General features: G+C 36.1%; 3 protein-coding genes and 1 long non-coding RNA gene across 6 annotated transcripts; 2 read left to right on the top strand and 2 right to left on the bottom strand.

Moving 5' to 3' along the window:
• The first annotated feature begins 16,017 nt into the window (after nucleotides 1–16,017).
• Nucleotides 16,018–19,384, top strand: LOC113306862. Of its 3 annotated transcripts, XR_003338874.1 has the most exons (6): nucleotides 16,018–16,549; nucleotides 17,489–17,572; nucleotides 17,976–18,082; nucleotides 18,194–18,248; nucleotides 18,329–18,526; nucleotides 19,085–19,384. It is a non-coding gene; the product is annotated as an uncharacterized LOC113306862 (long non-coding RNA). The 3 variants fall into 3 exon arrangements; XR_003338873.1 differs by having other exon boundaries at nucleotides 17,489–18,082; nucleotides 18,435–18,526; XR_003338872.1 differs by having other exon boundaries at nucleotides 17,489–18,082.
• A 7,145-nt stretch (nucleotides 19,385–26,529) lies between these two features.
• On the top strand, nucleotides 26,530–30,512 carry LOC113302439. Its single transcript, XM_026551341.1, has 5 exons — nucleotides 26,530–27,712; nucleotides 28,782–28,840; nucleotides 28,986–29,114; nucleotides 29,510–29,645; nucleotides 30,007–30,512. Exons 1-5 carry the CDS (start codon nucleotides 27,008–27,010, stop codon nucleotides 30,331–30,333), a joined length of 1,356 nt encoding a protein of 451 aa, XP_026407126.1. The 5' UTR covers nucleotides 26,530–27,007; the 3' UTR covers nucleotides 30,334–30,512.
• A 558-nt stretch (nucleotides 30,513–31,070) lies between these two features.
• Nucleotides 31,071–34,226, bottom strand: LOC113302438. The gene is made up of 4 exons (XM_026551340.1): nucleotides 33,667–34,226; nucleotides 33,396–33,449; nucleotides 32,121–32,246; nucleotides 31,071–31,481 (listed from the first exon to the last, which is right to left on the bottom strand). The coding sequence occupies exons 1-4, from the start codon at nucleotides 34,135–34,137 to the stop codon at nucleotides 31,287–31,289; spliced, it is 846 nt and encodes a 281-aa protein (XP_026407125.1). The 5' UTR covers nucleotides 34,138–34,226; the 3' UTR covers nucleotides 31,071–31,286.
• Nucleotides 34,227–35,137: 911 nt separating this feature from the next.
• LOC113302436 (BUD13 homolog) lies at nucleotides 35,138–40,173 on the bottom strand. Its single transcript, XM_026551339.1, has 9 exons — nucleotides 40,044–40,173; nucleotides 38,739–38,937; nucleotides 37,849–38,626; nucleotides 37,605–37,669; nucleotides 37,453–37,511; nucleotides 36,663–36,766; nucleotides 36,301–36,373; nucleotides 36,006–36,186; nucleotides 35,138–35,397 (listed from the first exon to the last, which is right to left on the bottom strand). Exons 2-9 carry the CDS (start codon nucleotides 38,926–38,928, stop codon nucleotides 35,312–35,314), a joined length of 1,536 nt encoding a protein of 511 aa, XP_026407124.1. The 5' UTR covers nucleotides 38,929–38,937; nucleotides 40,044–40,173; the 3' UTR covers nucleotides 35,138–35,311.
• Nucleotides 40,174–72,006: the final 31,833 nt, after the last annotated feature.

Genomic DNA, 72,006 nt, shown 5'->3' with positions numbered 1-72,006 from the left:
TTTTTTTTTTTTGTGTTTCAATCACTCTAATTCACCCTAGCATTGGTAACAAGTTGAATCGTGAGCCCCACCTAATCACTTAGAGAAACATAGTTTTAAAACAAAACAAAATAAAAACAGAAGTGAAAAGGACTCAACGAGATATGGTGAAACTATCATGTTATTTCTAACACCTGAGCTCTGTGCTTTTATGAATAGACTCTTTAGATGTTGCCATCTATTCAGATTGGTTCCTCAACTCCTACAACCAAAATTCTTCCATCCACTTAGATTGGTTAGTGCCATCCTTAATAGGGATAAATTTCTAGGCTCTGGAGTTTATTTATTGCAACGAAAAGGTAACAAAAATTTCTACCCCACCCCCAAACTTAAATCTAACATTGTCCTCAATGTTTCTAATCAAAGAACAGTACCAAAAATATAAGTAACATGAGGAAATAGTAAAGAGAGAAGTCGGAAAGATAGTACCTGTGTGAAGTGTAACCAAAAACCTACAAAAATTTTATACAACATACAAAATCGCCTCGATGGTCAATCAAGGTAAACAGGGTCCTCCAGAGGGACCTCCTCAATATCACATGTAGGAAAAGGCTCTAAAAAGGGCTTCAATCGCTGACCGTTAACCTTCGAAGAACTACTACCATCTGGTGTCTCAATCTCAACAGCGCCATGAGGAAAACAGTACGAACCACAAAAGGACCGGTCCACCGAGAGCGCAACTTCCCGGGCAATAGATGCAAATGAGTGTCATATAGAAGAACTTTTTGACCTGGAGAAAATGACTTTCGTAAAATATTCCTATCATGCAGAAGTTTCATTTTGTTCTTATACTCCTTAGCACTATCGTATGCATCTCTACGAATCTCGTCCAACTCATTAAGCTGGAGGTTTTTTTGAGCTCCTGCCTTGTCAAGTGAAAAGTTTAAGTTCTTAATAGCCCAATAGGCTCGATGCTCTAACTCAACAGGCAGGTGACATGCCTTGCCAAACACTAAACGATAAGGTGACATTCTAATGGGTGTCTTAAACGCAGTACGGTAAGCCCATAAGGCATCAGTAAGCCTCGACGACCAGTCTTTCCTATTTGGATTAACTGTTTTCTCTAGAATACGTTTAATTTCCCTATTGGAAACCTCTACCTGACCACTAGTCTGAGGGTGATATGGGGTTGCTACTTTATGGTTAATACTGTATTGTTTCATTAAAAGAGAAAACGGTCTATTACAAAAGTGTGAACCTCCATCACTAATTATAGATCGCGGCGTACCAAAACGTGTAAGTATATTCTCTTTCAAAAAATGGACTACGACCATGTGGTCATTCGTTCTACACGGAGCCGCCTCAACCCACTTAGACACATAGTCTACAGCGACAAGTATGTAAAGATAACCAAACGAAATAGGAAATGGACCCATAAAATCAATGCCCCACACATCAAAGACCTCAATCACTAAAATAGGGTTCAAAGGCATCATATTTCTATGGGAAATGGTTCCTAACTTCTGGAAACGCTCACAAGAAACACAATGACTATGGGAATCTTTAAACAACGAAGGCCAGTAAAATCCACACTGCAAAATCTTAGCAGCAGTCTTCTTAGCACTAAAATGACCCCCACATGCATGTTCATGACAAAAGGAGATAATACTAGACTGGTCACTCTTAGATACACATCTCCTAATAATCTGGTCCGGACAATACTTAAACAGATAAGGATCGTCCCAAAAGAAATGCTTAACCTCGGCTAAAAACCTAGAACGATCTTGCTTACCCCAATGTTGAGGGGTTCGACCAGTAACAAGATAATTAACTATATTTGCATACCAAGGTGATTGGGAAACAGAGAACAATTGTTCATCAGGAAATCTATCCCTTATAGGAAGGGAATCACTAGGGGAACTAACAACTAGCCTAGACAAGTGATCTGCTACTACATTTTCTGCACCCTTTTTGTCTCTAATGTCTGGGGAAAATTCCTGTAACAATAGGATCCATCTAATCAATCTAGGTTTGGTATCCTTCTTAGATAAAAGGTATTTCAAAGCAGCATGATCTGTATAGATTATGATCTTAGAACCTAATAGGTAGGACCTACACTTATCCAAGGCAAACACGATGGCTAAAAGTTCCTTATCGGTAGTTGTGTAGTTCATTTGGGCATCATTCAGAGTTTTGCTAGCATAATAAATCACATGAAGTAATTTGTTTTCTCGTTGTCCTAAAACGACGCCTATAGCATAATCTGAAGAATCACACATAATCTCAAAGGGTAGGTTCCAGTTAGGTGCCTGGACTATCGGGGCAGTAGTGAGTAAAGTTTTAAGCTTCTCAAAAGCCTCTAAACAAGCATCATCAAAGAAAAACTTAACATCTTTTGCAAGCAAATTGCAAAGAGGTCTAGAAATCAACCTAAAATCCTTAATGAATCGACGGTAAAAACCTGCATGCCCTAGGAATGACCTAATATCTTTACGGTTTTTAGGACATGTAAAGTCTTAATAAGGTCAACTTTGGCTTTGTCTACCTCTATACCCTTCGAAGAGACGATGTGCCCTAATAAAATTCCTGATTTAACCATGAAATGGCATTTTTCCCAATTAAGCACTAAATTTTTTTCCTTATACCTAGTCAACACTAAGGTCAAATGATGCAAGCACTCATCGAAAGATGAACCAAACATTGAAAAATCATCCATAAATACCTCTAAGAACCGTTCTACCATATCAGAAAATATGCTCATCATACAACGTTGAAAAGTTGCAGGGGCATTACATAGCCCGAAAGGCATGCGTATATACGCAAAGGTACCAAAGGTACAGGTAAAAGTGGTTTTCTCTTGGTCTTCTGGGGCAATAACGATCTGATTATAACCGGAGTAGCCATCTAAGAAGCAATAGTGACTATGTCCAGCTAATCGCTCTAGCATTTGGTCGATAAAAGGAAGGGGAAAGTGATCCTTCCTCGTGACCTTGTTCAATTTCCTATAGTCAATACACACACGCCATCCAGTGGTCACTCGGGTTGGGATTAATTCATTATTATCATTCTGGACTACAGTGATACCTGATTTATTGGGGACAACCTGAACAGGGATGACCCACTTACTGTCTGAAATTGGGTAAATAATACCCGCATCTAAAAACTTAAGCACCTCTTTTCGAACTACCTCTTTCATGTTAGGGTTCAGTCGACGTTGCATCTCCCTAGAAGGTTTGGAGTCTTCCTCTAAATGAATTTGATGCATACACACAGTAGGACTTATACCCTTAATGTCTGCTATAGTCCACCCTAAAGCTTCCTTATTGTCTTGAAGTATATTTACTAGCCTACTTTCCTGATCACTATCCAAATTGGAAGCTACAATCACAGGTAAAGTCTCAGATGGGCCTAAAAACACATACTTTAGAGTATCGGGTAGCGGTTTAAGGTCCAACTTTGGGGGATCTTCTAAAGAAGGAATTAGGGTAGTCTCAGAAACTGGTAACGGTTCGAACCTAGCTTTCCATCTATCAGTGTCTAACACAGGGGTAGAATCTAATAGATCATTCACCTGTTCAATAGTGCTATCATCGTCAAAATCTAAACCAAAATGGGATAGACAACTTTCTAATGGGTCTTCAGACAAGATGTTTGGTAATGACTCCTGAACTAAGGCTTCTATCATGTTCACCTCCTCAACACATGTGTCATCTAGCTCATGAGGTTGATTACTGACATTAAAAATGTTCATTTCCATAGTCATATTGCCAAAAGATAAACTCATCACACCATTTCGACAGTTAATGATCGCATTATACGTAGCTAAAAATGGGCGACCTAAAATCACAGGTATCTGGTTCTCTGGGTCAGGGACAGGTTGGGTATCTAGGACCACGAAATCCACTAGATAAATAAACTTGTCGACCTCAATAAGAACATCCTCGATAACACCTCGAGGGATTTTAACAGACCTATCAGCTAACTGCAGTGTCATCTGAGTAGGTTTCATTTCACCAAGTCCTAGCTGTAAGTATACATGGAATGGAAGTAAGCTCACACTGGATCCTAAGTCAAGTAAAGATTTTTCTACCCAAAAGTTACCTATTGTGCAAGCAATGGTAGGAGAACCTGGGTCTTTGTACTTTGGAGTTGTGGTGTTCTGAATGATTGAACTTACGTGACTAGCTAAAAAGGCTTTCTTATGGATGCTAAGTTTTCGCTTTCGCGTACACATATTCTTAAGGAACTTGGCATAAGCAGGAATTTTCCTAATTTCATCTAATAAGGGAAGGTTTATGGTAACTTGCTTACAAACCTCCACTATGTCATTAAAGTTCGACTCCTTCTTTTTTGGTACTAATAGCTGAGGAAATGGGGCTCTAGTCCTAAAATCAGACCTTTCAGGAACCGAATTCACATCATCAGAAACTTTATCAGTCTCTTCAGCTACTGGTCCTGAGAGGTGAGATATTGATGGGTGAACTACGTTCACTATCGGGCATGGTTACCTTATTGTCTACAACTCTACCACTTCTAAGGGCTCTAACAGCATTCAATTGATTCGATGGTTTTGCACCTAATTCATGAACTCCTCTAGGGTTGGGTTGTGTGTGACTAGAAAACTTACCTTTTTCTCTCAAAGAATCACTTATCAGACCAACCTGGGTTTTAACTCGGAAATAGCCTGACTATTTTTTTGTCTTATCCTGTTATTAGCTTGTAGACTCTGTTCTACAGATAACTGGAATTTTGCAGTTTGCTGAGTTAACAAGGCGAGAGATTCCTCTAAACTTAGGATTTTCTTATCTGACTGATTCTGAAACTGAGCTAGTCCTGAAGGATTCTTAGTCTAGCCAAAACCCGGGGGAGCATTAGAATTACTAAACTGACCTTGACTTTGGCCCTTAGACCACGAAAGGTTCAGATGGTTTCTCCAACCAGGATTATAGGTTTCTGAATATGGGTCAATCTTTTGACGGTTATCAAATCTAGTGTTATTATAAAGAACATTGGCATGCTCTTCAATATTCTAGCCTTCCCAAAAAGGCCCCACTCTACCACTAGTCTGGCCCACTTCTAAGGCTTCTAACCTTTTTGCTATAGCAGCAATTTTGGCATCTGATTCATAGCCTCCTTCTACCCTATTAACGTTTCCTCTACTTAAAAGAATTGTTTTCTGGGGTGCCCTACTATTTTCCAATTGCTGGGTTTTTTCGGCGATTTCATTAAAAAATTCCATCGCTGCATCAACAGTTTGGTTTTCAAATCCACCAGTGCATAGAGACTCAACCATGGTCGTTGTGGAATAATCTAAACCCTCATAAAGGATCGGAACTAGCCTAACCTTTTCTAAACCATGATGAGGACACTGAGATAATAAATCATTGAACCTTTCCAAATACCTATATAAAGATTCTCCCCCTTGTTGTGAAAATGTGCATATTTGCGTCCTAATAGACGATGTTTTGTGCCTAGGGAAAAACTTATTGAAAAAGGCAGATGTAAGTTGTTCATATGTCTCAATTGACTCGGAGTCCAAACTATACAGCCACGACTTGGCCTTATCTTTCAGGTAAAATGGGAATAACCTAAGTTTCAAAGCATCATCATCTAAGCCTCTAATTCTTAGAGTACTACAAATTTCCTAAAAATCCCTAACATGGTAATAAGGGTTTTCATTTTCTTTCCCTAAAAAGATTGGGAGCATCTGTAAGGTCCCAGGTTTCAGTTCATAGGGTGCCTCCGTTTCAGCTAACTTAATACACGAAGGACGCGTAGTCCTAGTTGGATTCAACAAAGCTTTCAAAGTTGCAATTTCTGGCGCTATCGGAGCAACATGGATTCTCTCCTCAGTCCAAGAACGTTCAAAAACAGACTCTTCAAAAGCCAAACTTTCTAGATTAAGGTAATCGAGACGCTTCGAACTACTAGGTTTCTCTTTAACAAATCTACCTAGTGCGTCTCTTTTACGTTCAGGCATACAATATAATTTTCTAAATTGGAAGGGTAAGCAAACACAGATCAAGGCCGACTCAACCAAATCAAACCTATTGATTTCTAGCAAACAAAAAGCATGATGGCTCCACTTAAATTGTTTCTAGACCAGCTTCTAATCCTTCGAACGGGAATTCGTTACAATTTAAGCAAACCCCTATAGAATCAATCTGAGTTAACGTAAGTTGAATAGAGGCGAGGGAAGCTCGGTGGAGCTTTGATACCCAAGGCCTCACCGGTATTACAAGGTGGCGCAGTCACGCATTCAACTTACAGAAACCGTCAAGAACTTCGAAGTATGCTTAAAAGAGTAACCAATATTTTTCGATTGACTTTCCTGTTAAGCTCGTTACCCTATCGGTCTCGTTCTTGTCAAAATTTTAGGCTTAGGTTCGCGTAGGTTACGTGTTCCTAAAGCGGGCAAGAAGAGAAGGTGATGAAATCCGAACCCTTATCTTGTATGGCCAGGCCTTTCCCTTTACTAGAAAAATAAATGTCCGTATTCAGTCCTCAACATATATGCATACGAAGGAGTCCAGTAACTCGCTGACAGGGGATTCACGAGTGTTTAGAATCTTACCTCCCGTTCCAGACGGGGGATGAATCGGTTGTAGTCGACTCGGGCCACTGACTTCGATGTCTAGTGTACGAACCCAAGGTGCAGAGACAATATCGTAATTGTCCTCCTTCTCTGCAAACAGTTTATATTTAAAGTACCCTTCCATAGGGTAATAAAAAAAAATAATGTCCCAAAGTCCAAAAGTCCAAAAAAATAAAGAAAAATTACAGAACATAATAAACCTTAATATTGTTTTTTTTTTAAATAAAATAAACAAACCCTAAACTAAAATTATCTTCTTTTCTGTTCTTTTTGCTTTAATCTTTAGCTCCAACTCTTTATGAAATCAACAAACTCCTTGGCTCAATTTTCTTTATGATCCAGTACCTGTAGACACAAGATAAATACCCAAAAACATAAAAAAAAGGACAAAAATAATAAAATAAAAATAAAAAATAAAATAAATTTAAAACCCTAAAAACAAGTCCCCGGCAGCGGCGCCAAAAATTGATGTGATTTGTAGATAGTGATAAAAGTGGTTTGATTCTCAGACTTGTGAAGGATTTTAATTAGACTTAAATTCTAATATTAAAATATAAAACTCACTAAAAATTATAGCAAACTCAATCGAAGATGATATCAATACTAAAAGAAACACTGAGGCTAAGATTCCACTATTTTCCAAGTTTAAAGTGATTAAACCAATACTTATATTTATGCAATTTTTCTTGTTTAATTTGATTCTAAAATATTGCAACAAGTAGATTTTCAAAAGTAATAATTGTAAATACCAAGTATGAAGCATCAAAAGTCTTAAAACTAAGCATACTCCATCAAAATAGATCACAATCACTCAAATAAAAATCATATTCAATAATAGTTCAAGGCAAATAATCATATAATTATTGCAAATAAAAAGATAAAATAGAATATACCACTTTTTGTTGGAAAAATAGCTTCCTCTATCGCCTCAGCAATGGGGTTTAGCTCCTCATATTAATCATGATCTCAAAATGTGTGTTTGTTGCTCAAAAGATGATTAAAAGAGTGAAAAGTAATAACACAGACTGTTTGCAACAATGTATTGGTGTTGCAAAACAGCTGTTACAATGGAACTGTTACAGAAAAATTGTTGCTTTGTCGCTGATTTTAAGACCCTAAAATAAGACTGCCCTGAACAACTTAATGTTCTTCAGATTTTAAACAACGACACTGTTCTGCGACTGTTTACCGAGCATCAATGTTCTTCGCGTTCTTCTTCTTCAGCAGCAGCAGCAACAGAAACAGAGTTTGTTAAAGCTCTGATTTCTTCTTCTCTGGCTCTCCTTAGGTTCCCAAACTCTCGACACCTCTTCTATATGACCCAAGACATCTATTTGTATCAAAAATACCGATTAAATCTCTCCCAAATGTTCCAAAATCTCTTTCCTTCTCTTCACAGCCAAGTTGCGGCAATTTCTTGTTTTAGGATTTCTACGCATTTTTGAGCTTTCCTTTTTATTCTAAACTCTTCCTTAGATAGATATAAATCTTTGGGAAGGTTTACAACGTTTTAATCTCTCTAAAATTTCCTAAAACAGGTCACACACGTGACTTTTCATATTTTCTGTTGTGAGAAAAATCCGTCGATTGAGCCCAGTCTAATCGATTTAAACAGCCATATCAGATTCCTAGACCCATAAGGAGTCTATCCTATGAAAATCAGAGGTTTAATCGACCTCAAACTCCAAATCACGATTGCCAAAACTGTTCTTTAACTGCACTTTTTTCCCGCCAAAATCCTGGTTTTTGAATGTTGAAGATGGTTGCCCCTTATCCAGAGTAGGGGTGCGATTAGCAAATGCCTGGAAATGGGATGCCCCTTAGTAATTAGGTTACCCCTTATCCAAAGTGAGAGTCCGAATAGCAAATGTCCTCCGGGTGCTTTCCGACAACTTTTCGAGCCAATTTTTTCCAAAAATGTTTATTAGCCAAAAATACCTACAAATAAATAAAACACCATAATAAGTACAAAAATGAGCCCTAACAATATATAGAATCGAGACAAGTCGGACACAAAAATGTGTCTCTCATGAACTCAAGGTTCTAATTGAAAAACTTGAAAAACAGGAAGTGGTTGCAGACAAGTCTCTTGAGACATGATTCAAAAGTTTGAGTACTGACGAAACCTCAATAAACAATAAGAGCACCACTAGAGATTAAGTTACATAATGTAAGACTTAATTCAGGAAAATAGACATCTGTTTTTGATTTTTTTCAATAATTGTATAAGGTCTATTTTGAATAAAACTATCTATTATTTATGAATAAAATTATTATTTTATAATTTTTCTTGTAATAGTTTTCCGATTATATAGCCTATGATTGAATGCTTTATATTATTTCTATGTGTTTATGGGATGTTTGATTTCAGTTTTCATAACCTTAATATTCGATCTCATATTGTGTGAACCCTTATGGTTTTGGTGACTTTTTGATTTAGCGGGATTGAGTTCTAGCCCATGTTGGTAGGATTTATCAAAGTATCATAAGGGGTTCCGATTGAAACTCATGTGTGAAAAGGTCACAATATGTTGAATCGTTTTTGGTTTAGCATAAAATCATATGTGTTTCGGGGTTTTCAACTTTTGCTTTATATTAGTTACAACCGATTTCAACCTTTCTCTGGTAAAGGTTGTTGTTGTTGTTGTTGTTGTTCTTTTGTTCTTGCGATAGGATGACAAGACAATGATATTCCTCCCCAGAAAGATGCGAAGAAAATGAAAAGAGGATGCGGAACTTGAGGTAACGAATTTGTTAGTTAATCGTCTTCCTGTTTAAGAAAAGCCTGATTTTATTACATATATTTTGCTTATCAAAATTTCGATACAGTTGATGTTTATTCCATTATTTGTGTATGGATGTGTGTGTGATTCAATTGTTTCCGGTTGAGAAAAACTATTGTTATCCTGCTTTATTGTTTGGTATCAATTTTTTAGGCTTAACGAAATTTCGGTGCAATTGCGGTGCTTTAATGTCTATGTTTGTTTCAATTGCTTCCGGTTAAGATAAATAATTATGCAAGTTGATTTATGAGGTTTGTATGAATTGTTTATGGCTTAACAAAAAAAAAATCGGGATCATTTGTTTCGTCCAATTCGATTCTGGATAAGAGAAACTAAGTTAATTTTGATCTTAGTTAGACTTATCAAAGTGGAGGATTCGGTTATTCAAGTCTAACCGAATGCCTCAACAAGAAAAACTAGTTAACTAACCTAGTACTTGTCTTGTTTAAAATTAAAGGTCTAAGTTATTGTTTGAATAATTAGAACCTGATGAGAAAAATATAGTTAATTCTGATCGTTATTTTGGTCTTATCAAACAAGCGATTGTATTTGTACAATCGGTTTAGCAAAAGAACTAAGGTGCTTAGTCAATTATTAATTTGCTAAACTATTAGGGAAAATTGCTTCGGGAAATTGTTTCCTTGATAACATATCAAAATAAAATTACTTTGTAGTTTCGGTTTTGATATTGGTTATCTAAAATGGTATGTGAAACCTTCGTGCTTAACTCTTATAGGTTATGCAAGTCTTTTAGATTTGTAAGATCCTTTCGGTTTGTCCTTTATTTGCTCGTACCTTTGTCATTTTGTGACAAAAAGGGGGAGAAATATGTGGAGTAAACAAGTGATGTGATTCACTAAGGTAAGGACACTGGTGCTAAAACGTTATATCTAACGAAAGAGTAAAACATTGACTAAGGGGGAGAAACTTATCATATGATGATTTGTATTTATATGGACTACAAGAGGAAATAACAAAGATGTGCGGATTTAAAATTCTACATATCTCACCTTTATGGGGAGTATTAGCTTTGTTATTATAATGTCAACAACGGCATTTATGGATTGAATATATGCAGGTTATTGAGTTGTTTAAACTTGGAATCAAGCGTATGTATAATGAATTCTTGTAAATTCTTTATCCATATGATGTAAGAGTTTTGTCACTAAAATTGACAAAAGGGGAGATTATTAGAGCATTGCTCGGTTGAACCCACCAAGCGTTGGTATGTCAAGTTTGGATGTCATATTTTAGTGAACCAAAACTCATTTAAAGAGTCGCTTGGTTATTTACTAGATTCAACTTCTTATAGGATAGCTAGAAATTTATTAGGATATGAGACTCACAAGTATTACTCGAAGACCTGAAGAATGTGAAGAAGTAAATAGCTACATCGACGATATCATCCTTCCTCTTGAGGTTAGTAATATTTTGACTTGAACTATTTCATTACTAACGTATCTTTCAAGTCATGATATATTGAAAACATAACTGCGAAGCTGTGAATGATTATACTCTAGTAGTGAGACATGATCACATGATCATAGTGTTAAGGAATTAAGATACGAAGTAAAATGCTTATCTTTTGACTTCTTATATATGACATCGACATAATCGTATGAATGCTATTGTGATTATGTGTATGGGTAAAGGTGAAGATTTCATCATAGGAAACAATGTTTACATTTGTTTAAAGGAAGTACATTCATGAACTTGTTTTGTGAATCGAAAGGGAAATCTTGGTATTGCTATTTATCGCATATCTTTAGATTACCAATATGTGTGAGTTAGTAGAACCGATCATAACTTGTTATGTATCTTGGTATAACTAATTACAGTGCCTGACTTATGATTTGGTGGTTTTTATTAATTAGTGTAACCGATCCAGAGTAATCACCTGAGACGGTATGATCGATATTTGTAATTGGTGTGACCGATCCTAGTAATTGGTGTGACCGATCACAAAAGAGTTTTTTAATCGATCCTTGTAATTGGTGTAACCGGTCCTTGTAATTGGTGTAACCGATCCTGGTAACTGGTGTGACCGATCACAAGCAATACCATGAGTATATGGTAACCGGTCCTGGTAATTGACGTAACCGATCCTGGTAACTGATGTAACCGGTCCTGGTAACTTGTGTGTTCGATCACATGTAATCCATATTGAGTTAGAATCGATCCTAGTGATTGGTAGAACTGATTGAACCCATGATTGTGACTTGATATTTGATCAATCACATAGTTTTCTTGGAATACAGGTGAACCAATTATAAACTTGTTTGGAAGTGTGGTGCAATCGATTCCAAGATTGTAAATATGAAAGAGGATTTACAAAAGATGTCAACATACTTTGAACATGAATAATAACTCTTATATTTTATTTTTCAAAGATATTCCTTAATTACTCATGGAGATCCCGGTCCGAAATAAATTAAAAATCTTGTAATTAAGGTTGTTAGTTTTATATACTTTAATTACCAGCAATTAAATGCATATGAGAATTTCTACTGAGAGATTTCGGAAAATATTTGACAAAGCATTTCCAGGAATTATGAAAACCGATTTGGGCATTTATTGCATATCTTGAGAATATTCGGTTTTGGAAATTCCTTGGTGTCCAAACATCCGTGGTCTATAAATACCTAAGTTTTCATTTCTAGCAAACTATCCTAAGAGCCAGGCAAACTTCATCTTCTTGTTGTTTCTGGTGGAGCCGTCTATCCGGAGAGGAAAGTACCCTAATTAGGCCAAATCTCTTACGACCGCTCGTTTAAAGACTTATGTGGGATCAAAAAGCTCTACGAATACCGTTGGTGGGAAACTAGATAAGTGCAGTTTATTAGTTTTCGATTGATTTGATTGACCAACGATTGTTGAAATCTGATTGCACCTAGTTTGTTTATTCTTGAGAATCTTATCTTCTAATATAAGATTCACTCAAACTAGATCGAAGTGTCGACGGGATCTTTAGAACTGTTTGTAGATCTAAAGGCGTCTGGTGATAATCCATTGTTAATAGACTCCATTCTGTGTGTGATTGATCACAAGATATTCAAGTGATGTTGTGCAGGCTTAATTGAAGTTAAAGAAGATTTGAAGACAAAGAAGATTTCTTATTGGTTTCTCATATCTTTGTGTAGCACAAACCTTGATCGGCTGGGATCCAACTATAATCAGATTTATTCGATTGATTAGTTGCGTGAGATCAGCATCGCTTTATAGTTCCTTGCTAGATTCTATATTGATTGATTGCAAACCTAAACTCTGCTACTTCAGTAGTTGTTGGATAGATTGATCTAACCAGGCAAAGGAGTTTATTAGTTTAAACGGAAGAGCATTTACATATGACTTGAGATATCTTCATCTGAAAGAATCAAGAGAGTTGTTACCAAACAGATTTGTTGTTCATTTAATGTTTGGAATACGATCCAAAGGAATTGTTCCAGTGCGTGCACTTATTGAATGTAGGAAGCGCAGGGATACTGAAGAAACTAAGTGAGCTAGGTTTTGTTGTTTGGTGTCAACTATACGAAGGTGGGTGGCCCTTAATAGTTTGGTTGCCCCTTATCCAAAATGAGAGTCCCTTTAGCAAATGTCCTCTGGATGTGCATTTAGCAACTTTTCGAGCCGAATTTTACAAAAATGTTTATTTTCCAAAAATACCTACAAATACACAAAACTCCATAATAAGTACAAAAATGGGTACTGAAAATATGGAAAATGAGATCAAAATAGACACATAAATGCGTTTATCACACTTCTATCTTAATCCGAGACATAACTATAAGTAGACTAGAAATCAAGTATATAGTTTTGATCAATTAAACTTGACAAACAAGCTTGAGATAGCAACACTTGCGAGTTCGACCGAGCAGTGCTCTAACATAGCTACTCTGTTACTGTACTAAGTACATACAGTATGGTTCCGGACTTATAACAGTTCTCCCAGTTTGTAATACTGGTATGTATACTGTCTTGTGTCCAAGAATAATATTAGTTATATATTTCTCTCTAAATCACTTCAAAACATTCCCAAATAACATCAATGACACATATCACTGTTCCGGGCTATTTTCGAATAATAATCTTGAATCTTAATTTAGATTACGAACAATGAATTTTCCTTAACCGAAATTCATCAAGTATGAACTAATGTTGATTAAGCTTAGTCATATTTCGAGAACTAATTACAAGATAAATATTGACTCGAAATTCTTGATATGCTTACGATAGTCTAATTAGTTATGCGACAACATCTCATAGATCGAAAAATGAATATAACTTGAGATATAGGCGGTTCAAATTTAACTTACCTTTTGTTGAAGAAGTTCTCCAAAAGCTTCGGTTGATCTTTTCCTTCAAAAGGTATAACCCAATGAGGACTGGCGTGATGTCCGTCTCTCAACTACATCTCCTATCCTAATCCGAGACTTAACTAATTGTAGACTAGAAATCAAGATATAGTTTTGACAACTAAATTTGACAACAAGCTTGAGATAACAACACTTGTGAGTTCGACCGAGCAATTCTCTAACAATTAGAAGAATTTGAAGTACGAAGAATTCAAAGACGTGTATTGAAGATCCAAGGAAATCAAGCGTAGTGGATTGAGATGAAAAATTTATTTATTTATCCATATGAGTTGAATAGTTTTGTCCCTAAAATTGACAAAGGGGGAGATTGTTAGAGCATTGCTCGGTTGAACCCACAAGTTTTGTTATCTCAAGCTTGTTGTCAAATTTAGTTGATCAAAACTAGATCTCGATTTTTAGCCTACATTTAGTCAAGTCTCGGATTAAGATAAAAGTGTGTAGTTGAGTACTAGTGATCACCTTTGAAGACTGAAGATCGATGAAGACTTTTGGAGATCTTCTGTATCAGCTATGTGAAGACTTAACCATTTTATTTTAGTCACTATACCATAAATTGAACTATGTCGTATGGCTTATAATAGATTAACAAAGAAGATGTTTCGAGTCAAGCTTATCTTGTAATCTCAGAATATGATTAAGCGATTGGATGTTCAAAGATCCTTAACAATATTAGTTCTATGAATTAATTTGTGGATCAATTGAAAATTTCCCATGCAAATGATTATATCACTTAGGAATATTTCAAGCATCATAAGAGAGAAATATGAACTTACTGGAATTTCTACTCAGGGTAGGTTGGCAAACTTAGTTTACAAACCATAGATATCCGAAGTACAGAATTATAGGAAGGTTGGCGAACTAGTTCGCAAAACCCAAGTTCAGTTGGGAACAGTTCACGGACCCGGTTGGCGAACCGTGGTGAAATGGATTTTATATGTTGGATTAATTGGGTAGCAGTTCGCAAACCCGGTTCACGAACCGAGGTCAACTGAGTTCGGTATTCTAGTAGGGTTAGCGAACCCGGTTCACGAACCGTAACACCCTGACTCGTGAACAATCCCTACGGTTGGAAAACCGTTGCACCAACTGTCGTGACAATGTTTAGCAAATCCTCAAAGACTTATTATTTAATATGTTTAGCATTGCTAGAACTCTCTTAAATACTTCTAAGACTTCATTGATCAATTAAACACTTATGTGTGAGAACTATGATTAATTTTAAGGTGTTTAAATGAACATCAAATATCTTTTAGTTCTTTGATTAAGTTTCCAAACCGAACAGTCATTATATACGGTTCAGTAACCAAACCTATATGTATGGTCTTCTATTGTAGTTTGAAGATCTTTTTTTTTTTGCTTGATTCTCAAGTTATCTTAGATTGAATTCTAAGATAACCCTGATCTTTGAAAACTATAAATAGGACATCTCTGTCAGCTGGGAAAATTAATCCCTGACACTTTTTGTCTTAGCTGATTCTACAGTGCCTCTATTGACCTTTTAGGTCTACGACTAAAAATACTTTGCTTGGAGATTCGTGAAGCCAGGTACGACTATCTTTACCTTGATAGTTCATGTATCCTGATCTTGATTTCTGTTATCGAGGTTTTCGTAAGTTCTTTCAGTCAAGATAGATAGTAATCACAAAGTTCTATTTGTCTCAGACTTTGTGATTCCTTAACATAGATATTTAAAGACTGATCTTAGTTGATCTTTCGACGATTGTTCTTGAGAGGTGATTAAGAATCTAGGATGCTCTCTTGGAGTCGTAAATTTTGGATTTGTGAGGTTTGCTAGCTTGCTATTTCAAACATATTTCCACACCTTGATCTTTGATTCTTAAAAAAATAATCAAATATCACTACACCATTTTTCCTGATTAGAAACAAAATTTTGCAACAGCTCTTGCGCAGTTGCGAATTCGCAACTGCTCAAAAATTAGTAATTGTTTGCTGTAGTTGCGAAATTTGTAACTGCATTCAAGTTGCGAATTTTTGAGCCCTGTTGCAATTCGCAACGGCTGACCATACCAGATGTGCTTCCTACTTGTGTGCAAGGTAACCCTAGAATTCCACATGCGCGACGTGTTTGAGTGGATGGCAACACCATCTTATGCGGCTAAGATTTGATCTAAAATATTTGGACGGTGTGATCAAATATCTCACCTCAACCCTATATTTATCCGAAAGGAGAAAACACTTCGCCTCTATCACTCGTTCTTTCTCTTTCTCCCTCACCTTCACTCCATTTCAGTCTCTGCTTCAATTTTTTTCTTTCATAGATCTCACTTCTGCTATCGTCAAAACTCCACCACCGTGAATAAACCAATTAAACAAAAACTATTTTCTCTACAATTTTTTTTTTCTGAAAACCATTGTCTTCAATCTTTCTTTTGTAAACCTACCACCATTACAACTTCGAGAGAAATTTTTCCCCTGATTATATTATTCTTCAATCCTTCTATTGAAAACCCACCAATTTTTTCTCTTCAATATTAATTCCTCGTGCTTGATTTTCAATAGGAAAAGTTATGGTTTGCAATTTCGAAGTTAGGGTTTGCAATTGTTTTGGGGGATTCGTTATAAAGATCAAGTTGTTTGTAGTTTCTATTTTTTTTAGGTGATTCCCCATGAAATCATGTATTCCTCGCAAATCCCTTCAACAAATTTCCGATTTTCCCGACTCCAATTTCCCACCGTTTCTTCTTCTAATCTTAAGCATTCGACAAGAAATTTCAGAGACCAAATCAGCAAGTTAATGATTCTTAAAAAACCCATTTATCCTCGATTTAGACATACCCGCAACATGAGCAACGATTCAGGTATATTGTACCTTCTATTATCTTTATCTTTCTCCTTTTTGAAGTAATTTGTGATGAATTTTCTCTAATTTGTTTAGGTATTTGGGTATTTCAAATGGATAGAAAAAAAAATTTGACCTTAAATTAGTTAATTTTAAAGATAATTCCGATGAGGGTTTAGGGTTTAATAGAGAATTTTGAGTTAGATATCACAAATTAGAGAAATTTTGTAACTGGAGCTTGGAAATTTTGAATTTTGTGTAATTTTTGTTTGCCTAGATATGATATCATAACTGGAGCTTGGAAATCCTGATGATAAACGGAAGCCGGATAAGCGTGTGAATGGAATATTCTAGATTTTACTTATTAATCTTGGAGTTTTTGCAGCTGATCATTGGTTTCATGTACTGTAAGATGTGTTCTTTTAATGTACTTAAGATTTAGTAACCTTTTAATGATCATGTGAGGTTAATTATTCGTTATTGGTGGACTGGCCAATGAATTGATATACGCAAGCAGCCATTTGAGTGACATTTATTAATAAAATATCCAAGTTTGTGTTACGAGCAATGAGAACCCAAAGTTTCAACATGGATTATGGGTATATGAAGCATTGAAAATGTATACCACTAGTAAAAAGAAGATCAAAAAATGCAAGTTCAATTGTATTCTCAATGAGGGATACCTCATACATTACTTCTCCCGTCATAAAGTATGGAGTTGAGCAATGAATTAGTTTGATCAACTAGTCTAGTGAAAGGTCCATGTTTTGAACTTGCATTTAGCTGTGCATATATTTTTATTCATTATGAATCACGGATGTGTTAAAGCAAACCATTCATACTTTATTTGTATTAGTTTGATAAATGAAAGGGAATTTCTATGTTGACATGTAAAGTTCTCGAAGTTAAAAACTGATCGGGTTATGCAGTTACTTATACTTTTCTTTTCCTTTCTCAGATAAGAGAGATCAAAGTACTTTACCTGTACCAGAGTTCCAGTTTGGTACTAGTTTGTGACATCAACATTTTGTCATGCTAACTGGTGAGACTTCTCTACTTTTTGACGCTTCTTACTTAATCTAAAGTATCATGATGATAAAGACGTACTTGATGCTCGTATAGAAAAGCTATAATCTTTTGATCTGTGCGTATTATCCTCAAACACTTGTCATATACTCAGTTTTCTAACTTTTGGACTGCCTTCGTGGTGATAAAGTTTCACAGGAACCATCTCTCCAGCAATCTGTTTTTCTTGTACATTTTTCGTAATTTTCTCTCTCTTTCTTTACCTGTGGGAAGTTTTAGTTCTAATGGACAAAACCGCTTTGGTTTTTAGAGTCTCCAAAATTATGTGGATGTCTTATTTTGATCTTTTCTTCTGCTTCTTGGGAAGATTGTTGAGGAGGAAGGGAACTTTTCACTGTGGACTTCTTACATTCTAACAGGTGTTGGAGCAAACCTGGTGTCATGGTTAGTTCTCCCAAGAAATGCAGTTTCTCTTGGAGCGTCTGGTGCTGTGTTCGGTCTATTTGATATCAGTGTTCTTGTCAAGGTAAGGCACTAAGACTAATCAATTCTTCTGCCACCTATCAAAATCATTTTAGGAATGAGAATTGTGCTACTTAATAATTTTATCTTAACTACCACTAATATTTTCTTGCAGATGTGATGGCACTGGAGAAAGATCCTTGAAGTTCGGCCAGTTCGTTATCGAGAAGGTAATCTTGTGCTTCTACTGCAAAAAAAATATTAGGATCTAAGTTATATATTGAATCATCCTCTTGACATCTAGTAACAGTCAGGTGATGAGAGCAGCACAAGATTCAACAGAATGTCAGGTGCAAGTTCCGTTATGCAAAGTGTCAATCACATTGCTCATCTCTCTGGCTCTTTGGTCGGTGCAGGTGTCTAGTTTGACTTCTAAGTAGAGCTCCATCTGAACCTTCCGACCGAGGCATACCGAAGTTCAGTGATAATACAAATCGAAAAACTTAAGGTGGGAGGATATGAACGCCATTTCTAATCATAGTTGCTTAATAATTATTACATTTTTGTCGTATTATCAATTAAGAAGCTATTTAAGCATGCTGCTATCCTTGGAAATATTTGGTATTCCCTATCATAATAAACTGATATGTTCTCTATCCTTGGAAAATTTTTGGTCGTATTATCATTTAAGCATGCTGTATAATCAGGTTATTTCGAGAAGATAGACAACTCAACAATACCAACTGTATTCTGCATGAAAGTGAGAGATGCTTTAAGTTCTGTTATGAGGAAACAATCATGGATTGCTTGTATGCAAAATGTGGGTGTTATTCTTTCGTTCCGTGTTTTTGAATGTTAGTCTGTGATCTTTATTGTGTCTGATTAATTTGATATGCTTGATTTGACTTATTTGTTGTTGTTTTTGAATGTTAGTCTGTGATCTTTATTGTGTCTGATTAATTTGATATGATCATTTTGCACTTCTTTGATTCACTAACTTTCTTGCAAACAATCATTGTTGAAAGCTTAAACTGAATATCTGACTAGTGGAGTTATGTATTTGCAGTGCTTGTGGTGTAGCGAACCAACTTATTAGCCTATGAACGACAAATGCAAATGAGCAAGATGGGAAGTGGCAAAGTGCTCGGGCGACACCATCAATGAATCAACAATGATGCATCACCATTGTCATGCTCTGTAAGCCATGTGAATTGGTTTGATGGAGCAGCTAGTCGAGGTGGCTACTGCTTGTACCTGCTATAGTGATTACTGATAGAGGTGAATACCTAGTCTTTAACCAGTAGTCTGTTACTTGTGTTATGTGTATAACTTCTGATGATGCTAAACTGATCTAGACGGACTAAGAAGGTCCTTGTACTCCTATTTTTTACAATTAGTCATATATGAATTTAAAGACTTTTTTTTTTTGTACTTATCATTCTTTAGAAACTTAAGACATGTTTACAGAAGTTTTTAAAGGACTTCTTTGTTCAATGCGCGCTCAGTAGTATTTGGCCTGAAAATGTTACAGGGAACTCTTGACTTGTCCCTGACTATTTTCTGTTGCAAAATTTGAGCAACGGCGAAAAACTGTTGCTAGATTTAGAACAAGAACAATAAAACCGGGTCCGACTAAGTTCAGCCGTTCTAAGTTTTTTTGGTTCTAAATTTCGCAACAGCTCCGTAGCTGTTGCGAATTTTCCATTTCGCAACTGCTTGAAGCTGTTGCGACAAAAATATAGCAACATCGGACAACAGTTGCTAAACCTATTCGCAACAACCAAAACCGTTGCAAATCCAGGGAAAAAAACCCGCGTGAACCGTGAACGTTGCGAAAAGAATTTCGCAACGGCTTAAGAGCTATTGCAAATAAAATGCAACGCCACGTTTCGCAACGGCTACCTGCTGTTGCAAGTCCCTTTTGCAACTGCTTCCAACCGTTGCTAATCCGGAAAAAATGGTGTAGTGTATGCTTATCTGTTAGAGGCAATTGTATCAAAAGTATTCACTTCGGCTGAAGCAACTCTTAGGCTATAAAGGACGTCAGCTAAGGGAATCAAGTGTGTATAACATTGCGAGGTTCAAGAAACGTAAGGAGCGCGACTGTAACGGAACCGCTTGATGGGTGGATTCGGTCTCAACTACACTCCAATTCGAAGTCTGATATTAGGCTAGTGTCTGTAGCGGCTTAATAAGTGTGGTGTTCAATCTGGACGAGATTCCGGGGTTTTTCTGCTATAGCGGTTTCCTTGTTAATAAAATTTCTGGTGTCTTGTGTTTTTCCTTTTCTGCATTATATTGTTTATCTTTATAATTGGATTGACACATGTTCATACATATTCAATTTAAGTGGATACGTCCACTTAATTGTAATCGATTACGATACTTATTTCTTGTAGAATTCGTATCTTGAAAGATAAATAACAAGTTTAATCACTTGGCAAAATTCCGATTGAATTATTTGGATGCGACTAGATTGATCTTGGATATTGATTTTTGAGATCGTACAAGTACTCTGCTTAACAATCAGGTTCACGGACCTTGTGTCTATATACATACTGATTGAGTAGAAGCTGAGATATTATACATATTGTCAATGATCATTAAGTTGGTCTACTTGCAATTGTATTAATTTCTATCATATACAGGTTGTCGCACGAAAAAGCTGGGTGTATTTGGTATCCCCTACGTTTTCACACAAAGTTTTATTCGTCTCAAACTTTATGATTCCTCAAGATAGGTATCTAAACTCTTATTTGATTTACTTGGATTGTTCTTGAGAGGTGGTTAGTGATTCATACTTCTCAGCTAACAAAGTGTAAGTGTTCCGGATTCGTGAGGTTTGTTGGACTTTGTCTACTACAAACATATTTCTAAACCTTGATTGAAATATATCAAAGGAGAAACCAAATAGGCTTATCTGTTAAAGGAAGATAGGTATCAAAAGTCTTCACTGAGGTTGAAGAAACTCTTATGATGTAAAGGACGTCAACTACGGAAATCAAGTGTGTAGAATCTTGTGAGATTCAAGGCACGTGAGGAACTCAACTTTAAATGAATTGTTTGGAATGTTAACTCGGCCTAGACTACACTCCAGTCCAAAGTTTGATAGTAGGCTAGTGCCTATAGCGGTTTAATACAATATAATGTTCAAAGCTGAACGAGGTCATGAGGTTTTTCAGCAGGTACATTTTTCTTTTTCCGCATTATATTGTTTATATTTATAATATGAATAACACAAGTAGTATGTAATCAATCCCGATATTTATGTCTTTACTATTTGAGATCAAAAATAAGATTTATTCTTGCTGAATTCATATCTTGAAAGATAGATTGCAAGTCTCATACTTGTTAGAATTCAGACTCTTTTAATTTGGATACAACTAGATTGATCTTGGATAATGATTTTTGAGATCGTCCAAGAACTCTTCTACACAATCAGGTACACGGACCTTTGGTCTATACATATTGATTATGAAAGAGAAAAACAGAAACTCTACATACAATCTTCTTCAAGGGTCTTTCCTTTGACCTACTTGCAATTATATTAGGTTTTGTCCATACAGGTTGCCGAACGAAAAAGTTTTTGGTGTACTTGATACCCTCTCCTTTTCAATTGGTATCGAAGCAGGCAAACACCATTAGGCCTAATAGGTATGTGTCTATGGGGATTTGAATCTATGGACAAGAGTTCAATCATTATTAACGTAACACCAACCTTCAATGGCACAAATTACTAATGGTGGAAAATTGTTATGCGCTGCTTCTTGCAAGCCCGTGATTTCCAAACGTGGGTGCATGTAGTCAAGGGATATGTTCCTCCATCAGTTTTAGAAGGAGGTAAAACTGTTACAAAGGATATAACTGAATATAGCGCGATTGGAATCAGTGTTGCAAAGCATAATTCTGATGGATTGAATTCTATTATCCATTGCCATAAGTCAAGATCTTCAGCATCATATTTCTACATGCACTACGTCAAAGGATGCTTGGGATATCTTAGAAACCATTTTTGAAGGGAATACCCCAGAAAGTAGACTTCAAAACCTAACTTCTGACTGGGAAAACTTTCGTATGGCTGACGAAGATTCGTTTGAGGGGTTTAATCACAAGTTATCTGAAACAGTGAATACCTCTCATGGGTTAGGTAGGACTATCTCTAAAAAGGATGTTGTGATGAAAATTCTGAGTTCTTTCCCAGCCCGATATGAGTCTAAGAAACATGTCATCACCAAAGTAAACGATCTTTCAACACTTTCCAGAAGCAATGTTGTTGGAAAGTTAAAGATCTTTGATCACGAACTACAGAACAAAACTCTCAGATCAGGTAACTCTGCTTTTATTCCTGATTCTGTTTCTCTATCCCTGAAAGAAATCTAGGGAGCCTTTTCCTTGAGCGTGGCATTAAGTTAATATTAAAACTTTAGGATTGTGAACTTCGATTTTATTTTTCATCATGTTGGATCTAGCTAGAAGATTTTGATTTTTTTAATGGCTAATCTATAATTGTTGTTACCAACTTTAGGATTGTAAACCCTGATTTTAGTTTTCTTCCCATTGGATCCATTTGTGAGATTTCCACGGTTGATCTAAAATCATTGTAATTAGACACGGTAATAGATAATTTTATTATATACTGTAATTAATTATATAATTTTGGGTTTTGTTATCTTGTGCACTCATGCACAAGATAAGAGTCAATCATTGACATTGGAGAATGCATTTGTACAGAGAGAAGTTAAAAAAAAAACAAAAAAAAAAAACTTTCCAAAATTTCTCTCTCCTCCTCCTCCTCCTCTCTTCTTCCCCTCCAAAAAAATAAAACCCCTAGAAAATAACCTTCTCCAACGGCGGCACACCTTATTAGAAAGTAAATCTTAAGACAGCTTGGGGGCGAAAGTTAGATCAAGGGGTGGGGGTTATGGATCTGAAAAATCTGATGTGAAATACCATTATTTTGATGGCATAGTTAGGACCTTCAATTTTCCGTGTTCTGTTTCTTTCATGTGTTCTTAATCTATTTGTATTTTAATGTTTATCTTGATTACATCATGTTTATAGTCTTTTGGTTTCTTTCTATGGCTGCCTCTTCTCTTTGTCTGCTTCCTGAACCGATCTATGTAGGGTCTTTTTGTTTACCAGTTTGTTGTTGATTGCTTTTAAATTGGGTGATGATTTACTCTTCAGATCTAGCTCATTTTCTTTATCTTTCCTTTTCCTTTTGCATCCGGCTTATTTTATTTCTCTTCTCTTCCTTCCTTTGCTTCTGGTTGGTGATATTTTGGATCAGTAATTTGGAATATGAAAAGTTGTATTCAAAATTATATCTCTTAAAATTTGGGGTTCTTAAAATTTGGGGTTTTTAATAGGGAATTTCGTCTAAAAAAGGAAAATGAAAATATTTGGTCTGTTTAAACTTCTTCTTATTTCTTTCTCTCTGAAATTTGTCATGAGCTTTTGGCTAATTGGGTGCTCATCTCTTGCCCTGCTGCTTCTCTTAAATTTGTGATTCTAGCTTATCGTTGTTGTTATGCTACGTGGTTTGTTTCTGATTCAATTTATTTCTCTTAAATCTTTCTCTTATTTTGATTCTCTAGAGATTATCTTCTTCTGGTTATTTATAATGGATCTCTATCTTCTTAACCCCTAGTATGTTGTTTGCTTGTGTTTTGCACTTAAAGCTTTATCTTCTCTTTTGGTGAGTTCTCAGTAACTTTTTGATTTCTTTAGTTTCTTTTTTTCCCTCTGTGTTTGTTGTTTGTACTAATTTCTTTTGAATCTCTTTCCTTTTCTTCTTATATCAGTTTCTCTCTTCTATTTTTTTTTTAGTATCGACCTGGATCCCTTTATAGGAATTGATTCTATTTCTTCTCTCTTTTATGTCTTGCCTTATCTGCATTTATGCAACCTTATTTCTTTTCTGTATCTGTTTTCTTGTTAAGGGTTACATCTTTTTTTTTTGATGATATTATGGTCTGTTGTGCATGATAAATAATGGTCAGAATGAAGAACATAACCTTAGATTCTAACCCTAACTCCACTGATCTGACTAAGCCCCCAGGTAATTCCATTCGAAATACCCTTGACATTTTTCATTTCAGTCTTGTATCCAACATTCTAGTGTTCTTGAGTTTCTTCTAATCTTTTTGTAGCCAAGTTAAGGAATCAAGCGTCCGGACAGAAGCACAAGTTGGTTTGGCTATACATGGGCCTTTTTCTTCTACCATTTCTTTGGTTTCTTTTCTTTAAATTGTTAAATTCTTCCTTTTTGTATATGATGCATGTCATTCAAGTTCACTAGTTTCTGCGATTTTGTTGCATGTGTTAAATATCTTAGCTTTTGTAACCACTAAGTTTTTAGTTGTCTCCAATTTTGCTCTTTTGCGTTATTTGCCCCTTCTCTCTCCCTGCTTAAGGCTAAGTATAATTTCTATCACCTCTATTAGTCAAGACCGGACAGGAAACTAAGCTATTAATTTGCACTTATCCTGTACAGTTTTATCTACCTTTTAGTTATAGATTTTTCTAGGTTAAATTTCTTGTTGGTGCTAGTCCTGTTTATTAGTTATTTCTGTTTAATATGTATTGTGTCTATGTAATGTTAGTATGTAATTTAACCTACTTTTGTGCTCCTTCTTGGAATAGGAAATTGAAGACTCCTGTGAAACAACATGATGCTGCAATCAATACTGGCTATGCTCTTTATGGTTGTATTTTCACGGAAATGCAACTTTCTCCATTTAAATCTTCGATTGTGGCAAAGATTAAACCATCGTTCTTAATCATAAAGAAGAGAACTTTTTCTTGTATAGGCTGTTGTGACACTTTTATTAGGCATGTTCATGGTAGAAGGGCTCATGAATCCATCTTATTAGTTTTATCGCGAGCTAAAACTCTCATTCTTCACAACGTGTTTGTGAATCAACACATACTGTCAGTATTAAAAGACTACTCATTGGGTATCGATGGAGAACGAATGCTTCCTAGTTTAATGAAGAATTATAAATGTTTGTGTTATTTTTGCTATTTTAATTTTAGGATCTTCTTTAGGACCTATCGCGTTTTGCTCTTTTCCTTCGACAAGGTTTTATCCCTTTGATTATGGGTTTTCCTTGTCAAGGTTTTTAACGAGGCAACAAATGCGTGTCCAACACCTTCGGGTGGTTTTATCTTTTACTTACTTCTATTTGTTATTTATTTTTCATGTAATATCTGTAAGCTCACTGTTGTAACCATGGCTGCTAACGCCTTAAGTTAGATTTTTCAATATAATATCAATTCACAAAAAAAAAGTTAAAAAACCCATGAATATTTGCATTCTCTAATGCAAAGAAGCATTCTCTCTCTTGAATTTTATAGTTTTTTATACTTTCCAATGCCAATGATTGGCTTTTCTTTTATGCATGGGTGCACAAGATAATAAAACTATTTTTATATTATTGGATAGCGTATTACACTAATCAGAAGCCTAGTAAAAAGCTTAGAGCATCTCCAAGAGAAGGTGCAAAAAATCCTATGTGGATTTTTAATTTAGTCATTTTATTTATGGGGTCTACACATAGAGTAAATATAGAACTCATATTTGAAATACCATCTCCAACAGTGAGAATTTCGACCCTTAGAGCATCTCCAACAGAGGGTAGGTTTATTTATTTTTAGTGACACATAGGATTTTAGACCCATGTTTGGCATAAATTCATTTCCAACAGTAGGGTCCTACAAGTTAGGAGGGGCCAATTATTAAATATGAAGGTGTTTAAGAAAGTGTTATCTACACCTCCGATTGCACATCCACGTTATGTTTTTAACTAATTTTCTTTTAATTCTAAGGGTTGAAATTCTCACTGTTGGTGATGGTATTTTAAATATGAGGTCCTATATTTACTCTATCTGTAGACCCCATAAATAAAAGGACTAAATTAAAAATTCACATAGGATTTTTTGCACCTTCTCTTGGAGATGCTCTTAGAATTAAAATAAAATTAGTTAAAAACATGACGTGGAGGTGCAACCAGAGGTGTAGATAACACTTTCTTGAACACCTTCTTATTTAATAATTGGTCCCTCCTAACTTGTAGGACCCTACTGTTGGAGATGAATTTATGCCAAACAAGGGTCTAAAATCCTATGTGTCACTAAAAATAAACAATAAGTCTAGATTCACTGTGATTTTTTCACGGTGATATCCCCCCGCAAGACACAAAAAATGGTGGGGTCCACTGAAAAACAAAAACCCTTTTTCTCCTGGTGGGGTCTCCGGGACTATGAGTGTCGGTGAATTCTAGGTGGAGAATTCACGGTGTGCGTAGCATGAATGAAAAATAAATAAATGTACCCTTAGTTGGAGATGCTCTTAGCTCCAGGTGTGAAGATTATTAAATTACAAGAGTATTAAAAAAAAAATTTACGTGAAGCATTAATTTAATACTCTTGTAAGAAAAAAGAAAAAAAATTAATTAGGTAAAGGGAGTATTTTTTTTTACTTTTTTTATTACTCACCCGATTGATCTACTCATTTTACATGTGAAGTTGTGGTCAAACCAAGAATGCCCATTTTCTCTGCTCCTCCATGTTTTATTTAGTGGGCGTTCCTCAAAGTTCATGAGGTTTCCTTCTCCATTTCTGCAACTGAAACTCAAGAAGGTTCTATCTTTCTTACATTCTCGTTAATTCCGTTCCCCTATTTTTGATTCACAGAATTGCGATCATTACTAGGAAAACATTGTTGTTGATTCTAAATATACTGATCTATCTATTTTCTTGATTCGTACATATTCCATTCAGTTGTACTTGTCCTCAATTTATTTCTCCGGGATTTTAATAAAATTTGTCTGATCTTTATATTTCATCTTACAAAACGTTATATCCCTCTGTATCAATGAAGAAGAAACCACAATTTTACAATCCCAAAGGCGAAGGCCAGTTGTTTCGAAATTAGATTTTCTAGGATTCATTTTAACTATATATTGGAAAATCTTGTGGCGAGAAAATGTCAATAATCTGTGGATTGCCCATACTGGAATGTGTCTACTGTCTGGCTTGTGCTCGTTGGGGATATAAACGATGCCTTCATACGGCAGGTCATGAGAGTGAGAGCTGGGGCATTGCTAGTGTTGAAGAGTTCGAGCCTGTTCCTCGTCTCTGTCGATTAATTCTTGCTGTATACGAAGATGATATACGAAACCCTCTTTGGGCTCCAGTTGGTGGGTATGGTATCAATCCAGATTGTTTGATTCTTCGAAAGACATACAAAGACACCTGTGGCAGTACTCCTCCTTACATAATATACGTTGATCATGATAATGTCGATATAGTCCTTGCTATTAGGGGTCTAAATTTGGCAAAAGAGAGCGATTATGCTGTTCTATTAGATAACAAGCTCGGGCAGATGAAGTTTGATGGTGGGTATGTCCACAATGGCCTTTTAAAGGCAGCTGGGAGGGTTCTTGAAGCCGAGTGTGATGTTTTGAAGGAATTGGTGGAGAAATATCCAAATTATACTCTAACATTTACGGGTCATTCTCTTGGGTCAGGGGTGGCTGCACTGTTGGCCATTGTTGTGGTGCAGAATCGGGATAGACTAGGGAATATAGATAGACGTAGAGTGAGGTGCTATGCTATAGCCGCAGCTAGATGTATGTCCTTGAACTTAGCAGTGAGATATGCGGACATCATCAATTCTGTTGTGCTGCAGGCAAGTTTCTCAATCCTCTTTCTTTCTAGTTTTTGTCACCACCTGGAAGTCCTTAGATTTTGTATGACAGTTAAGTGTATGTGATTCTTAAGCAACAGTAGAACGAATTTGATTGCCATGATATATGTTACATGTAAATATAAGTAGTTCAGGAAATGTATTCGTATGACCAAGAAGTTCATAATAGAAAATCTTGCAACACCTCTCAGTAAAATTTACTTATGTCACTTGGTTTTGCAGAGGAACTTGTATGCCCAACATTTTTATGTGTATTTGCTTACCAAAAATATGTTTTAATAAGAGGGGATAGTTTTTGCAACATAACATAACACAGCACTGCTATTTGATTTTGTGAACCACGTATTAGTAAATACCTTAACAATTCCATGAAAGGTTGTCCAGTAATATGATGAAACTATCTTGTTGTCTGAAATCTTCCTGCTGTGGGATGCAGCTCAGGTCACTGTTGCCCTGCTTCTTCTTTTTTTCATTACGTGATGAACTGTTAAAGCGACCTTACAAGTTTCTGCATGTAATTGTTATGTCACACTTCTTTATATTTCTAATTTCTTGGAGTTTCTATTATTATGTCACTCCTGTAGTTTCATATTTTGCAATGGGTAATTCCTGCTTCTGATTGACTGATTAGAAAAAAAAATTAGTGAAGAGCTGCCAGCAGTTATATGAAGTACCACGTCGTACTTTATTCTTTGTAGGTTAAACAGCTCATTGTGACCCAAATGTGAAGGAGGATCTAGGGGCAACTTTCCTTTCTTCTTTTTTCATTTCCTTTTTCTTGAAAGCAGTTAGTACATAGCCTTCTTTGTCCTGAGTGAAACCTAAGAATTGAAGCAGAAAATGTCCACCTTCTTTGAGCTCACAATTTATCTATATTAAAAGAGGTTCCCTAAACAGATTGCACATGTATTGCCATTATCTCTTTGTATTTTTATTTCTTATACCTTTTTCTTTCTCAGTTATGTTCCTCGTAGTTTTTGTCACATGATCCTTTTGGTGGTTGTGATTATGTATACTTTGATGCTAATAGCAAACTACTTTTCTGAGTCAGGATGATTTCTTACCCCGGACAGCCACCCCCTTGGAAGATATTTTCAAGTCCCTCTTCTGGTAAAATTCTCTAGTCTTTATTCATCCTTCATATATCTCCCATTTTAGTAAGAACAATTTGAAGTGTATGCAACACGATCTGGTTTATACCAAATTAGTTCTATTTTCTAATTAAGAGGCTGGTTGGTGGTCTTCCCTTGTACAGTTTGCCGTGTATATTGTGCTTAAGGTGCATGAGAGATACATGCATACCAGAAGAGAGGATGCTAAAAGATCCTAGACGACTGTATGCCCCTGGTCGACTATATCACATTGTTGAGAGGAAGCCTTTCAGGTATAATCAATCACCTACTGAGATGGGAGCAAGTTTTGCGTTGCAATTTTTGTTTGTTAGTTCTTACTTTCTTACTGACAGTTTGCTTCAAAAGAATGTTAAGGGTAAATCTCTAGGAAATATGTGGCCTTTAGTATTTCTAACCAACTGATAATGGATATTTCAGTTTGCATTTAGAAATCATGACTAACACCTTGTTGCAATTGCATGTAGCCGATCAATTATTTCTTAGCAAACCATTATTAGGTTTATCTTAGTGTGGTATACAATGTTGATGTTAAAATCATGTCTTAACTAGATTAAACCAATAAGCTCGGTGACATCCATTTGTCATCCTATAATATAGACTCTGATGATTTCTCCTCGTTAGTCATGAACGCGGTTTTGAGTGACAGATTGGGAAGATTTCCACCAGTTGTGAGAACAGCAGTGCCCGTGGATGGGAGGTTTGAACACATAGTTCTTTCCTGCAATGCCACTTCGGACCATGCCATCCTTTGGATTGAAAAAGAAGCGGAGAGGGCGTTAAAAGTAAGGAAAGCTTCATATTCTTCTAGATTTCTACATTTTTGGCCTCCCTGTTCAGATCCCTACAGTGGAGGATTACAAAAAATAAATAAATTATGTAGGAAATCATCTTCAGACCTTGAACCCTCTTTTCTTTTGTTTGATGTGAAAGAGAGGATTAATTAGGACGAAGAATGTAAAAACTTGGACCCTCACTTTACAACTGTGGACAAATTGATATCATATTCAGTGGAACATGACAGTTTCTTTCTGTAAATAAAACAAAATTTATCGATTTTTTGTTGGCATGAACTGTTGATTCTGATGCGTCAGTAGCTAATGATGTTTCCTTGTTCTTAAATTGAATGAAATATCATTGATGTAGTTAATGTCGGAAAAGGATAAATTCATGGAGATTCCAGCGAAACAGAAAATGGAGCGACAAGAAACTTTAGCAAGAGAACACACTCAAGAACATAAGGCAGCACTGCAGCGGGCAATCACTTTAGCTGTTCCTCATGCCTTCGCTCCATCTCCATATGGAACGTTCGATGATGATGATGGAGGAAGCTCTTCTTCTGCTCGTAGTGGTAATAAAAGCAGTGGATCCTCCAAGAAGAACAAGCCGAGGGAGAGTTGGGATGAATTAATTGAACGTCTGTTTGAGAAGGATGTTTCCGGTCATATGCAACTTAAGAAGTCTCAAGTGTAAGTATACTTGGCCAAACAAAAGTAAAAGAGAAAATAAAAAATAAAAAATCCTGATGAAAAGATGAAGACACCATTCATTTTATTTATTCTTAAGATGCATGTATTATACTGTCATTCATATATGATATGATTTGTGTTGCTGTGTCATTTACTGGACACAGTGGACTCGTTTTTGTGGTATTTGTTGTTTTTATTTAGTTAGCTCTCAATCTACAGGAGATTTCCAGCTATAATTAAATGGTTTTTTCCAGTCCGGTACTATAACCGTTAATCTCAATAATTTCCCGCAATATGGGACAGAGAAATGGCCTCTGGAAATAGACTTTCCACCGAGTGATATTGACTATCTCACCAGTGATAGGGTTTTTATCGCTGGCGCTATAGACCCGGTCACTCGATAAAAAGCACAGCACGGAACCATTTTCTCGTAGTGGCGTGGCTAGTTTGCCATGCCACCTGGTATAGCAAATGGAGAATTCCGCCCACCCAAAAAATTGTGAAATAATTTTATTTGTTTTTTAATCACTAAAGCAACAATTGTTGTGGCATGGGAAAATTCTCTTTTCCTGCCTTGCTTGCTCTAGGAGACTTGTACCACCTCAAAGCACATAATAAGGTCATTCCATTCTGCAGCGGAACCAGATAAGTGTACACAAATTTGAAGAATGAACAAAAAATTATTTCGTTTTACATTAAATTTAAGAGTAAAAATCTATATGTAGAGAGAGTATAACAAAATGTCAGTGAATTAACTTTGTTGATGCATTCTGCAGCTAAATGTAAATGGTTTTACATTTGTACAGATTCAAAGATTCAACAACTTTAGCAATTCTAATTTTAATACTCTCCATTTACAAAGTATGTAAACCATACAAAAGATGCTATAGTGAACCTAAAATCAAAAGACCAGCACAGAAAAGAGCATGTTGGATGTTTCTATTGTTTTCATTAGACTCATTTCTCCTCAAACTCTACATCGATTATGTCTGGATCAGACTTTGAACGAGACTTGCTGCCTCCACCACCTCTGGAAAAGAAGTCACTCGTAGTAGATTCCTTTGGCTGCCACACAGTGTTCCCACAGCTTTGACAACGAACAACTTGGTTCTTGATGCCCGCGAACTTCCGCTTGCATTGCGGGCAGGCCCCCTTGTTACATAGATGAGATTAAGGCATAATAACCGTTAGTAACTACCAGCATCTTCTCCAACATTTCAGTAAATACATAATCAAAGGTCTTGCAACTAAACAAAAACTTGTAAATTAACTCCTCAGTCAGATAAATATCTAAGTGAAAGTTCATAGTTGGCACTAACAAGGTCACAACATAACGAATAGGAAACATAATCTACTAACCCTCTTAGGAGAAGGAAGGGGACGCCTTAAGTTCATACTGCGGTTTTACATAATATGTTCTTTGTCATGGGTTATTTTGATTCCATAACCCTTGATGTTATTTATTTTTCTGGGCCTGTGCTGGCTTCCATCAAGGACCTGCTATCCTTTCCTTGTATCAAAATGAGGGTTCTCACATACTGTTTTTTTTTTCATCAAACAAAAACACATCCTATAAGAGTAAGGGGCCAGGGGTTTTTCTATACTTTCTCTCATTACTAGAAACTGGAATACCATTAATGCAATATAACTAACTGAACTAGGCGATTTACATGCTCCACCCGCAGATTAGGCAACACGAATAAGTAACCCACATGTTACCAATTAAACCGCTAACATCTGTCTCTCAAATAAGTGAGCCACGTGTAAGATAAGGTAGGATAAGAAAAGTACCTCAATCACAAAGTTCTTGGCAACCGTTCCAATGAGAAGAGGAGCAGCAACAGGTAACACGAACGTTGCAAAAATCAAGACGCGAAACAGCCATCCAGACAATGCAAACCAAAGGAAAAAAATTGTCTGCAGCAAACCAAAAAGACAAAGTGACTAGGTGAGCAAATGATAACAGCAGGAGAAAGAAACCATTCATGAACGAGATACACAAATAAGAGTGCCAGAATTTTGAGCCTTCTGCAGTGCTATACTGAATAATTTATTCACTCTTACTATTAAAGACATATTTGGCTATAAGAATACTGAGTAAATCTGTTATCTGAACATATTGATGGCTTTTAGTATTTGCATCCAAGTTAAAAAGACGCATGTAAAGAATTACGGTTACAACAGCGGGTCCTAGCTGAAAAAACATCCAAAGAGGTGTACAATAATCATATTTCATCTACATTTGTTAAGATAACAACTACAGGTGAACTAGTATATTGCTACATAAATTAAGATCGTCATTTACTCAAGGCTTCCCAAGGAGGAACACACCGTGTACCTTTAGAACAAGTTAGTAATAATAGTAAAGCCAACTATGCATAGTACTCTCCGTGTAAAATAGAGGATCTTGTCAGGAAAAATGGTTTTGCCAGATATAGAACTAACTCTGAGTACGAGTCAGCATTGGTCCAGTGGCAATCAAAATATATGTTTCTATGCTAACATGATATAATTCAATATCACAAGAAAATGGTGATGTTCCAGAGCTGAGATGGTAGAGACTCGAGACAACATTGAGATAGATGTGGTGAATATAAGAAATGTGAAATGTTTCATAACTTCTCTAGAACTTTTAACCAAATTTTTAACTTCGAAGCATGCGCTCAAAATGAGAAGTACGTTTAGCCATCTCAGAGAAAGGCACCTTTGGACCCAAAATGTTGGTTGTTGAACCTTATGTCATCAAATCAACAGTATGTAGCATGGAGGGTCGATGAAAAGAAAAATCTAACTCCTTGCTCATGAGCTATGGACAAGCAAATGATGAAGGCGAGTGACAAAGTAACTAGCATACACAATTAAACATTCAATCGTAACCACTTCTCACACATCAATTATGTACGACCAAAAGCTTGTGTAAAGGACACTGAATTTTTTGGAGCAGACCTTAACAAATATATATTATAGGATCAGCTAGCTTGAAAAGCATCAACATGCAATAAATACACTTCTTTCTGACAAACACAAACCATAGATGTGTAGTTCTGATAATTATGAGATACTCACAGCAAAACTCCTACCCAGCGGAGAATTCAAGAAGTCACTTAGCTGCTTCCTGTACTGCAAGCACAAGCCAAGAATCACTAAATTAGAAATGACAGCATGTCAAACTTGAAAGTAAAAGAAGTGTAAATTTACAACAAAAAAAGAACAGACACCTCAAAATTCAATTAAGACACTTTATAAATTGCACAAGTAAAGAAACAAATTCAAAGATAAGAAAAGAAAAGTAATCCATGAATTAGAAAGAAGAGATAAGGGGGTTAAAAATACTAACCCTAGGTGAATTCCTGGAGAAATCGACGGAGAATGAGTTCCAACGACGCCCAATTTCATATTCACGATCAATTTCTTTAACCTTAATAAGAGCAGATTCTTTAATAGAATCAAAACGACGAGAAATGGAATATTGACGGTCAAGACGTTCAGCAGCTTTCTTAGCATCATATCCAAGCTGTTCAAATCCATCATTAGCACTTCTCCATGCATCTTTCCATGCTTCTTTTGATGTTACTTTCTTCGCAAATCCATCAAAATCACTTCGTTGAAATGCTTTTATTTTCACTCCTCTTAATTTCCTATTTGCTTTTACTTGAAAATTAAGACTATTATTATTATTATTATTATTGTTACCAAAACAACACTGGTGATGATGATGATGATGATAAATGGATGATGTGGAGGACGTAGAAGATGTAGATGAAGAAGGTAATAAGGGCTTCCATTGAAGACTTGTCGCCATGGACATAACAAAATGTGAGAAGAAGGGACTGTGGTTGGTTGGATGAAGTTGCTTTGGGGAAAAAAGAAAATTAAGGGTTTGTTTGGATGGTGGCACAAATGAAGAGAGGGAAAATTTCTCTGAACTGTATTCTATGATTGTTTAGTTCTCGAAAATTCGGGGATACTATGTTGACACGTGGCATATAAAACGAAACCGACTACAAATGAAAAATCCTGGCCGTCAGATGGAGACGCGTTTAGCACTGTTACAGGTACCTCTTAGTCTTGACTCTTCTTGACCCCTGTTATCTCATTATGTTAGCACTTGGCCGCGTCGGCAATAAGCAAATAAGATTCAGTGGGAGCTGCTAATGGGAGTGAACTTAGAAACTGTGTAGATGACGCATATTTGATGCATGCGTGAGTTTGTTTGTTTGTTTTTTTTTTTTTTTGGCAAATGCTGCAAGACAAACAACTACTCCACACGTTTCTGGAAAAATGTTACTTTCATTTTTTATAAAAATAGGCCAAATTGAAAAAGTGAAAATAACACTTGAGTTTGTTTTTTTATTTTTTTTGGCAAATGCTGCAAGACAAACAACTACTCCATCCGTTTCTGGAAAAATGTTACTTTCACTTTTTATAAAAATAGGCCAAATTGAAAAAAATGAAAATAACACTTTTCCAGAAACGAAGGGAATATTTATCATATGATGAAGGAACGCGAGTAACACCAATTTATCTGAAGGATGAAGTTACAGGCTGAAATATGATAAGAAACTGATTTTTATAATACACCACATAGGCGAGAGATATGTGCAGAATCTATCTATAATTTTGATAAGAAACTGAGGGGCAGGAGAGATATGTGCAGAAGCTATAATACACCACATAGGCGAGACAGGGAGTCACTACCTTGCAGCTAAAAGAGGTGGACTGGATGATACAGCAGTGACGAAAATAAAAAATTGGCTCAGAATAATAAATGTTGTAAAGAAGAAAAGGAAGGTCGTCGTTGCAATAAGAGACAGAAACCAGTATGGGCATCCCTGTTAATACCCCCTACCTTTTCATTGATTGCACAAACTTAAAAGTTAATTCAAAGTACAAATTACAAAATTCTGTACAGCTCTAAGTTGTCACAAGTATCCAATAACTCACTGAGGAGACTAAAAGGAACAACATGTATTAGCACTGAATCACATGTCAGCAACGGACCACAGATAGGCTTCTTTTTCTGTAGCTTGTTTCTCATTCATCCTTTTGAAAAACTGAGCTTCAGTTCCTGCATTAGAAAAGGAAAAGGAAAAGGAATAAACATTGAAACTTTAACTTCAGTCTCTCTCTATTGACAAATAAATGAATGTTTTACTTAAAGTCAATTTTCAATGAAAATAATAAGGGCCGGCTATTACAGAGACAAATAGATAAATGTATACAGATAACCACACATCTAAGATACAGTATGCATACTTAGAGGCCCATGATAGCAATGGTTAAAACATGTGCCAGTTCAGCTTATAAAACTAGCACAGTAGGCATTGTAGAGCCACCCACCTAAGTAGGACAAATTAGTCTGTGACCTAGCAATTCAATCCATATGCTGCTTTTCACTAGCATTAGTTTCTTTTCCTAAATCTGGAAACTCTTTGGTTCATGCTGGGCATCGTACAACCAAGTAGACGGAATGATTTAACCACATCAAAATTTGGTTTAACAAGAACATGCAGAATATGAAATCCCGAAAACTAGATTGACCAGGAACTATGGATGGCACTCTAAACTGTAAATCGCCTATGGGCAAATTTGCATGGTCCAACCTCAGCATGTATCGAAGGACATCACAAGGTAAATTCATTAACTTAAAAATTAGCATATGGGCAGAAAACATACCATTACTTCGGTTCACACCATCCCAGTGACGCCCAGGTTTTATACCATAACGATTAGGTATTGGATCTATTTTCCTTTTTATCCAGCTGTGGCTGGGAATGTCCTGAGGAATCATAAATCCAGACTCTTTCATCTTCTCATCATCTCCCAAATTTCCCAAGATCATCTCAGGTTGCTTCCGCTGAGATAAAATGAAGACAAAAATGAGGATAAATATAATAAAATAAGATCAGTATAATATATGATTAGCAACACGTAACCAATTAATTCACCTCCAAGCAGTTTAACTTATTACCTTCACCAAGTGCGCCATTGGATCCCCCCACCTGATCCTCTCTTTCAGCATGTTGTCAAGTTGTGGATCATCCCTGCAGAAGCCCACAAGTATATTATGTGTTAGTTCAGTGTTAAACCATAATACATCACAGAAAAACAGTTCCACAATCATCCACTGATTAACCATCCACAAGGACCTAATTTCAAGAGCAATTCACCACAAAAGTGAAGGGTAGCATCCACAGGGTAGTCTGACATTGTTGACCCACAATTAACAAGTGGCAATGAACCATGAATGTGACCCTGAGGCCTGACTTTTATAGCACTGGCATCTCAACAGGAGCAGAGAGAGCAAAAAACACGATCAAATTAATTTTTTACCTGGTCCTGGCAAATGGTTTTTCCTTCTCAGCTTCTAAGTCGTGCATTTTGGCTTCAGCTTCTCTCTTCTGTACCAAGCCTTTGCCCCATTCCAACTTGACTTCCTGATCAAGAACATAGTAACAATAGTAATCAGAAATGAGGCAACTGCATAAAAAAGAATTTTGTTTTCGCTGTCCAAAACAAAAGGACTTTAAAGGTGACGTTGATGAAGGCATAAGAATAATGTAAAGGTAATATTGCCGGTTTATCTGTTGTGGTTACACTACAAGAATATGTGAGCATGGGATATCTGTATCTAACTTCTGGAAAAGTCGATATTTTATAGTAAACTATTTCTTTAAACTGATTTCTATAGAACACCGGAAGAGCTGAATGAGAGTTAAGTAAGCTTTTCTCATGGTTAATCCTTAATGAGTAGTGTGGTCATCAAGCATTCTCAGTTTACAAGTACTTAAACAGACTGGAAGCTGGGGTCATGGCATGATTTTATATTGTCTACATAAGCATTATATTATATGATCAATCAGTTTCTGGTGCGCAAATAGTCCTTAGAACAGAAAAGAAGGATCAGTATGGATAAAGTCATATGACTCTTAACTCGCACACGTTATTATTGTCTCTTACCACCACTGATCAAATAACAGGTATAAAAATTGTTGCAAACGAACTCTTTGAGACAAACTGTACCTATAAAAGTCATGTGAAGGTGATAATGAGTAAATTTATCAAAAAAAAAAAAACATGAACAACTTCGAAGCAAAGCAGTCTAAAGTGTACTATGGAGTACCTTTGGCTTTTCTTCTCCTTTTGCTAATTTTGCAACCTCCTCCTTAGATAAACGTCTTCCTGAAGCCATATCAAAAGATAGATATGCATAAGATAGCACATAAGGTAATTAACATATTGAGCAAAAAATTTAGTAAAGTCTATTTCACTGACCTTCTTTATCACGGTAAATGCGTTCAGGTGCCCTTCCACTCACAGATGGATCCATTTTTTTGAACCTAAGCAACATATTCACAAATAGGTTCAGGATACTCATCGAAGATTAAACAAAATATCTACAAAAAAGTACAACATTATAATGTACACCTCTTATTAAGCACACTAAAGAACAAAAGAAAAAAAAGAAAGTCCGGCATGCTAAATAGAACTAACCTCTGTGCAACAGAATAAAAATTACCTGGATATCTCATCCTTCATATCTCTCTGTACTTCTTTCTTGATTTCTTGGGCTGAGATTAAACCAGATTTCTTTTTTCTTGGAGGAGACAGGTCAGCTGATTTGCTACCAGTTCGTCGAGGGGGGGAGATGCCTATGGTTTCAGAATGCAGATGATCTGTCCTTTTCCTTGGAGGAGAAAGATCTGGTTCAGGTGAAGGCGTGTGGACACGTCTACGCCTTTGGCGTGGTGGTGACATGTCAGCGTCTTTGTTTTCATAATCTGTTAACTTTACTTTCCCTTCGGGTGATGGCATGTGGACACGTCTACGCCTTTGGCATGGTGGAGACAAGTCAGCATCCTTGTTTGCATATTTTGCTGGGTTTACTTCTCCTTCGGCTGATGGTGTGTGGGCACGTCTGTGTCTTTGGCGTGGTGGAGACAGGTCAGCGTCCTTGTTATTGGAGTTTGTTGGGCTTACTACTCCATTCAGTGGTGGCGTGGGGACACGTCTACGCCTTTGCCGTGGTGGTGACAAGTCGGCATCTTGATTTTCAGAATTTGATGGGTTTAGTTCTGCTTCCGGTGATGGTGTGTCATACCTAGTTCTCCGTTCACGAGAAGGAGATGCATTAAGGTTTGTATTATTGGAAGTCAAGTTTTTTTTAGTGTCAGTGACAGATGTCCAGCCACTTCCATCCTCGGAAATCTTATCATATGGACGAAGTGATCGAATTTGCTCCATTCTCTTCATTCGTTTGACTTCAATGTCTTCATTAACTTGGGGTTTCTCTTCATCTAAGAGGAAACATAATAAAAACAATTCATGAAACAAATTCTGAACTAAATAAATAACATGACTACTTTTCTTTCTTTCTTTTCGTTAATTAATGAAAATAAGATAAGTTACCTGCTGAATCTTCCTCATCTTCTACATTTACAGGTTTCTGCCATACCGGATCTTCGTCTACCACGAGTACACCCATAGGATCTTTCTTGGGCATTTTACTTTTCTTCTTCTTCTTTTCCTTCTCTACTTCATTGGTGTTTTCATATTTTTTTAAGTATTCTTTGAGAGACTGAGACTTTGATGCCGCCATTGGTAAGACCTAAACAGCAATTTCCAGAAACAATTACACTTGTTACTATAAAAGAAAATTGAAATACCTTTGATAAGAGCACGAGAAAGAGCTTTACCAATCATGAACTTGCTCCAAAATAGACAAACCAAATAAATAACAGCCTGTTTGGTTGAGATTTCAACAACTAATTTTTAATTCTTTTTTCTAACATTTTCAGAAACAATCTTTCTTTTATTCTTTTCATTTTCTTTAAGATTCCAAAACATGTTTGCTATACATTGTTTTTAAAACAGTAACTTCGCTAAAAGCAACAAAATAAACCACATATCAATGTCAATCAACAAAATAAACCACGTATAAGACCAAACATGAATAGTTAGAATCTTAACACGATATTAATCGCATAGATGTTCTGTATCAAGACATCTAACAGCCAACGGCTTCACTTTGTATATTAAAAATTCTAGAAGATAAGCTTACGACTATAATCCATTGGTCTGATTATCTGACAACATAAAGAACCCTGAAATTTCCCTAGCATGTTCAGGTTTTGATCAAATTCCCTAACTTGCTGAGGACACTGGAAAGATCCATATCAAATGCAAAGAGAGCCTCATGTAAATTAATTAGGTGAAACTTAATTTTCTGGCAACAATCAATAATACTGGGCCACTTTTTATACTTTACTGAAAGAGCTAAGTTACGAAGAGTTAGATCACATCACTCTAATCCTGGAAGAAATCCGAGTTTTGGTAGGTTAACATTTGATGGACACATTGACAAAACCACATGTATATATGACAAATTAAACACAAATTTTTTATCTCTGCCCAGTGAAAGATTCTACAATGATTGCAACAAACCTAAAGAAACAACTGAGGATCAAATTCTCGTATACAATCCATTCCCGAAAATTCGATTCTGGGCTCATTCGGGATGGAAAAGTGAGCACGGTACTTTAGAAGCACAAAAAAATCCTATCTAGTAGATTAGGGTTTCGATCACGAACGATCCTAGTAATTAGGTTCTGGCTATATAAGCAGGGTTTAATACCAAAACATAATGTTCAGTTCAAATTAATATATCCTCCTGAAATTAGGGTTTTAACACGATGAAGAGAGAATGGAGATTACCTGGATAACGCGCCCGCAACGATGGATGGCGACGGCTGAACGCAGTGGAGAGAAAGAAATAAACGAGAAGAGTGAGAGGAGAGATGAAGGAATGCACTGTCGTGTAGTTTTTTTGGTTCGGAACCAGGAAGCCCAATCTCCGAAACCAGATGAAAATGACCCTTTGTTCCCTTTATTCGGGTTGGGTGGTTTTGGGCGTGAGCTAATCGCAACGTTTAGACCGTGAGTGTTGCAGACATTTGATGTCCCGTCGGCGTGGCCTGACCGCCTAAGCGTCCTTGTGGCCAAGGGGAACACTCTTCGCTCGACCCTTCTCGATACCGATAGTTCGGCTTTCCGTCACGTTTTCAAATCTCCGCATTAATCCACTTCCCCGGTGACAACCCTGCCAAGTACATCCCGCCCTACCGGAGCTGTCCAGTCCGGAGCAACTGCCCAGGCTTGATCCATCGAGCTGCTGATCCGATCCAACCACCAACGGTATTCGACCAGTCGTTTTCAATTTTTGGAGACTACCTGACCTGCCAGCAATGGATTGACCGCCCTTGCTTGCAAAATCTATCCCCATATGAACTGTAAAAAAATGAAAAGAAAAGAAGATATGTAACAATATGTAGAGATTATTGCACTAATCCGCAATAATCTGCTGCGATCGTTTCCCATCTGTAACGATCGGTAATGATTATTGCACTAATCCGCAACAATCAACGTGGATCATTTCCCAATTTACGTGATGATATGAGATCATTGTACTAATCCGCAATGATCTATCCAGCAATGGATTGACCGCCCTTGCTTGCAATGATCTATCCCCATCACGATAAAGATGAAACAGGTGCATTATATCCGCCGACTAAGGCTCGATTTTAAATACTTGTCGTGTATTTTTTTTAAACCTATTATAGGGCTCTAAACATTGGGTTTTGATGGCTCACAAGATGATAAAATCGGGTTATGAAATAGTAATCAACAAAATCATATATCCAACTATTTTTTGTAGTGGCTAAATTACCCTCCATGAATTATAAATTTAAATTTATTACCTTCTCCTTCTCTTTTCATTCATAAATCATGATGATGATTATAATTTCATTATGATAAAGATGATGATCATATACCCAAAACCAAATTTATTTATCTTCTCCTTCTCTTTTCATTCATAAATCATGATGAAGATGAGGATCATAAAAATACCCTATTATTCTTCTTTCTCTCTTCTTATTCTCCGTCGCGATGAAGAAGACGATCACAAAAACAAAAAAAACTAAGAAAACCCATCATTTATTTTTGCTTCTGAAAACCCCCAAATTCGAACTATGAGCTAACCTACGGTTGGGAAGTATGACCGTACGTACAAGTTACGCTATGGAAGTATGATTTTTTCAAACCGTATGATTTTTGAACCCAGAATATACGGTTTGGAGTTCTTAACTCCACACCGTAGACGACTTACGGTTGGGAAACCCAACCGTAGACAGTGCGTACGGAAACCCAACCGTAAACAGCGCGTACGGTTGGGAAACCCCACCGTAGACAGTTCTGAAACTATTTTTTCAAAAACCTAATTTTATCGATTCCGACCTATCCATGCATAAAAACTAATGAAATAAGATGGTTTTTTTTTATTTTTACCTTATTAAAGTCATTGCGGTGGATTAAGTGGTGTTAACCGATAATGAATTATTTTGAGAATTGATGATTAATCGAAGAAATAGGCGATGGAGGTGATGGGGAAAAAGAAAATGGAAGAGTTAAAAAGAGAGAAATGAAAACAAGTTAGTTTTAGGTTTCAATATTTAATAGGTTAAGGGTATTTTAGTATTTTTCTTATGAATTAGGTGCCCTTATCTTCAATGTAGGATATTTGAATCCTTAGGAGCGCTCAAAACTCTTTTCTTGGAGCCCCTATAATAGATTTCATTTTTTTTAGATGGAGTCATGCTGTCACACGCGTGCTCCCGTTACAGCAAAAATGAACGCGCGACTACAAGTGATATCAAAATTAAAAGAAAGGGAAATTTTATTATGAGAGGATCCATGGACAATTTTATACGGACACCATCTTGTAAGGTAATTTTTTTTTTATAAACAACAATGAATTGAAGCTAACATTTTGATCAGGGTCGGCCTTGAGATAAAGTAGACGAAGGTCAAAAATGTTATTAACGATAGGGTTTTGCTTATAAGATACCATATAAGATATTTTCTAACTTAGATTTCTTTTGAAATTTATGTCAAGTACGGGGGAAGCAAATTGAGAGTTTGAAAAACAACAAATGACGCATGTTTGGATGACCTTTAAGATGCCGTTTTTTGAGTTTTGAAAGCAAATAAGTCAGAAACTAGTTTGGCTATACAATTGGCAGTGACTAAATACAACTCAAGGTTTAACTAATTACAACCTACAATTAAAAATCTAATTTTTGTAAATCTAATTTACATAGGTGATTGATACCCACGTTTTATCATCGTCTTTATTGAGTTAATTCCTATTTTTCTGGAAATCTGATTTAATGGATGAACTAAAACATTTTTGAAACTTCCATTAACCAAATCATTTAGTAGTCTCTCTGATACGCATTTCTCTAGATCCGCGTATGGATATGTCATCTCGTCATTCAAAAACTCAATCGCAACGATCCTTTCTCGTAGAATTTTGAACTAGTTTTCTAGGGTTTCAACCATGATCAATTGATAATCATATTGGTTCTATTAAGTTTCCATCATTAAGCTTCTAAAAAAGATCAAAAACTGTGATGATTATATATAAGAATCGATGAAATGTCGTCTCCAGGAAACGACAGTAGAGAAGCCTAAAAAATCATTACTAAGTAATGAAGCACAGTTTTGCAACCGTGATTATGCACACTAGAATCGCACATTGGAAACGAATAATCTCTACACATAATTGACAAAAATGACAGGAAAAGGGGATCTCTGTAGTGACCTCAGTTAACTGACAAATAAATAACGAGGAACAAGAATAAAGAAGATTTTAGTGATGAGTATTGGTCACCCCTTAAAATAAGTTTGCAATTATTTTCATTTTGTATGTTGGGTTGTAATTAGTTAAACCATGGGTTATATTTAGTCACTGCCATACAATTTTAGAATGACTTCTAAAAATAAAAAAGTTGACTTTTTGTGAAGTAAAACATTTATTTTTAACTTCTGGTATCCAAATAGGTTATTGACATAACGTGGCCCTGCACAACGTATGATTTTATTGGCTGCCCCTAATCTATGTTGATGTTTACAATTATGTTAGCTACATTATAAACTACTATGTATGGTTAATAACCGTAAATTGCCTACCAGTTTTGACATTGGAGTCTACCTGTCAAGGAATCACACAAAAGAAAAACACATCCATAATTTCTTCTACCGCATTCCCCAACTTTTCCTACGTTTTTTTTTAGTTGTCTTTTTACCATATAACTTTCACCCATAGTCAATGTATGTTGACATGGTCAAATGGCTAGTGATTGACAATATTACATGCCGCAATATTTGCGAAATTTTCTTTGAACTTCATCGACCTCAAGGACGACCATAATTTTGATGGTATGTTCCTCTTATCAAACCCTTATTAATCATCTCCCAATGGTTAAAATCATATAATCATAAACCCCACGAGTTTTGGACGAAGGTATAGAGAGGAGATTTAATAAAGGCGTCACAACCGGAGATTTCACCATTCAAATAAAATTGCATAACTAAGAGGATCTCCAACAATAGGTCGAAAAAATCTTATGTGGAAATTATTATCAGACCTCCATTTGTGGAGTTTTTCATACATGGGCCCAAATAAGACTCTTGTCCTAAAACTTATCGCTAATAGTTAAAATTGTACCCTGTATTTTGGATTTAGATAAACACAAAAATCTTTTAGTATGATTTTGTATTAAATATGAATTCTTTTAAATAAATTTAATGACATGGAAATAGTTAGGGTGTCATTCTGAAAGTCTAGTTAAGACTTTCTTCAACACATTTGCATTTAGTATCTCATCCTTCCTGGTTTGTAGGATCTGTCTATTGGAGATAAATTTATGTTAATTGGGGTTTTAAAAAGACGAGGGTACCCAAATATACCTCAATCTAAAACTTTTCCACCTATGAGTCCTTTCTCCGAAAGTGATTGTTTGTGAACTGATTCGAGACAATACAACTAACTGGTTCACACTTCGTGTGATCGTCTATGGATACAAGATCGAGACAATACAACAACGAAGTATGTTTACTTGATAATATGTTCGGACTTAACCAAATACAATAGGATTACTATCAAGTAAATAGCAATTAAAGTTTGTGTAATTTACTTTAAATTATAATAACAACAACTATAACTGCGAAAAATAAAAGTAAATGACACAGCAAGGTTTTATTAACGAGGAAACCGCAAATGCAGAAAAACCCCGGGACCATGTCCAGGATTGAATACTCTCAGGATTAAGTCGATATACAAAATCTAAACCAACTTCGTATAGTTGAGACCAAGCAACTAAACCTATAGGTCACCTAGTTCCGTCTGTATCCCTGCGCCTCCAACTTGCAATAAGTCACGCACTTGGAACAATTCCTTTGGTTCGTATTCCATACAGTAAAGGAACAGGAAATCTATTCGGTAACAACTCTTTTCAAACAAGTGATATGAGTTTGACAAAAGGCTCTTCCGTTTATCCCAATAAACTCCTTTGTCAGGTCCTTAGATCTATCTTTTCAACAACTACCAAAGTAATTGTTAAGCTTATGCAATCAATACTTTGAATCACAAGGAAACATATTGATGCCGATCTACTTGGCTAATCAATCCAATCTATCACAAAGATAAACCGATTATAGTTGGATCCCTTTCTAGCCGAAACAAGTTTTGTGCGCACCAAAGATTATGAAGCCAAATATCTTCCTTGTCTTCAAATCTTCTTTAATCTTCAATAAACACCTACACACAAACAACTTGAATCTCTTGTGATTAATCACACACAGAACGGAGTCTATTAACAATGGATTATCACAAGACGTCTTTAGATCTACAAACAATTCTAAAGATCCCCGTCGACACTTCGATCTAGTTTGAGTGAATCTTATATCAGAAGAGAAGATTCTCAAGCATAAACAAACTAGGTGCAATCAAAGTTCAACAACCGTTAGTCAATCAAATCAATCGAAAACTAATAATAAACTGCAATTATCTAGTTTCCCACCAACGGTACTCGTAGAGCTTCCCAATCCCAAAGAAGTCTTTAAAACGAGCGGTCGTAAGAGATTTCGCCTAATTAGGGTACTTTCCTCTCCGAATAGACGACTCCACCAGTAACAACAAAACTAGGTAGTTTTGCTGGCTCTGAGGATTAGTTTGCGTGAAATGCAAACTTCAGTATTTATAGACAAAGAAGTTTGGACACCAAGAAATTTCCAAAATCGAATATTCTCAAAGATATGAAAGAAGGGCAAAATCGGTTTTCATAATTCCTGGAAATGCTTTGTCCAATTATTGACCGAAATCTTAGTAGAACATCTCCAACTAGTAAATGCACATTACTAATTTTTATTTTCTAAAGATATGCATTTTAATTGCTGTAAATTAAAAGTATATAAAACTAAAAACCTTAATTAAAAGACTCCCAATTTATTTCGATCTGGGATTCTCCTTTAGTTATTAAGGAATATCTTTGAACAATAAAAGATAAGAGTTACTGCACATGTTCAGAGTATGTCGACATCTTTACTTTGTAAATCCTTTTTCATATTTACAATCTTGGAACCGATTTGCCACATTTCCAAGCAAATTTAGAATTGGTTCATCTGACTTCCAAGAACTATGTGATTGATTATCCTATCAAATCACCATTAATGGGTTTCATGGTTCTACCTCAACATAAAGTTTCGGTTCTACCTCCAAGTGGGAACTAGGATCGGATACACTAGTTACCATAAAATGGATAACTAAGTACTAGGATCGGTTACCACTTCTTATGGTAAAACTTGTGATCAGTTGACCAAGTTATAGGATCGGTTACACCAACTTACTAAAACTTGTTAACCTACTACAAGGATCGATTACACATTTTGTGATTAGTCCCAACCAAGTTCTAGGATCGGTTACCCAATGACTAGGAACGGTCACACCAATTACAAACATCGATCATACCATCTCAGGTGATTACTTAAGTTTCACTAATAAAAGTCATACCAATACAAAAGTCAGACCTTGTGAATAGTTCTACCAAGATATATAAACAAGTTATGAGTGGTTATACTAAACACACATATTGGTAATTCAAAAGATTTGCAATGAATAACAATACCAATAAGCCTAGAGATTTCCCTTTCGATTCACAAACAAGTTTATGAATTTACTTCCTTTAAACGAATGTAAAAAATTATTTCCTAGGACGAAATCTTCACCCATAACCATACATAATCACAATAGCATTCATACAATTATGTCGATGTCTTATATACGAAGTTCAAAAGATAAACATTATACTTCGTATTATAGTTTCTTAATACTATGTTTAACTAGAGTATAATATTCACAGCTTCGCAGTTATGTTTTCGATATGCACGACTTGAAAGATACGTTAGGGAATGAAACAGTTCAAGTCAAATATTACTAACCTCAAGTGGAAGGATGATGTCGTTGTTGTAGCTCCTTACTTCTTAACATTCTTCAAGTCTCCGCGTAATACTTGTAATGTCTCATACCCTAATACTTTCAAGCTAACCTATACGAAGTTGACTCTAGTGAATAACCAAGCGACTCTTTAAATGAGTTTTGGTTCACTAAAATATGACAACCAAACTTGACATACCAACGCTTGGTGGGTCCAACCGAGCTATGCTCTAATAGGTTTAAAATATATGTATCATGATAAACTATATTTTCACTCTCTATTGGAAATGCTCTGGGTAAGAAAGAAAAAGAAAAAAGTAGTTCAACAATTACCATCAATAACAGAACTGCTTCAAAAAAAAAATCAACAACATAACTCAAATCTTTCACATTTTTGTATCTTTTTAATTTTCCCCTAAATCAACTTCATTCCTTTAAATGATTCCCAACAACAACCTCATCTAAACAATTTTATACCTTCAACTATTGGCTATGGGGGTGAAAAAAAAAGTTCTTAATTTCTGACAATACTTTTCCAATTATCTTATATTATGCTTCGTTATCTACTTCAATAATTTAAATAGTTTTGTTCTTGAAATACTTATAATTCTCCTTCCGAGTTAATACTATCAATTGGGCAGAAAAGTGGGAGCTTATATGGTGGAGTTAGAAGACAACACTTAGTATAATGAACTATGTTGAAACCTCATAATGCATGGAGGACATCAACACCATATCTATAACTTGTAAGAACTGTTTATGTAGCTGAATTAATACTTTTACGATTAATATAGTATCAATGATTCGTTTTACACGAGTATTTTCTTAGGTAGAAAGTATTTTGAGATGACTAAATAACAATAAGTCATAGTTTATATCGCTTAAAAGCTAAATCAGAAAGGTTGTGAATAACAAACAATAATACACTTATTTTCTCACTGATAACACGTCGAGTTTTTGTTAGTCGTGAGTTCATACTAGTTGTCATAGGTATGTACACCACATAGCACGACTCTTTTTTCAAGAATTGAGGGTTGATATTAGAAAATGACATAAATTCCCTTTTTTTACAAAACAAATGATGATCGGTATTGTTATAAATCAACAAATATTGGGTGACGTCCATTGTATTCTTTTTCTTTGGTCTACTTTTGTCCCATGTGGTTTTCCTGAAGAGGTTTCTAACCATGCAACATTAACATCGACGTCAATATTATGAACTTTAGGCGCATAGGTTTTGTCCCAAGTGGTTTTCCTAAAGCAAGCATTTAAGTTTTGTCCCCCTTGGTTTTCCTGACGTAGTTCCGACGAAGGGAATATTTATATCTCATGATTTTGTCCTAAATGGTTTTCTTGACGCAGCTTTGACGAAGAGAGAAAATACGTGACGACTATCATCACTTTAAAGCTCCAGAGTTTTACTCTTTTTCCTTCGACCATCTTTGCACCTATCAGATTTTTCTGGCAAGGTTTTAATAAGGAAACATATTTTGTTACAGCTCAGATTTTGTCCCTTTGGGTTTTACCCGCAAACGAGGCAACGATCTTACAATGGTGGTCATCCAAGGGGAAGTATTATAAGTCGGCTAATATTTGTGGCTGACCCACCGACCGCTTGAATTTGTCAAGAGTAGGATAAATTGTGTTAGAGCACTGCTCGGTCGAACTCGCATGCGTTGCTATCTCAAGCATGTTTGTCAATGTTAGTGATCAAAACTATAAGTCTTGATCTCTAGCCTAATTATAGATGTATCGGACTAGGACATAGATTGTGTAGTTGAGCTTAGACTTTACGGAGTTCATCATTTGAAGACGAAGAATTACTAAGGGGAGCTTGTGGAACTTCATCGACAAAAGGTATGTGGAGACTTAAACTCATCTGTTACTTGGAAAGTCTATTTCTACTCTATCTCCTATATTGAGTCATAAGTCATATTACGATATAGTTTTCTATATACACATTTGAGATTTCGAGCTGAGTTTATCCCGCTTACATATTTCTCAAAATATGTGTTGGCAAGCTTTCGCTTCGACCAAGATCATCTTATATAATGTGAAAATTGTCGAGTAACATCTTACATAGTTTGTATGATACAATCATTTGGTGTTGTCTTGGGATGTTTCATTATGATTATTTCAGTAACTTGAAAATTGCTTTGATGCTAATAGCGTGTGAAAACGGCTATTGTAATCCTCTAAGAAAGTTTCAATGATTGAAATAAGAGTTTAGAACACTTAACCATTATTGGATATGTCATGTTGTGCACTCTTGCACATATGCAATCCATGTCCGGGAACCATAGTACGCGCACCCGTTTGTGTACCTGTTGGTTTGAGAAATCCAGGAACCTAAGTATGCATACCCGTTTGCGTACTGGCGTACAGGTTCATGTCCGAGAATTTATGCTGGGATTGAAAGTCCGCGTACCCGTTTGCGTACTGGCGAAACCCAATCTTAGTCCGGGTATTTCAAGTATGTGTACGCGTTTGCATATTTGAAGGTTAAAGTTCTAAAATCGGTTGTGAACATGAACATAAAAATTTATATAATAAGGAATGCAATCTTTTCAAACCGTGGCTATAATTTTCATGATTGATTCGAGTGAATCAAACCGATTTTGCTTCAATTGTGTTCTTGTATAATTCTATGATAATATAGCAATTGAACAACTCTCTAACTAGTTTCATTTGAGTCATTTGAACTAGTTATGGTTAAGATTAATAAGGTTGATATTAGAGTAATCATATGGCTTGAAAAGACGAGGGTACCCAAATATACCTCAATCTAAAACTTTTTCACCCATAAGTCCTTTCTCCGAAAGTGATTGTCTATGGACTGAGTCGAGACAATATAACAAATCGGTTCATACTTCGTATGATCGTCTATGGGTACGAGATCGAGAAAATACAACAACGAAGTATGTTTACTTGATAAAAGGTTTGGACTTAACCAAATACAATAGGATTGCTTATCAAGTAAATAAGAATTAACGTTTGTGTATCTTACTTTAAATTATAATAACAACAATTATAATTGTGTAAAATAAAAGTAAATGACACAACATGATTTTGTTAACGAGGAAACCGCAAATGCAAAAAACCCCGGGACCTTGTCCATAATTGAATACTCTCAGGATTAAGCCGCTACACAAAATCAAACCAACTTCGTATAGTTGAGACCAAGCAACTAAACCTATAGTTCACCTAGTTTCGTCTGTATTCCCACGCCTCGGACCTGTAATAAGTCACGTACTTGGAACAATTCCTTTGGTTTGTATTTCAAACAGTAAAGGAACAACAAATCTGTTTGGTATCAACTCTTTTCACCCAAGTGATATGAGTTCTACAAAGGCTCTTCTGTTTATCTCAATAAACTCCTTCGTCAGGTTCTTAGATCTATCTTATTATTAACCACCGAAGTAATTGTTAATATTTTGCAATCAATACTTTTAATCACAAAGAATTGTATTGATGCCGATCTACAAAACTAATCAATCTAATCTACCACAAGGATAAACCGATTATAGTTGGATCCTCTTTTACCGAAACAAGTATTGTGGACACCAAAGATTATGAATCCCAAATCAGAAATCTTCAAAGTCTTCTTTGTCTTCAAATCTTCTTAGATTCTTCAATAAACACCTGCACACAATCAACTTGAATCTCTTGTGATCAATCACGCACAGAACAAAGTCTATTAACAATGGATTATCACAAGACATCTTTAGATCTACAAACAATCTAAAGATCCTCGTCGAAACTTCGATCTAGTTTGAGTGAATCTTATATCAGAAGAGAAGATTCTCAAGCATAAAAAACTAGGTGCAATCAAAGTTCAACCACCGTTAGTCAATCAAATCAATCGTAAAAAAAAAACTAAGCTGCAATTATCTAGTTTTCCACCAACGGTACTAATAGAGCTTCTCGATCCCAAAGAAGACTTTAAACTGAGAGGCCGTAAGAGATTTCCCATAATTAGGTTACTCTCCTCTCCGAATAGGCGGCTTCACTGAGATAGTTCTTTCTGTACAAGGATTTGTTTGCTCGAAATGCAAACTTTCATATTTATAGACCAAGGAAGTTTGGACACCAAGGAATTTCCAAAACCGAAAATATTCTCAAGATATGTAATATATTCCATATTCGGTTTCCATAATTCCTGGAAATGCTTTGTCCAAAATAATGACCGAAAATATCTTGGAAAATCTCCAACTAGTAAATGCACATTACTAATTTTCATTTTCCTAAAATAAAATTAAAAACCTTAAATAAAAGATTTTCAATTTATTTTATTCGATCAGGGATTTTCTTCCTTTATCTGTTAAGGAATAGCTTTGAACAATTAAAGATAAGCGTTACTGCACATGTTCAAAGTATGTCGACATCCTTACTTTGTAAGTCCTCTTTCATACTTACAACCTTGAAACCGATTCGCCACACTTCCAAACAAGTTTATAATTGGTTCATCTGACTTTCAAGAACTATGTGATTGATCAAGAACACACAATAACAAATCATGGGTTTAACGCTAATCATGGGTTTCAAGGTTGTAAGTATGAAAGAGGACTTACAAAGTAAGGATGTCGACATACTTTGAACATGTGCAGTAACGCTAATCTTTAATTGTTCAAAGTTATTCCTTAATAGCTAAAGGAAAAAAAATCCCAGGATCGAAACATAAATAAGTTAAGAATCTTTTACTTAAGGTTTTTAATTTTATTTTAGGAAAATGAGAATTAGTAATGTGCATTTACTAGTTGAAGATTTTCCAAAGAGATTTCGGTCAATATTTTGGACAGAGCATTTCCAGGAATTATGGAAACCGGATTTGGAATATATTGCATATCTTGAGAATATTTTCGGTTTTGGAAATTCCTTGGTGTCCAAACTTCCTTGTCTATAAATACTTGAAGTTTGCATTTCTAGCAAACTAATCTTTCGTGACAGCAAACTTCCTCGGTTGTGTTGTTACTGGTGAAGCCGCCTATTCAGAGAGGAGAGTAACCTAATTAGGCGAAATCTCTTACGGCCGCTCAGTTTAAAGTCTTCTTTGGGATTGAGAAGCTCTATTAGTATCGTTTGTGGGAAACTAGATGATTGCGGTTTATCTTTTGTTTTCGATTAATTTAATTGACTAACGGTGGTTGAACTTTGATTGCACCTAGTTTGTTGATGCTTGAGAATCTTCTCTTCTGATATAAGATTCACTCAAACTAGATCGAAGTTTCGACAGGGATCTTTAGACTGTTTGTAGATCTAAATACGTCTTGTGATAATCCATTGTTAACAGACTCCGTTTTGTGCGTGATTGATCACAGGAGATTGAAGTTGTTGTGTGCTGGCGTTTATTGAATATCTAAGAAGATTTGAATACAAAGAATAAATTGAAGATTTCTGATTTGGGGTTCATAATCTTTGGTGTGCACAATACTTGTTTCAGCATAGAGGATCCAACTATAATCGGTTTATCCCTGTGGTAGATTATATTAATTAGTTGTGTAGATCGGCATCAACACAATTCTTTGTGATTAAAAGTACTGATTGCAAAATCTTAACAATTACTTTTGGTAGTTGATCATAAGATAAATTTAAGAACCTGATGAAGCAGTTTATTGAGATAAACAGAAAAGCCTTTGTCGACCTCGCATCAATTGGTTGAAAAGAGTTGCTACCAAACAGATTTGTTGTTCCTTTACTGTTTGGAATACGAACCAAAGGAATTTTTCCAAGTACGTGACTTATTCATAAGTTGAAGGCGTGGGAACACAGACGGAACCAGGTGAACTATAGGTTTAGACGTTGCTTGGTCTCAACTATACGAAGTTGGTTTGATTTTGTATAGCAGCTTAATCCTGAGAGTATACAATTCTGGAAAAGGTCCCAGGATTTTTCTGCATTTGCGGTTACCTCGTTAACAAAATCTTGTTATGTCGTTTACTTTTATTTTCCGCAATTATAATTGTTTGTTATTATAATTAAAAGTAAATTACACAAACGTCAATTCTTATTTACTTGATAGTAATCCTATTGTGTTTGGTTAAGTCCGAACCTTTTTATCAATTAAACATACTTCATTGTTGTATTGTCTCGATCTCGTATCCATCGACGATTACACGAAGTGTGAACCGATTAGTTGTATTGTCTCGATTCAGTCCATAGACAATCACTTTCGGAGAAAGGACTTATAGGTAGGAAAAGTTTTAGCTTGAGGTATATTTGGGTACCCTCGCATTTTCAATTGGTATCAGAGCGGGAAAACACGAAAAGATCTAACAATCTGTGTTTGGTGCGATCCGACCTATAAGATATGGGCCAAAGCAAAGTTAAGCGAGAGCGCAGACTAAAGAAAGTCTCAATTAACGTATCACAAGATTTGTGCTCAAAAGGAGATTGTTCTTCAATCTCGGATTGCTCAATTGATGAGATCTCTGATGAGACATTTTTGAGTTCTATTCTTGAGATTTCTAATGAAATATCAAGTGTGAAAACTTCTGAACTAAAGGAATTGAGTAAACAATTTATTTTCTGCTCTAATGAACTTCTTTCAGCACTTGAAAGAGAACGAGATTTAACATTAAAGTTTGAAAATCTCTATGAAGATCATAAATTGCTAAAATAAGAAATCATACAACAAGTTTGTGACTGCGAAAAAAGGATGAATATTGAATGACATCATGTAGAAGCTTGTGAAAAAGGTCTGGAAAAATCTCAAGAAAAAATTTGTCTTATGGAAAAAGAACTTGATGTCTCTAAAGTAAAAATGAACTCTCAACAAGAGTTCTTCAAGGAAAAAGAAAAGGGTCTTCTTTCCAACACAAAATGCTTAAAGGAAACTCTTAACTCTACTCTTGATGAAAATACTTCATTAAAAAAGGAAATATCTATGCTGAGAAAACTTAATGAAAGCTCAACCAACTTATCTTCCTTGTTGGAAACAGGTAGAAGTCATGGTGACACGCGTGGTTTAGGATATGAAGGTAGTAGTACTGATGTTACCAACAGTGAAATAAAGTTTTTCAAATCTGTGTATACTCAAACAGAGGATTCTCTAAAAGAAAAGGCTGAACATAGCAGTGGAGAAACTAGTAGGGACAAACAAACAATTGATATTCTTTCAAACCAGAGGAAGAAAGCTCATGAAGAAATGAAGAAATCGAAGCCACGAAGAGTAGAGAAAAACAAAGGAGTTTTCAACAATCTTGCACAAACAGGTAACAACCAACATTGTAACTCTTATAATACCAAATATTGTTATTCCTGTGGTAGTAAAAAACATGTTCAGAAGATGTGCAAGATTCGTAAATGCAAAATGCTCTCCGTTTTTTTCAAGAGAGATGGGAAAAATAAACCTTATTTCTCGACTCTTAACCAACATAATAAAGGACTATTATACTGATTTGTGGTCTTCCCAGTATATACCAAAATCGTTTGGAAAGGAGCATAAGAGAAATGATTTTGAACGAGCAAGGTTTGACTCTCATCCTTTTAAAGGTACAGACTCTGAACCATTCTTTGATTATGATGACTTATCATATCTCAAGATGTGGAAAAGGAAGAACAGTCAAAAATAATGCACTGTTACTTAAGAACAAATTTCTCTGTACCCAAGCACGGCGGTGTTGTAGAGATTTGTTTAAAATGGGTAATTCCAGTTATTTCCTTTTGAGAAAGATTACCGAAAAATTTCTGTATAAGAAGTTTCTTTTTATAAGTGGTTAAAATCTTATAAGAACCGAAATTCTTATTCGAATTTTTCATGATTTTCAGTAATAAAAGACCTAAAGAATGTTATATCTGATTTGATATACTTTGTAGATTTCATGATCTATTAACTAAAAAAATTCATATAATCCTTTTCACTGAGAATAAGAGATCATACAACGAATTTGTGGGAGAATATTGTATCCAGGAAGTGGAAAGTGTTTTGGATTCTTCTAATAAAGGAAAATTCGAAATTTGTTCTGATATGTGATCATGCCATCTCTTACGGAAGTAAGGGTTACAAGCCTATGTGAAGGAGTCCTTGAACTAATAGCTATGAAGAAAGGAACTTCTGAAGGAACTATCTTCTGTTTCCCGAAAGGAAATTATTTATCATGTTGTTTGCTGGCATCTTATAGAGAATTTCATGATCTTCAAATGATTAGCTTTCACTCTACCAACCTTGAAATGTTTGAAGAAAACCTTGATGAAATCATGGAAACAGAGGATAACAAGGATGAATAAGTTTAATCTCTTGTTCAGGAAAATAGACATCAATTTTTGATTTCTTTCAATGATTGTATTAGATCTATTATGAATAAAACTATCTTATTATTATGAATAAAATTATTTGATTTATAAATTTTCTTGTGATAGTTTTTGATCAACATATCATGTGCTTGAATGCTTTATCATTGCTATGTATGTTTATGGGATGTTTATTTTCGGTTTTACTACCTTGATATTCGATCTCATAATGTTGTGAACCCTTATGGTTTGGGTGACTTTTTGATTTAGCAGGATTAAGTTCTAGCCCATGTTGGTAAGCTTTATTAAAGTATCATGAGGGGTTCTGATAGAAACAATATGTGAAAAGTCACAATATGTTGAATCGGTTTTGGTTTAGCATAAAAGCATTTGTGTTTCAGGGGTTTTCAACTTTTGCTTGCAATAGTTAAAAACCGGTTTTCAATCTTTCTCTGGTAAAGGTTGGTTGTTGTTATTTTTTTGTTTTTCATAAGGATGAAAACATAATGATATTTTGATATCAATTCTCCCTGGAAGAAGATGCAAACATATTGGATAAGAGGACGCGGAATTTGAGGTAACAATCTTGTTAGTTAATTATTTTTCTGTTTAAGAAAAGCCTGATTTTATTTCATATAATTGTTGCTTTTGCTTAACAAAATTTCGGTACAATTGATGTTTTTATTCCATTATATGTGTATGGATGTGTGTGTGATTCAATTGTTTCCGGTTAAGAAAAACTATTGTTATCTTGCTTTATTGTGTGGTATCAATCGTTTAGGCTTACAAAATTTCGGTGCAATTGCAGTGCTTTAATGTCTATGTTGTTTCAATTTCTTCCGGTTGAGGTGAATAATTATGCAAGTTGATTTATTTTGGTTGGTATGAATTGTTTATGGCTTAACGAAAGAAAAAATTTACGGGGTGAATTGTTTAGTCCAATTCGATTCTGGATAAGAGAAACTAAGTTAATTCTGATCTTAGTTGGACTTATCAAAGTGGAGGTTTCGGTTATTCAAGTCTAATCGAATGCCTTAACAAGAAATGCTAGTTAACTAACCTAGTACTTGTCTTGTTTAAAAGTTAAAGGTCTAAGTTATATGGATAATTAGAACTTGATGAGAAAAATAGAGTCATCTTTATTTTGGTCTTATCGAACAAGCGATTGTATTTGTACAATCGGTTTAGCAAAGGAACTAAGGTGCTTAGTTGATTTTTGGTTTGCTAAACTATCAGGGAAAATTGCTTCGGGCTATTGTTTCCTTGGTAATATATCAAAACATAATTACTTTATAGTTTCGGTTTTGATATTGGTTATCAAAAATGGTGTGTGGAACCTTCGTGCTTACCTCTATAGGTTGCAAGTCTATTTTGAGATTTGTAAGATCCTTTTCGGTTTGTCCTTTATTTTTTCGTTTCTTTGTCATTTTGTGACAAAAGGGGGAGAAATATATGGCGTAAATAAGTGATGCTGGCATTGATTTGTATTGATTGGTATCACTAAGAGAAAGGGCATTGGTGCTTAAACGTTTATCTAACGAAAGAGTGAAAGCATAGACTAAGGGGGAGTAACATATCATTACAAAAGGAATACCAAAGACGTGCGCATTGATAAAATCTACCTATCTTACCTTTAGGGGGAGTAATATTCTTTGTTATTATAATGTCAACAACGACATTTAAGGATTGAATGTATACAGGTTATTGTGTTGTTGAATTCGGGAATCAAGCGTATGTGTAATGAATTCTTGTAATTTGTTTATCCATATGATTGTAAGATTTTTGTCACTAAAATTGACAAAGGGGGAGATCGTTAGAGCATAGCTCGGTTTAAACCCACCAAGCGTTGGTATGTCAAGATTGGTTGTCATATTTAGTTCCAAAACTCGAGTCGCTTAATATGTAAACTACAGTCAACTTCGATAGGTTAGACTAGAAATGATAGAAGTATTGTGCTCCAGTTACTCAAAAAGATCTGAAGATGGATTGAAGACAACAAAGACATCCTCCTTCAGCTTGAGGTTAGTAACTATGACTTGACTTGTCCCATATCTATCTTGTGTCTTTCAAATATTTTAGATTGAAAACATAACATGCAAAGTTATATTATTATGATCAAAGTGCTAAGGAATTTATTGAATTACGAAATATAATGTTTATCTTTTGAACTTCGTAAATAAGACATCGACATAATCGTTTACCCTTTGTGATAGGTTGCACCTCTTACTAGTATCGGTTCCCCTTTACCCAGAGTCAGTCATACCAATAACACAAAATCGATCATACCATCTCAGGTGATTACTTAAGATCAGTTTCACTAATAAAAGTCATACCAATACAAAAGTCAGGCCTTTGTGAATAGTTTTACCAAGAACATAAACAAGTTATGAGTGGTTATACTAATCACACATATTGGTAGTTCAAAAGATATGCAATGAATAACAATACCAATAATGCCTGTCGATTTCTATTTCGATTCACAAAGCAAGTTCATGAATTTACTTCCTTAAAACAAATGTAAAACATTGTTTCCTAGGATGAAATCTTCACCTTATATCCGTACATAATCACAATAGCATTCAAACGATTATGTCGATGTCTTATCTACAAAGTTTAATAGTTAAGCAATAAACCTCGTATTGTATTCCTTAATACTATGTCTAACTAGAGTATAATCATTTGTGCTTCGCAGTTTTCTTTTCAATATGCACGACTTGAAAGATACTTTTAGGGAATGAAACAGTTAAAGTCAAACATCACTAACCTCAAGCAGAAGGATGATGTTATCGTCGTAGCTCCTTACTTCTTCACTTCTTCAAGTCTTCGTAATTCTTGTAATGTATCATATCCTAATACTTTCAAGCTAACCTATACGAAGTTGACTCTAATACATAATCAATCGAATCTTAAATGAGTTTTGGCTCACTAAAATATGACAACCAAACTTGACATACCAACGCTTGGTGGGTTCAACCGAGCTATGCTCTAACATGGCTAATCTCGGTTAACTATTTTTGAACCAACATAGTGTACACGTTTGGGTACGGTTACCTAAACCTAAATGAGGGTACATTTCATTTGTGTGTAACAAGCTAAGTTCGATCTAACGGTCGAAAGATATTAGCTTGGGTGAATCAGGTTTTTCATCTAACGGTGAATATTGAATGCTTTGTCACCAATGTAACTTGTGTTAGAGCATAGCTCGGTTGAACCCACCAAGCGTTGGTATGTCAAGTTTGGTTGTCATATTTTAGTGAATCAAAACTCGTGTTAAGAGTCACTTGATTATGTCCTAGAGTCAACTTCGTATAGGTTAGATTGAAAGTATTAGGATATGAGACATTACAAGTATTGCGAATACTTGAAGATGTGAAGAAGCAATGAGCTACAACGACAATAATCATCCTTCCACTTGAGGTTAGTTATATTTGACTTGAACTGTTTCATTCCCTAACATATCTTTCAAGTCGTGCATATTAAAAACAAAACTGCGAAGCATATTTGAACTCTAGCTAGACATAGTATTAAGGAACACAATACGAGGTTTATTGTTTAACCATTAAACTTTGTAGATAAGACATCGCCATAATCATTTGAATGCTATTGTGATTATGTATGGGTATGAGGTGAGGATTTCATCCTAGGGAACAATGTTTTACATGTGTTCTAAGGAAGTAAGTTCATAAACTTGTTTGTGAACCGAAAAGGAAATTGCCAGGTGTTATTGGTTTTGTTATTCATTGATTATCTTATGAACAACCAATATGTGTGATTGAGTATAACCGCTCACAACTTTTTTGTGTTATTGGTAGAACTATTCACAATGGCCTGACTTATGTATTGGTATGAATTTTATTAGTGAAACCGATCTTAAGTAATCACCTGAGATGGTATGATCGGGTTTGTGATTTTATTTCTGACCAAAACTGGAAAAAGGGGAACCGATCCTAGTAAGAGGTGTAGTACATCACAAAGGGGAACCGATCCTTGTATGAGGTGCAACAGGTTTATAGCAGAAAGGGGAACCGATCCTGTGGACACGTGCAACACGTTTTTAGGCAAATGGGAATCGATCCTATGGACATGTGCAACACATTCAAGTTAGATACCATATATATGTGGGGAACCGATCCTAGTACCTAGTCAACCGAATTTTGGAAAGCTAGTGTGACTATGCACAATACTCATATGGAGGTAGAACCGAAACTTGTTTTGGTAGAACCGTTAAACCCATGATTTATGATTGAATGTTATTTGATCAATCACATAGTTCTTGAAAGTCAGATGAACCAATTCTAAACTTGTTTGGAAGTGTGGCAAATTGGTTTCAAGGTTGTAAGTATGAAAGAAAACTTACAAAGTTAGGATGTCGACATACTTTGAACAAGTGCTAAGAATGTTTATTATTTAATTGTTCAAAGTTATTCCTTAATAGCTAAGGGAAGAGAATCCCAGAATCGAAACATAAATAAGTTAAGAATCTTTTAATTAAGGTTATTAATTTCATTTTGTAGGGAAATAAGAATTAGTAATGTGCATTTACTAATTAGAGATTTTCCGAGAGATTGCGATCATTATTTTTGGACAGAGCATTTCCAGGAATTATGGAAACCGAATTTGTGCTTTGGTGAATATATTGAGAATATTTTCGGTTTTGGAAATTCCTTAGTTTCCAAACTTCCTAGTCTATAAATACTGAAGTTTGCATTTCTAGCAAATTAATCCTTCGTAACAGCAAAGTACCTCTTTATTGTGCTGCTACTGGTGAAGCCGCGTATTCGGAGAGGAGGATAACCTAATTAGGCGAAATCTCTTACGGCCGCTCGGTTTAAAGTCGTCTTTGGATTGAGAAGCTCTAGTCAGTACCGTTGGTGGGAAACTAGATAATTGTGGTTTATCTTTTGTTTTCATTGATTTGATTGACTAACGGTAGTTGAACTTTGATTGCACCTAGTTTGTTTATGCTTGAAAATCTTCTCTTCTGATATAAGTTTTACTCAAACTAGTTCAGAGTTTCGACAGGGATCTTTAGACTGTTGTTAGTTCTAAAGACGATCTTGTGATAATCTATTGTTAAAAGACTCCGTTCTGTGCGTGATTAATCACAAGAGATTCAAGTGATTGTGTGCAGGTGTTTATTGAAGATCTAAGAATATTTGAAGACGAAGAAGATATTGAAAATTTCTGATTTGTGAGTTCATAATCTTTGGTGTGCACAATACTTTTTCGGTAAAAAGAGGATCCAATTAATAATCGGTTTTATCCTTGTGATAGAATTGGATAGATTAATTAAGTAGATCGGCATCAACACAATTCTTTGGATTAAGAGTGTTGATCGCAAAATCTTAACGATTACTTCGGCAATTAAACATAAGATAGATCTAAGGACCGATGAAGGAGTTTATGTTAAGATAAACAGAAGAGCCTTTGTCCGACTCATATCACTTGGTTGAAGAGAGTTGATACCAAACAAATTTGTTATTCCTTTACTGTTTGGAATACGAACCAAAGGAATTGATCCAAGTACGTGACTTATTTATAAGTTGGAGGCGTGGGAATACAGGGGAACTAGGTGAACTATAGGTTTAGTTGCTTGGTCTCAACTATACGAAGTTGGTGTAATTTTGTGTAGCGGCTTAATCCTGAGAGTATTCAATTCTGGACTAGATCCGGGGGTTTTTCCTGCATTTGCGGTTTTCCTCGTTAACAAAATCTTGTTGGGTCATTTACTTTTATTTTCCGCAATTATAATTGTCTTTATTATAATTTAAAGTAAATCACACAAACGTTAATTCCTATTTACTTGATAAGTGAATCCTAATGTGTTTGGTTAAGTCCGGACCTTTTTATCAAGTTGTTGATGGTGGTTTTTAGCTTAGGGTTAAAATCGTAAAACCTTGCATCTGATGTGACATCACTCTTAAAGGAAACGGTGTTGTGAGTGCTAACCTCTCCACCATATATTTATTGAGTCGTTCAATATATCTACATGAAATTTACCCAGACTGGCGACTGTAGCAACCATCCCCAATGTCTTGTAAATTTCGGCGCCTTGCATATACTTAAGTTCCTTTGAATGCCTTCTATGCTATGTTCGCCGGTTGAAACCTTAATGTTGATATGGCATGACGATTTGTGTTCACTCGCAGCAGAGTAGCACGAATCTCCAAATATCAAGGATAAGATCTTTGCATAAGGTATTCATCAGAAAAGCATGTTGCTCTCTGGCAATGAACTTAAAAAAAAACTCTGTGTCAACACATAGAATTCAATCAATTGTCATGACTAACTTGCACAAGTTAGGGTTTCACGCCTCGCGCAGTATACTTGACCTTGCTTGTCAAAATTAAGCATAGGTAAACTAGGTAATTAATTTCCATGGATTATCAGGTGAAAAACCTCGCCTAGAATCAGAAAAACAGGGAGTCGCAGCAGCAAAGAGAGGCATGGCCATTCTTTAGGCCAGCTGGCGCCACTTTCCATTGGCCACGCCCCATCCTAATCCGGCCCTATTTCCCTCGACCAATCAGGTCCCTTTAAACTCGCCACGCGCACATGAGTTGTGGCTAGGCCCATGCTTGTCGTCCCCACTTACCATCAATCAATCGGGTCGCTCTAGAGCCGCCACACTCTCACCAGAAGTCTAACCGCGCCTTATGTTTGGCCGGCCCCCTTTTCGTGGCCAATCAAGTTGCTCTAAACTTTCCACCATACATTAAAGGCCAAACGCACCCTGTCGCGCCACCATACTAACTGGCAAGCCAAACACTCCCTTCCACGACAACATATTGATCGGTATTCCAACATGCCACTCTACCGCGGTAACATGCCAACATGCCACTCTACCGCGGTAACATGCCTACACGCCACTCTGCCGCGGTAACATGCCACTTCGTGGAAACCTGCCATAAATAGCCACCACACGGCAATCCCTACTCCTATGGCCGTTTCCACACTACGACCTTTCCATAGTTCCTTTGGCATAGCCATGGCGCCATTCGCACAAAAGTATCGCCATGCCACGGCTACTAGCATGCCGTCATTCCACGACTACTGGCACACCGCTATGCCACGGCTACTGGCACATCGCTATTCCACGACTACTAGCATGCCTCCAGGCCACGACTACTGGCACACTGCTACGCCACGGATACTAGCAGGACGCCATGCCACGGCTACTAGCACGCCGCCATGCCACGGCTACTGGCACACTGCTATGCCACGGCTAATGGCACACTGCTATGCCACGGCTACTAGCATGTTTCCATGCCATGACTACTAGCACGTCGCCATGCCACGGCTACTGGCACACCGCTATGCCACGGCTACTGGCACACCGCTATGCCACGACTATTAGCATAGCAGTAGCCATGGCTATGCTATGCCATGGCTAATGGCACACTGCTACTGGCACACCGCCATGCCACGGATACGCCATTGGCATGCTGCTATGCCACGGCTACGCCAGTGGCATGCCACTAGCATGCCGCTATGCCAATGGCTCCACTCCGATATACAACAAGATGCGGCCATAATCAATGGCCATCCTTCCTCATGAGATGCAATCTCAGCCATTCAAGTGCGCCACCGAACTGACAGACTTGTGGCAAGTTCCAGGCAACCAGCTGCCTAAATATAGTGGGCATGGCTACGCCAGGCGCCACTTGCACTAACGTGCCACTGACATGCACAAGCCGTGCCAGCCACGCCACATTGCCACTGCGCCGTTATCAGGCGCCAATACAAGGTATCCATAATCAATGGCTACCCTCCTTCATGAGATGCGATCTCAGCCACCGAACTGACAAACTTGTGGCAAGTTTTAGGCGACTAGCCAAAACGAGCCCAATATCCTTACATGCTATTTTCCTACGGTAAATCCCTTGACTTTGACTTACCACACATAGCAAAGTGCTATATGTTTTCCACGAAAACACTCGAGACATCAAACACGTCACAAACTGGGGGATGCTCATCAGGGTATTGGTCTGGCGGTTTACAAAGTGCGACGTGCAATGCGCCTGTTACAAGAAAGTATCATGAAGTGGTACAATTAGTGGTGATAAAAGTAATGGTGTAAACAATTCATTTCCTTCATCATGGAAGCGTAATGTCTGACAGTTACATGAATTCACTTCCTTCATCATGGAAGCATAACGTCTTACAGTTATGCATTAACCTATTCTTCACCACTCAATCATTTTCACTTCCTACGAGACCAGGGTACGTTTCAATATGGCTTGTATAAATAGGCTTCACATATTTTCACCAAACAACAGGTTTTGGTCGGCAACAATATAATATCCAGAAATCACCTGGTAGCTTTCCATTCTGCTTGCCAGTTCTACTTTCAGATACAAGTCATAAACAACCACACCTTCAGAATCAAATATTCTGGTCTCAACACTCTCTTCGCTTCCCTCTCTAAGACCAACCCTTCTCCTTCACTTTGTGACCGAAGCAAGCCTGGAACGACCATTTCTTGGTTTAGGCCAGGATTGTACAGATTGATCTCTCGAATCAAAAGTACTCCCGTGCAGTACATTTTTTAGGTTTAGATTCGTTTCTCATCCACACACCCAAAATTACCAAATTCAGCAGAAACGGTTTTCACCCACAAACACAAATAAACATACTTCGTTGTTGTATTGTCTCGATCTCGTATCCATAGACGATCACACGAAGTGTGAACCGATTAGTTGTATTGTCTCGACTCAGTCCATAGACAATCACTTTCGGAGAAAGGACTTATAGGTAGGAAAAGTTTTAGCTTGAGGTATATTTGGTTCCCTCGCCTTTTCAATTGGTATCAGAGCAGGCAAACACGAAAAGATATAACAATCTGTGTTTGGTGCGATCCAACCTATAAGAATTGAATCTAATGAATGATTTAGTTAACGTAAAGCAAGACATCAAGAGTTTTGAATTAACACTTGATGATGGCATCTACGATTCAATATCTGAAGAAATCATCTCTGTTAGAGCATTGCTCGGTTGAACTCGCATGCGTTTCTATCTCAAGCATGTTTGTCAATGTTAGTGATGAAAACTATAAGTCTTGATTTCTAGTCTACTATAGCTAAATCTCGGACTAGGATAGAAAGTGTAATTGAGCTCAAGGACTTCATGGCGATTCATCATACAAGAAGAAGAACTACTCAAGGAACCGGTGGAACTTCTCGAAAAAAAGGTATGTGAAGACTTGAACTTATCTGTCACTCAAAATTCTATCTACTCTATCTCCTACTTCTTGAGACAAAAAGTTGTATGCTATATATAGGCTTAGATTATACACATTTGGTATTTCGAGCCGAGTATACCTCGCCTATCTATATCTCGAAATATATGTTGGTAAGCATTTCACTTCGACTATGTTTATCTTTACCCAGTGACGTAAGTCATGATATGTTTCAATCACTTTGAAAATTGCTTTGACGAGAGATGGTGTAACAACTATATAACGTCCTCTAAGAATGTTTTAATGGTTGGAATGAGAATTTAGATTACATAACCAATGATGGACATAAGTATTGTTGTGGAAACACATATGTGCATGAGTCCTATCCCTTGAACCAAAGTTTGCGAACTTTGTTGATCAAGAGAAACCGGAAGAATGGCATGTTGCCAAGTCCACGAACTCAGTCCGCGAACTGTCGAACTTCTCATCCCGAGAAATTCTGCTGGAGTTGACAAACTTGTTGCGTGAATACCAGTCTGCGAACCGGCGGAAAGTCTTTGCCGAGATTTTCTGGAGTTTGTAAACTATGCTCGGTTGATTAAGTCCGCGAACCTAGTGTGCGAACATAAGAAGGTTATATATCTGAAGATGATTTCTGAACTTAAACTTATAGAGACTAAGGAATGCAATTTGTAAACCGTGGCTATAAAGTTCGTGAACCGATTCAAGTGAATCAAATCATCTTTGCTTCAATTGTGTATTGTCTAGTACATAAGATTTCCTTGCAATTGAAAAACTCTCTAACCAGTTCATTTGAGTCATTTGAACTAGTTATGGTGAAGAAGAATATGGTTGGTATGAAATGCTCATATGGCTAACCTTTTGTTTAACTATTGTTGAACCAACAATGTACACGTTTGGGTATGGTTAACAAACCTAGAAGCATGCATTTCATTTGTGTATAACAAGCTAGGTTTTCGATCTAACGGTTGAGAAATATTATCTTGAATCTAAATCAGGTTTTCATTTAATGGTGGATATTGTTTCCTTTGTGACCAAGGAGAAACCCTGATTTGAAAGACTATATAAGGGGGCATCTAGCAACTCTGCAAAACTAATCCCCACACCTCACTGTGATACTAGTTTGCGTGCTAGAGTCGTTTCTCCTTTAACCTTTGGTTTTCTTCTTCTAAAACCAGGTTAACGACTTAAAGACTTCATTGGAATTGTGAAGTCAGACCGATACTACTTTTATCGTAGTTGTGTGATCTGATCTTGCATCTTCTATCATACGAGTACAATCAGATTGATTGGCTTGAGATTAATATCTCTGATAGGAAAGATATAAAAAGTAGTCACAAACATCTTCGTCTCATTGTTTGTGATTCCGCAACATCTTGTTTCGCTACCATACGATTAAGATTGTTGTGAGACGATTGATAACTCTAGGTTGTTATTCGGGAATATAAGACCGGATTATCAATTGGTTCATGTTCACCTTGATTATTATCAAAAGATGGAACAAAAACTTTAGGGTTTTTCTATGGGAGACAGATTGATCCTTTGATAGACTTGTCTGTGTGAGACAGATTTGTTTATTTTCAAAGCCTGCGATTTTAGGTCATAGAAACTCTTAGTTATGGGTGAGATCAGCTAAGGAAATCAAGTGCGCAGTATCCTGCTGGGATCAGAGGCATGGGGAGTTCAAATGTACCTTGGATTAGTGGGAGACTGATTGGGGTTCAACTACAGTCCAGTCCGAAGTTAGCTTGGAGTAGGCTAGTGTCTGTAGCGGCTTAATATAGCGTGTGTTCAATCTGGACTAGGTCCCGGGGTTTTTCTGCATTTGCGGTTTCCTCGTTAACAAAATTTCTGGTGTCTGTGTTATTTCAGTTTCCGCATTATATTGTTTTATCTTTATAATTGAAATAATACAGGTTGTGTGTTAGATCATCAATTAGAGTAATCCAACCTTTGGTTGTTGATTGTCATTGATTGATCATTGGATATTGTTCTTTGGTACCATACAAGTTATCTTGTATTTGATTAGTACTCGCAGTTTCTGTTTGAGGAAATCAAATAAAGAGAGAGAGATATAAACTCGTTTATGTACTTTTAATTGATTGAGTCTTGTTGATTCTCTTAAAAGTGATTCGAGTTTGTCCATACAGATTGCTAATAGAAATATTGGGTGGTGTTGTTAGACCCCCGTTTTTTCAATTGGTATTAGAGCAGGAAAACACGTTCAAGACCTTACAAGTCTGTGTTTGTAGCGATCTGACTCTATGAACAAGAGTACTATCTCTGATAAACGCGTCACCAGAAATAAAAGTTATGTATCATCTAACTCTATTAAAGAGAAAGGTTCCTCAATCTCGAATATATATGAATCTTCTGTACTGACGAGACAGACAAACACTGACATGTGTGATCCCGATTACCCTTCAAAAGAGAGATTCTCTATTAATAAACGGGATTCAGCTGAAGAGAGTGAATTGATTCTAAATCTTGTTAGAATTCAAGCTGATAGATTCAAGCGGTTGAAGCACCATGCCAATGTTCTGCTTGGTGTAATAAGAGATTGAAAACCCAAAGGTAATTCTGAAGCTCATTCTTCGTGTACGTCTCTTGAAGCTAGCCTCAGAAGATATGCCTTGGAAATTTACCATCGCTTGAGTAAGCTCTATATTCAAGGATGCTCAAGGCAATCTAATATGCAAAGTACTTCTGACACAACTAAAGGTGACTCATGCTCAGAAGTAAAAACGGAAGCCCCTTATAGTAAAACGGATGTGCCTGAAGTCACCAACACTCAAGGATGTTGCACATCAAATGGAGGGAAGAAATCTTCTATTAATGATATTAAGACTGTACTATCTAATCATTCTGATGATCAGAAAGTATGTCTTGTCTGTGAGACAAAGAGTTCTGTTAAACGAAAGGGAACCTCTAGGTTGAATAAAAACTCCTTGGTTCAACTTCAACACTCCTTATATTTAATTCTTACAGGTGTAACTGAAATTCGTATGACTAAACCAATCGGTTTTCATACCTACACTGTGTACGTTACCAGGAAAGTCAGTTCAATGAGTTCCTCGAACACTCAAGAACAAAACAGACGTCTTAATAAACATCGTCTAAAAGAAGATCGTGTCGTGGTCTCTGGAAACAACGCTGCTCCTGTTGAGAAAGGAAGTTCAAAAGAAAGAAGAAAAATTAATGAAATGAGAGATAATCTGAAAAAGATAATTGAAGGGTATAAAGAATTTGTCAACAGGTTTTCTTCCTCCTGAAACCAAAAATCTTCTGGTAAGAACTCAAACTATGTCTCGTATTTTGATGACAGTAAGTTTTATGATAATTTATCACATAAAAAGGAGTCCCTCTCTAGATTCAGGAGGAAAAAGAGACTTGACCATAAACACAAATCTCTTGATGAGCTTGTGGCTCATACTTGTGCTAATTAATCACAAGGGTCGAAGAGGTTACTCATAAAAAACCTGTTGAGTAAGATGTGTTAATTTTCAGGTATACTTTTGGCATTTGCATCTGTTAAGTTAAGTTATCTTCTTATCGTCCATAGCTAAGATTTTTAATTGCAAACTTACTATGCTTAAAGTATTGTTTGTGTCTAAAGTGTCTTCTCATTTTCGTTAGGAAGTCGTCTTTTGATTATTTTTTTTCCTACAACTTTGCTCAAAATTGCTTTCCTGAGTTATGGAATTTTTCGAGTCTTTTGTTGCAAAAATCCCTGTTGGGCTTTATTTTTGGGGGTCAGGTTGTACTCGAACGGATATCCGTGTTCTGAGACGAGTCAACTGTTTAAGAAAACCCTAGAATCCCTTTCCTAAGAGACCCTTAAATATCAACCTATTGAGTTGCAAAATTCACCTACACATACTCTAGGTTGGTTTCTGGGTTGTCAAGAATGTCTTCTTCTTCATCTTTCTATGGTGGTTTTGCAAGAGGATTCCTTGATAAAGGTGTCGTTGAGTCCAAGAAGAAAAGAACCCTTGTAGATGAAGATCATCCTAATGCTTCATGTTATTTTTCCTATGTTCATGAGGATGTTAAAAAGGATGATATGATTTTTGCTGAAGTTGTTCATGATTTTCTTAAGTACTTTGGGGAAGCAAAACAACAGCTCATTGCTACTCTGAAAAGTCTTGATGTGATGAAAACTGAGTTGGAAAAGGTTACCCTTGACCTTGGTCTCATAAAATCTCACATCAATGATTTTCGTAAAGAGAATCACCTCTCCGATGATGCAATGGATGTTGTCAATCACAAGCTCAAAGACCAGTTGTCTCATGAGGATTCTGAACCGTCCATATGATCTTAGTTCGTGTTCAGAATAGCACTGGAGTCTGTTTTCCTTTAGCTTGTTTTATTTGTTGCCTAGTATGTCTTCTTTTTGGTTTAGTTGGAAGAATAACTAGTGCTTGAATAACAATGATTGTGACTACGCATAGCTATTATTTTTCATCTTCTTGTTCCTTTTTTAGGTTTATTTGGTTTAAACTCTAAAAATATTTGGAGGATGATGGTTTGCAGTATTTAATCTTTATGATTTGTTATATTGCAATTTGTTATGGGATATTGATGTTTACGTCCGTGAACTATGTTTATCCCATACTTTGTCAAAAGTAAAGTCGTTCATGATCGGTATTCATGTATTGATTTAAGAATGAATAGACTTTTGACATATACAAAAGTTAAGCCTATATTTTCAATTCTTTGATGGAAGATAGGTTAAAATATTTTGTGTTCAAGGATTATGTCTATTGAATATCGTTATGCAAATAGTGACGGAAGATATAACGAATCCTTGTGTATTCCATAATATTAATCTTCACTGATCCATATTTTATGTAATACTGTGAGGCTCCGTAATGTGTGTTATGTTAAGCACGATGCAACCAAGTTGATTAATTTTTGATTAGCTTTGTTGGTTGTTCCGTAAGGTACTTTATGTTGAGCATTCTTGAACTAAATTAATCATCTTGTTTGGTTATTTAGTTATTGCTCCATAAGTCTTTTTATGTCGAGCAAAATAAATGACAATTAAATTGATTACTTTTGTAATTAGTTTGGTTGTGTATTCCAATTAGATTATTTATCGGTTCTCTTTTAGTTAATCTAGTTGAGTATTTTCATACTCCGTAAGATTCCTCTTATGTTGAGTATATGAACGACTATCCTGCTCATTTTCTAATGGTTATGTTAGTCGTATGATCCATAAGTTCTCTTATGTCGAGCATAATCAATTAAGTTGATCACTTTTGTGTTTAATTTGATTGCGTATTCCGATTAAATTAATCATGGGTTTACTTGTGATTAATTTGATTGAGTTTTTGGATATAGAAAATCATTCTGATGGTTTTTGGTGTCCAATAAAAATCCTTCTTTTCTTTTGAAATTAAGGTCGCTCTTGTTGTTCCCTTGGGAATGACATCAAATGGGGGAGAGTTCTTTTGAACTTGTGCTTAATGGCCACATCTTGAGGGGTGTGCGGCTGTGGAATTTTAAAGGGGTTATCTTGTATCTTTAAACTCCTTGATGAATGTTATTAGCTTCGGCTATATGATTGCATCTAAATTAGATGGTATGTATTTTTTCTTTTAGTCATGAAATGTGTCTTACAAAAATTTCATTATGATCTCGTTCTTGTATCTTTGCCAATTTTATTGACAAAAAGGGGGAGAATTAATATGTAGTTCATACTACAAATACATATGGTTTTCGGATCATTGTGTAAAGGGGAGTGGTTTCCATGTGAGATGGAGTATTGACTAAGGGGGAGTGATACATATAACCATAGTATTATTATTGAATTTGTGATACAATTGGACTTTGACACTATGTAATAATACTATGACAATGATCGAGACCTATGCTTTCTCATTGTTATAGCTACGGATCTTCAAAAACGGTGATGCTAAACTTACAACCTTTGGGATCATTGGAGTACTTGGAAGTGACGAATATATCGAGGAATGTTGAATATTAGATATGTGGAATAGGATCTACTAAAGTTTCTTTATCTTTTTTGTATTCCATATGTATTGATAGTTTTGTCACTAAAATTGACAAAGGGGGAGATTGTTAGAGCATTGCTCGGTCGAACTCGCATGCGTTGCTATCTCAAGCATGTTTGTCAATGTTAGTGATCAAAACTATAAGTCTTGATTTCTAGTCTACTATAGCTAAATATCGGACTAGGATAGAAAGTGTAGTTGAGCTCAAGGACTTCATGGCGATTCATCATACAAGAAGAAGAACTACTCAAGGAACCGGTGGAACTTCTCGACAAACAGGTATGTGAAGACTTGAACTTATTTGTCACTCAAAAGTCTATCTACTCTATCTCCTACTTCTTGAGACAAAAAGTCGTATGCTATATATATACTTAGATTATACACATTTGGTATTTCGAGCCGAGTATACCTCGCCTATCTATATCTCGAAATATGTGTTGGTATTCATTTCGCTTCGACCATGTTTATCTTTACCTAGTGACGTAAGTCATGATATGTTTCAATCACTTTGAAAATTTCTTTGACGAGAAATGGTGTAACAACTGTATAAAGTCCTCTAAGAATGTTTTAATGGTTGGAATGAGAGTTTAGATTACATAACCAATGATGGACATAAGTATTGTTGTGGAAACACATATGTGCATAAGTCTTATCCCTTGAACCAAAGTTTCCGAACTTTGTTGATCAAGAGAAACCGGAAGAATGGCTTGTTGCCAAGTCCGCGAAATCCCGAACTTCTCATCCCGAGAAATTCTGATGGAGTTGACAAAATTGTTGTGTGAGTACCAGACCGCGAACCCAGTCCGCGAACTGGCGGAAAGTCTTTTCCGAGATTTCGTGTTGGAGTTTGTAAACTCTGCCCGGTTGGTTAAGTCCGTGAACCTAGTGTGTGAACTTAAGAAGGTTATATATCTGAAGATGATTTCTGAACTTAAACTTATAAAGACTAAGGAATGCAATTTTCAAACCGTGGCTATAAAGTTCATGAACCGATTCGAGTGAATCAAATCATCTTTGCTTCAATTTTGTCTTGTGTAGTACATAAGATTTCCTTGCAATTGAACAACTCTCTAAATAGTTCATTTGAGTCATTTGAACTAGTTATGGTGAAGAAGAATATGGTTGGTATGAAATGCTAATAGGCTAACCTTTTGGTTAACTATTGTTGAATCAACAATGTACATGTTTGGGTACGGTTAACAAACCTAGAAGCGTATAGTTCATTTGTGTATAACAAGCTAAGTTTTCGATCTAACGGTTGTGAAATATTAGCTTGAATCTAAATCAGGTTTTCATCTAACGGTGGTTATTGTTTGCTTTGTGACCAAGTTGAAACCCTGATTTGAAAGACTATATAAGGGGACATCTAGCAACTCTGCAAAACTAATCCCCACACCTTATGTGTGATACTAGTTTGCGTGCTAGAGTCGTTTCTCCTTTAACCTTTGGTTTTCTTCTTCTAAAACCAGGTTAACGACTTAAAGATTTCACTGGGATTGTAAAGCCAGACCGATACTACTTTTATCGCAGTTGTGTGATCTAATCTTGCATCTTCTATCGTACGAGTACAATCAGATCGATTGGCTTGAGATTAATATCTCTGATAGGCAAGATATAAAAAGTAGTCACAAACATCTTCGTCTCATTATTTGTGATTCCGCAACATCTTGTTTCGCTACCATACGATTAAGATTGTTGTGAGGTGATTGATAACTCTAGGCAGTTCTTCGGGAATATAAGACCGGATTATCAATTGGTTCCTGTTCACCTTAATTATTATCAAAATACGGAACAAAAACTTTAGGGTTTCTCAGTGGGAGACAGATTGATCCTTTGATAGACTTGTCCGTGTGAGACAAATTTGTTTATTGTCAAAGCCTGCGATTTTGGGTCGTAGCA

The sequence above is a fragment of the Papaver somniferum genome, chromosome 8 (genome assembly GCF_003573695.1).
Source record: "Papaver somniferum cultivar HN1 chromosome 8, ASM357369v1, whole genome shotgun sequence".
NCBI lineage: Eukaryota > Viridiplantae > Streptophyta > Magnoliopsida > Ranunculales > Papaveraceae > Papaver > Papaver somniferum.
The sequence above is the reverse complement of the archived record's forward strand: the minus strand, read 5'-3'. Positions and strand labels throughout refer to the sequence as shown.

Bases quoted from the DNA above. Each gene is read 5' to 3' on its own strand.
- LOC113302439 (XM_026551341.1), top strand. From the start codon at position 27,008: ATGTCAATAATCTGTGGATTGCCCATACTGGAATGTGTCTACTGTCTG. The intron at 27,713-28,781 runs GCAAGTTTCTCA...TTTCTGAGTCAG, and splicing joins TCAATTCTGTTGTGCTGCAG to GATGATTTCTTACCCCGGAC. The intron at 29,646-30,006 runs GTAAGGAAAGCT...TCATTGATGTAG, and splicing joins AAGCGGAGAGGGCGTTAAAA to TTAATGTCGGAAAAGGATAA.
- LOC113302438 (XM_026551340.1), bottom strand. From the start codon at position 34,137: ATGTCCATGGCGACAAGTCTTCAATGGAAGCCCTTATTACCTTCTTCA. The intron at 33,450-33,666 runs GTTAGTATTTTT...TTGTGCTTGCAG, and splicing joins TCTCCAGGAATTCACCTAGG to TACAGGAAGCAGCTAAGTGA. The intron at 32,247-33,395 runs GTGAGTATCTCA...GGTTTGCTGCAG, and splicing joins CGCTGGGTAGGAGTTTTGCT to ACAATTTTTTTCCTTTGGTT.
- LOC113302436 (XM_026551339.1), bottom strand. From the start codon at position 38,928: ATGGCGGCATCAAAGTCTCAGTCTCTCAAAGAATACTTAAAAAAATAT. The intron at 37,670-37,848 runs GTAATTTTTATT...TATGTTGCTTAG, and splicing joins ATGAAGGATGAGATATCCAG to GTTCAAAAAAATGGATCCAT. The intron at 36,187-36,300 runs GTAATAAGTTAA...ATTTTATCTCAG, and splicing joins CAATGGCGCACTTGGTGAAG to CGGAAGCAACCTGAGATGAT.